We start from the raw sequence: 72089 nt of genomic DNA, 5'->3' as shown, positions 1-72089 counted from the left end.
GGGGCCAGACAACATACCTATTGAAGTGTGGAAAACTCTTGGAGATAGAGGTCTTGAGTGGCTCACCGAACTCTTTAACGAAATTATGAGGTCAAAACGCATGCCGGAGGAATGGAGGAGAAGCACGTTAGTGCCAATCTATAAGAACAAGGGGGATATACAAAATTGTGCAAATTATAGGGGAATCAAGCTCATGAGTCATACCATGAAATTATGGGAAAGAGTGATCGAACGGAGATTAAGAAAGAAGACTCAAGTTATTGAGAATCAATTTGGTTTCATGCCGGGAAGGTCGACCATGGAAGCGATTTATTTATTACGGCGGGTGATGGAGCAATATCGCATGGCCCAACAAGACTTGCACTTGATTTTTATTGACTTGGAGAAAGCGTATGATAGAGTGCCTAGAGAGATTTTGTGGAAAGCTCTAGAGAAGAAAGGGGTTAGGGTTTCATATATTCGAGCTATCCAAGATATGTATGATAGGGTATCGACTAGTGTTAGGACACAGGGTGGAGAGTCAGACGATTTTCCCATCACAATTGGTTTACATCAAGGGTCAACCCTTAGCCCCTACCTTTTTACCTTAATTCTGGATGTCCTCACGGAACAAATCCAAGAGATAGCGCCGAGATGCATGCTTTTTGCAGATGACATAGTCCTCCTTGGAGAGTCGAGGGAGGAGCTGAATGAGAGGTTGGAAACTTGGAGGCGAGCTCTAGAAACACATGGCTTTCGCCTAAGCAGAAGCAAATCGGAGTATATGGAATGTAAGTTCAACAAAAGAAGGAGGGTTTCTAACTCAGAGGTGAAAATAGGAGACCATATTATCCCTCAAGTCACACGGTTTAAATATCTTGGATCTGTAATACAGGATGATGGGGAAATTGACGGGGATGTGAATCATCGCATTCAAGCAGGATGGATGAAATGGAAAAAAGCATCGGGAGTGTTATGTGATGCAAAGGTACCGATCAAGCTAAAGGGAAAGTTTTATCGGACTGCGGTAAGACCGGCGATTTTGTACGGAACAGAATGTTGGGTGGTCAAGAGCCAACATGAGAATAAAGTAGGTGTAGCGGAGATGAGGATGTTGCGGTGGATGTGTGGTAAGACTCGACAGGATAAAATTAGAAACGAAGCTATTAGAGAGAGGGTTGGAGTAGCGCCTATTGTAGAGAAGATGGTGGAAAATAGACTTAGGTGGTTTGGGCATGTAGAGAGAAGATCGGTAGACTCTGTAGTGAGGAGAGTAGACCAGATGGAGAGAAGACAAACAATTCGAGGCAGAGGAAGACCCAAAAAGACTATAAGAGAGGTTATCAAAAAGGATCTCGAAATTAATGATTTGGATAGAAGTATGGTACTTGATAGAACATTATGGCGGAAGTTGATCCATGTAGCCGATCCCACCTAGTGGGATAAGGCGTTGTTGTTGTTGTTGTTGTTGCTATATTTATACTGATAATTGAAATAACAGAATTTGTAATTCTGTTCTAACATATCCTAACAGGATTGAAAACACACAAGCAAATGGCAGACAAGGCTACTGGTGGAACTTGCTTAGTGTTACTGCCTCCATAACAGTGAGCCTCGTCATTCCTAAACTTCTCCACCGTAGTCTCAAACTCATCCACTTTCTGAAACCATTCTTTAACCGTGCCTTCAGTTCTGTGTAGATTTTTTTCCGCTTCGTCACGTTGATGGTCTATCCTCTCTTTTTCAAGTCCAAGATCCTTAACATTATGGTATAGTTCATCAACGTTTTGCCCGTAACGTACAATGTAAGCCACGTGCCGAACACTTTGGTCCAACACAAAATTCATCACCCGTTCCACTACTGTGGACAAAGCAGACTCCATTCTTCAAGCTTTTTCTTGTGATATTACGACTACATCTCTTCCCCCAACAACTAATTAAGAAAAATAAATGATATTTCATCAATAAAAAATCACAAGTACATTTATTATAATAAAATCAACAATGACGGAAAGGGGCGGAAAATCTTCCTGCTTAATATCTTATACACATTTTTATTTTATAAAACTAAAATTTATAATAAATACTTATCTAAATATATAAATTGTACACTAAAATATGTTTTAAGTTATTAATAAATTATCAAATTTTATTTTAGATCTCTAATAAAATAAATTATGTTAAATTCTTGATATATTAAAAATTTTGTTTTTTTATCTTTGTCGTCAATTAAATGATAAGGTAATAATTAAAAATATTAAAATGTAATTTTGACAATTTAAAAACCCTTATTATTTATTTCAAATTTTAAATCATTAGAGTAATGTATGTCTTTTTACAAGTTATCTACCAAATCTTTCTAATATTTTACGAAGAAAGTATCAAATAAAAATTAATTGATTAATATTTATGGAAACATTAGAAGCATTTAATGTTTTTATACAATAAATAAAGTTACTGTAAGATAGTCTTGTACCATGATTTGGAGTTATTCTTTCAATGGAGTTACTGCTCATTGTATAGCATGTAATACTTTCCGATACTTTGCTATCACTAACTAGGGAGCACACATGAGACATTTATATTCCCACCCCATCCATAAATATAAGACTCTTAACTAATTTGTATTTTTTTTAAGAAAATTGATTAATATAGTTAATAATATTAAATTTATTAAAAATTTATATTATTTTATCAAAATTACCCTTATATATATACAATGATGTTTATTAAATTTATGATTAGATTTCCAACCTTGCACTACAGGGAAATAAATCATAAAAAATAATTGGATTTATAAATAATACTTTGAATAATTTAAAATATAAAGAGTAATTAGATTAAAACCAAAATATTGAAATCAAATATCAGTTGCAAATATTATTTTAAAAAAATTATTACTGTTATTTTTTCCATGTAATTTAGTTAAATAATCATGAAACTAATACAAAGTATATAATATAATAGCTTATTACATATAGATATTATATGACAATATAATATAATATAAGAAAAAAAACAATAGTAATTAAGTTTTTAATTATAATAACAATTTAAGAAAAAATTCCCAACTTAAGTGTCAATGCAAAAACAACATCATCATTTTTATTATTTTTAAAATAGTTTATTAAATATATTTTAATATAGAAAATTTCAAATTATAGTAGTATAATGCATGTTCTTATTTCTAAATATTATTGTTGTTTATAAAACATATAGATGCTATATGACAGTATAATATTACATGGGATAAAATAATATTAATTAAGTTGAGAATTATAATAACAATTACAAAAAAAAAATAAACTTCCAGCTTAGGTCATCAATGCAAAAATAACATTAGTTCCTTTTTAATTTTTTTATATGATTTTATAGAATAGTTTTAAAAAGGAAAATTCAAAAGTCAATAATGTGTGTGTATATATATATATATATATATATATATATATATATATATATATATATATATATATATATATACACATCTTTTTTGTTGATTTTAAATTTTCTAATTAACAAAATAAAATGAAAATTTGATTAGTTATTAAATACAATGATAAAAAATTTCTAAAACTAACATGGATCCTAATAGTACGTTGGAGAACCTATTAGCCGAAAATGCATGTGCAATTGTTAAAAAAAAAAAAAAAAAAAAGAAGTAAGTTACACAAATTTTTATGAAATTATACACATTTCTTCTCTATTTTGAACCCCTATAAAATCCTCCCTAAATGTTAAACAATCCTTACACTTTGCTCCCTCACAAATTAACACTGTTAAAAATGTTGACAGTCCATATCATGTGTAACTCACATGACTTTTAGTAAATTTTATTTCCTAAGACACCCTTTCCTTATAGATATAGATCTGATCCCTTCCTCCCCTTAGTTCAAAAGAAAATTAAATTATTTCATAAATGGATCCATTAAAACACCGCAAGCAATTAATTAACCCTTGGACATAATTAGTTTCACATGAAATTATTAGGTTGAAGAATTTGTTGGTTTTTTAATGAATGCCTAAGCAAATCTTCAATTATTTTTTAACCCAATTGATCCAAAATGACCCAATTAATTATGCCAAATAACAAACTTAGTTTGACTTGTAAACATAATTGAAGATGAGCAAGGGTGTAATAAGGATTTTACCTTCAGTGAGACAAATTTACTAAGAAATCAATGAGCCCTTATTCTTCGCCAGCAGCAACTACTCCACTTTTTCATTTCTTTTTCCTCCTTGTATGATTTGCATCTGTACGTCCCACCTCGTATTTTCTTCCCCCTTCTAAATATTCCCCTCTTTTTGAAGATGCTGCCATGTAAAACTCATTATTGGATTAAATGCATTTCTAGAAATTGTGGCTTAAATTATAATATACAGTATTATTTTTTGGTAACTTCGTAATATTTGTAAAGTCATGACAGTCGAAACTTGAAAGATCCAAACATGCACGGTATCTATTCATCTTTGTATTAGTGAAATTTCTTAAAATCTAAGCTATAATATACAAAGGAAACAAATTAACCTGATCGATTTGTTCTTTGAAATTGGATGACCGTAAGTTGTGATTTGTCTTTACTTGTCACTACTCGATCCAAATCGTAAGCAATCAACTGAATGTGATGAATAATAGATCAGCAAATGCTAATTATAATTAAGGAAATATAGATGGTGGTGGTGTACTAGTATGAAGAAAATTAACCAACACCGACTAAAGAAGCCAGAGAACACTGAAAGCATGACGAAAGGATATATATTTCACTTTTGTTTTGAAAGAGTTGCACCAGTATGGGAGCGTTGGATCTGGATCGTCTCCAGCTATAGTATGAGCTGTGAGATTAATTTAAGGGTTTTGATTTTAAAAGGAAAATAAAAAGACAAGTAAGGCAAGGCAATTTAATGGAAGTTTAAGATTCCTTTGACATTCGGATTTTATCAAATATTAATATCGAAAATCAAACTAAGGCAGAGTAACATTCTAAACTCAATAAAAATAATAATTTAAGCAACTCTAAACTTAGTACTAAAAATACTTACAAGGTGATTAATTAGAAAAAATACTAAAAATAATAATTTAAGCAACTCTAAACTAAGGCAGAGTAACATTCTTAATTATTTAAAGGTACTTTAGACAGAAAAAAATAGTAATACAACTAATAATTAGAAAAAGTGTCTTATATAAAAAAACAGATAATTTTATGAAAAAATCTTATAGAAAAGGATGGAGGGAGTACTAATTATAAAAACAATTGTTTGGTATTAGTGTGAAATAAAAAAATGAATTAAGATGAAATTAAGAATAAATAAAATTAAAGTAAACTTATTTACAAAATTACTAATTTAAAATATTTTATATCTTTTGGAAAAAAAATTATATACAAGAATTTTAGTAGTTGAGTTTTTTTTTTTTAATTTTCTTTATCACAAATCAAAAGTTTTAAACTTAACTTACTTTTCACTTGTGAAACTATGTATAATTGATCATGAGAAAATATTGATCTCTCCCTAAGTACAACACATGATTATTAGCATATTAAATTATTAGGGTAGTCAACACCCTGTAAGACAAGATGCACAAATTAGAAATTAAAGTTACATTGCCAATATATATATATATATATATATATATATATATATATATATATATATATATATATGAATGGTCAAGCAAAGATTTCTGAATATTTGAACATCAAGTCCGGTAATACTCTCTTGAAACTGACATGATTAAATTCTATCTCTGCCTTGACTTTTTCCAATGTCAATCCAGAGTCATCACTTGGGTCTATTTGTGACTTTCAATCAAGAATAGCAAATACAGAAGCTTCAGCACATTTTGAATTAGCTGAATCAGGGACAAAGTGCCAGATTGAGAGATTCCCATAGCTGCTATGCTGAGAGCCAAAAAGACCATGAAATCAAATATCATTAATACAAGAAAAAAAGTGAAACCTTGTGCACAGGGCCACCTTATATATCTCAACGAATAATAGCTCAGCAATAACTATGACAATGAGAAAAAGATACAACGTTTAGTCCAGGAGTTGAAAAAGGATGAAGGGAAAAAGAAGTAGAAAAAGATCCTAGACTCAAATTCTTCCGATTGATATTTCTAATAAAACTAACAAATTAATATTTACCGATAAAAAAAATATGACAATAAGAAAGGAAAAAAAAATATGACAATAAGAAAGGAAAGTGGTGGAAATTTTAATTTGGAAGTTGAGTAACTTACACGGAAAACATCTGAAATTGTTTTGTTTTCCATGCATATATAAGAACTGCATAGCATGAGCATGAAGAATGATACACCATAACAACTAATTCCGCCAATAATAATCCCATGCATAGATAATTTTATCACCTTCAGCACAGAAAGAAGCAAGTGTTCTTATACTCCCTACAGCTATCATTCGCCACTTGACTTGCTTCCTCATACTAGTTTCTGTCAGGTAATTTGCCTACAGGTGTGGATACATGCTCGATTCATGATAGACATATGCAATTCGTCAATTTTTATACAAGACTTACTTTAAAGTGAATCTAACATTTAGTATATGTGGGGTTTGTCTCCAATTACTAAATAAGACACATTTAGTGTGTGGTAGTGAATTCAATAGAGGTTTAGTAGGATCATCGAGTGCAAGATAAGAGATGAGAAAATTGATTTTAAAATAATATGATTTATGTTTTGATATTTTATTATAAAATTAAGTTATAGAACTAAAATTTAGTATAAATTTTCTTATAACATAAAAGTTATTTAAAGTTATTTCTACTCAAAATCAATATGTTATGTGAAATCAAACATATGAAAATTTATTGAAAATCAATTTAAACTCAGAATCAATTTTCCAACTTAAAACTAAATACACATTCAAAAAGAGTTATGTGGCAAATTGATCAAATTAGGTTTTTTTTACAAACTATTTTCTAATAAGGGTTGGTTTTGAAACAAATTCATGAGGGGTCTGTTTTGATAAACATTTCGTCATTATTATAAGCGAATCCATCCATGTGGCATCAAGAAGTGCATTTCGCCATTGCTATTGGCAAAACAGAGATAGCATGGCATGCATTTTGCCATTTAGGTTAGCTAAACAGGGACCATGGCATTTCGCCATTGCTGTTGGCGAGACCGGGACAGCAGTACCCTCGTCCACGTAGCACGGATATCGCCAATAGAGGCTATGAAACCAGCATGGATTTCGCCAATAGAGCCTGCAAAACCAGCATGGAATTGACCAGCTTTCATGTGAACCTTGCTGCATGCAGGCTGCAGGCTACGTTCATAACGTTTAGGATGTAGGCTTTGAGAGGTTCAGAAGCATGTTGTGGGAGGCAAATTAATCCAAGCTCCGCCTCTCCCCCTTTATATAATACCCTTTCCTCCTTTATATAACACACTGCATTTCAAAATTATTCTATTTTTTCTGTTTTTGGCGAATTTTTGTAGTGGTGGTTCTGCTTGTGGTGGTGGCGGCAAAACGCTTCTACTAGGTAAAATATTAATATAGATATGTATGTGTATTATAAGAGTATTTGTATCACAGATGTGAATTTTTTTGTTGAATATTTGCAACAAGAAAATGAGAATATATATTTCAATTTTCGTTAAAAGATAATTAAAAAATATTTTTTTATTTTGTTAGATATGGGCATATTTAGGTTTTTTTCAGGCCTGGCTAGTGATAGAGTAGTTACATTATTACAACATGAATTATGTATGGCATGGTATATAATTATTTTTTGTTTCTTATTTGTTTGTCTTTTAGTATGATTGAAAGTTTAAAAAGATGGGTAACTTACTGTATTAGAATATTTAATAAAATTAGTTGATTTAATCAATAAAGTAAAAATGATAATATATTAATATATTTTTCTATAATTTTATTTCGTAGATAAAAATATTTTTTTAGGCAATTATAATTTAAAGTTGATTAGTTAATTTTTACTTTTTACTGTTTTTAAATTCTTATAATTTTTAAAGATAAAATATTTTATTATTTAAAATGGTGTACAACTATAAATCATATTCAAGTATTATAAACTATAAATTTTAAGAGGTAACGAAGAAAATTTATTTGAGTATTGAGGGTATTTTAAAAATAATAATAAATTGTAAGATATAAATTAAAACATGAGAAATGCTTAGAACATTAAGTAACATCCGAAAAAAAAACATAATTTAGTAAGATATGTTTATTTATCAAGTACATCTATTTTGGACGGCTAAATCATAATTTAGTAAGATATGCTTAAAATATTTTTTATTTCTAGGAAAATGAAATTCTCGTGTTTGTAATGAATTTATATTGATTGATTTTATTTACATAAAATAAGGATGAGAGTATGATTTTTTTTATTCAATACTAAGAATATGAATTTGTTATAATATGATAGAAATTATATTTATTGTATAAAAATATTATAATGTGATAGAAATTATATATAAATAAACTAAGAATATTTGGTATTATTTTATTATTAATATGTTAATACTATAAAAATATTTATGCTAAGTTATTAGTTTATATATATATATATATATATATATATATATATATATATATATATATATTCTGTTATTTTTTTATTAATTTTGTGTATATATTGAATTTAGCTTTTATAATGTTTATTGTGTTATTATTTGTTTAGTTTCTTTGCATGTATTTTAATTTATTTTGTATAATATATTTATTGTATCGCTAATATTTTTTATATATATTTAATTTAATTTTTATAAATATACTTAATTTTATTATATTATGTACAAAAATTTTAGAAATATTTTTGTCACTTATTATATTATATTGTATTTTGCAGTATTAATGACATCTTCTTCATCATATTCATCAAATATAAAAATTAAATCTCGTCAAGTTGATGGAGATGTGTTATGGATGCAAGATAAACATGTTTAAGAACATATTTGGAATGGGGAAGAAGATAGAAAATTACACATTAGACGAGTTGTCCCCACATATCAAGGTCAAGAACAAATACCAAAAGAAATTATTCCTCAAATTCGAAAATTTGGTCTTTACTAGATTATGAAAATGAGATATTTTAAAAATAAATGTTGCATTAATTAGCGCCTTAATAGAAAGATGGAGGCCGAAAATACATATTTTTCACATGAGATGCGGAGAGTGCACTATTACTCTTCAAGATGTATCCGCTTTATCAGGTCTCCGTGTGGATGGGTCACCATTAATTGGTCCAACAAACCTTAATTAGGCTGATTTATGTGGAGAATTGTCAGGGGTCAGACCGAAAGAAGGTGAACTTCAAGGTAGCTGGCTCAACATTTTTCATACGTAAATAACCATGACGGCAACTTATAACAAGTAGAAAGGTTTACACTTGCATGGATCCTAAGATTCATTGGAGGTGTCTTATTTATTGACAAAGGCAGTAATAAAGTTTCGCTAAGGTACTTGTGATTTTTACGGGACTTTAGAGAGTGCAGCACGTATTCATTGGGAGCTGCCGTACTTACTTATTTATACAGAGAAATGTGCAACGTCACCGATTATAAAATACCAATCAGAGGTAGTGCATCTTAATACAAATGTGGACATGGGAGCGATGTATAACTTTGGCTCCAAAGAGGACTCCTCCGCTAATAGAAAATAAACCAGTTGGACACAGGTTAGTCGTTTATCCTTTCAATATTTTATTTCAAATTAAGTAATAACGTAAGTTATATTAATTTATAATTTTTTTTAGGTGACTGCGACGGGAAAATCAATATATCGGCAATGATGATTTGAGACTTTTTCATCACAAATTAGATATTATGAAACGACATGAGGTAATAACATTTAAATGTATTGATTAAATAATAAATAATATGTCATATTTCACTTACAATAAACAACATTGGAATTATATGCAGTTTAGGTGGGAACCTTACACAGCAAATGTTATGTCAGTGTTGCCTCCAATTTGTTTAGTTGGAAATGTAGCGTGGTGCGCGGTGGTGCCACTAATTTGTTTCCAAGTTATTGAGTGATACCAACCTGATAGAGTGTTGAGACAATTTGGAATGCAACAACCAATTCTGCAATGTCCTTCGCAATCCTTTAATATTCATGTCATAACATTGAAAGGAAAACATGATGAAAATTGGGGGCAACTGTTAGCTCCATTGATCAATCAATGAAACAATCGGATTGATTTTAGGGTCGATGTTTATCCTCGACAAGAAGGCATATTGAGTTTTAACTCCGACTATATGGTGTGGTATAGGCGAAAAATAAAGATGTTAGTCCATTGGTATTTTTTTTTTTTTTTAATATTAACGTTCAAATTATTTATGAAATATTAGTATTTTAATATTTTCTAACAATAATTACAGGCTGAAGTTGCAGAGATATTATAGTACATGGTGTCTCCACAAGGGAGAAACACATGGACAGTGGATGATCTAGTGTCGAATGTGGAGAAAATAAACATTTTATCTGAAGAGCAAGAGAGAATCACTAAACCTGTGTCACATGGTCCAGCAATAGAACATGAGTTTGCATCGTAAGACTTTAATATTCTCCAATCAAGTGTTGAAACTCAAGGCATAGCCAGACGAAGGGAGGTTGTTGAAGCATAATCATATTTGTACCCACAGATGATAGAGCGTGCCCATGGAATGTATTATACACCACTAACATTTTCTTTGTACCCAACACAGATGTATCAGTATCCATTCGAATGTCATCAAAGTGATACTTCTGCAACCGAACATTCATTAGGTGGTGTTGCGGAGACATATCACAATTTTTTATGGCCTACAATGACTCATTCACAGCAACCTGATACACAAATTCCAACACCTAATGTCCCATTAGGTACTTAATGGAATGTACTCGGAGCAATACCTGATGTGAATAAATTATTAGGTGTTGATTTATGTCACTAATTTTCTACTGAGGTTGACCAAGTTGAAGAAGGGAGAAATTATGCCAGAAGAAATCCTGATAAACAAGCACGAAGATGGGAATACTCATGCATCACATCTTCACGTCATCGTGGACATTGAAGATTACTATTCAAATTGCTATTTAAATTGCTTATTGTATGTTTTGAATTTAAATTGTAGACTTGTACTATCATTTCATTGATGAATATTTAGTAATGGATAGCTACCATTTAATTGGAGTAGACAAACAAAATACATAAATCAATTAATTTAACAACTTCAACATTCAGATTACATTGGACATCGACGCCTGTTGTGTCCTTCTCTTTCACATCTACTACATTTTTGTCGGTGTTGAGATGGTTCAAGTCAATCCATCTTATTCCTTATCCTTGTTGATTTTGGCCAACATTTCGCACGAATTGTAGTTGGATCAGGTATAAGTGTCCATGAGTCATCAAAAGGAGGAATTGTCGCTTCATTCCCAAGGGGCCACCATTGTGCGGAGTACGCTTTTAAGATGTACTTATTTGTGTAAACAACATCTACATATTGGAAGTAGTTGATCCTGACGTAACCACAAGCAGTAATAATGTGTGAACATGGATAGTGAAGTGCAGAATATTTTCCACATTGACAATAATGGTCATTCAAGTTAACTGCCCACTTTTATCCGTCATGTTGCGTTATAGAATTGAAGGTCTCCTCTTCTTCAAATCTTATGGAGTGGATATCATAGATGCGAACGATGTGCGAACAAGCTTGTTCTTCATTTTTTTCGAAGTTCTTTAACAACCCTAGAACAATATAGTTGTCTTGCATTTAATTGTCTTTGCGCTTTGCGACCACGATCAACAAAGTACTTTCGGCACCTACTATATGTTGATTTCACCAAAGATGTTATCGGTATGTTGCGACAATCCTTTAATACCTTATTTACACATTCTGAGAGGTTGGTTGTCATGTGACCATATCAATGTCCTTCTTTATCATAAGTCATGGTCCATTTTTCCTTTGAAATATGATCAATCCATGATGCTATGGCTGGACTCAATTGACGAAATTTTTCTAAATTTTGATCAAATGTATGCTTGCAAGGAGTGTAGCCTGCATAAAATTAGTTAGCAACAACAATTTTAAGTATTTCTGATACTTAAATTAACATCATATTATAAATTAAATCTTACCCAATTTCTTCAACATTTCTTTTTGTTTGACATTGTTGAATATGCGATTGAAATTGTTTGCTATGTGTCGACGCAGTAAACATGATAAGCATGGGGAGGTTGCCAACCAAGTGTTTCGTTAGCAACAACAGACTTTATACTCGCATGACGATCAGATATAAGACAAATATCATTTTTATATGTCACGTGTTCACGCAAATGTGCCAAAAACCATGACCACGCTGTTAACGTTTCACCTTCGACTACGGCGAATGCTAGAGGAAGAACACGACCATTTCCATCTTGTGATGTGACCATTAACAGGGTCCCACAGTATTTCCCGTATAAATGTGTGTCGTCAACTTGTATGATTGGCTTACAATAATTAAAAGTCTCTTTACATTGACCGGAAGTTCAAAATACTCTATGAAATTGATGGTGTTCACGACTCACCTTATTCCCAACAATAAAATCATCATGCAGTATTTGAAAATATGATCCAGGAGAATTATTTTGCATGTGTTTTAGCCACGATGAAAGTTTGGCATATGACTCTTCCCAATCGTCATATTCAATTGAAATAGCTTTCTGCTTCGTCATCCATGCTTTTTTGTACGAAACCTTATAGCCAAATGCATTGTTTATCCTTTCTTGAATCAATGAAACTTTTATTGATGGATCTTCTCTAACCATGTCTATTAATAAAATAAAAAAATTAAATAACAAAAAATGCAAAACTACGATAATATGAACATTAAAAACGTACCTACTACACAAGTGGCAATTAAATATGAATCAAACTTGTCATGATCTTGTGTCACACTCATATTCAGACATGTGTGTGCTCCACCCCATTGTGTCACTTTCCATGAATCAGTTTTTTAGATAAAATTGCCCTCATATAAAAAGGGCAAGGACACTCTATACTTTTATTCGGGCAATAAACGATATATTTCTACGATTTGGTTTCAAGAACTTTAAAACTTTGATACATCTTCATAACATATTGTTTCACTGCATTTTTTACCGCATCTTTACTATCAAAATCCATACCAACGTATAATTCTTGTCCAACATTAAAACTCGATAGCATCTCCAAACCGCAAACGTCCTCCTTATCAGGATAACTCCAGTTGATATTATTATAATGTAAAGCATCATTCCAAAATGGATTCTGAATTCCTTCTACACCTAGTAGTTAAAAAAATAAAATTCAACTCAATATGACAAAAATATTTATTTACCATTAAACAAAATTGTTATAAAATAATTAACGTATTCAACTATTTTTTTATTTAATTAAATATATTTTCTCTTGGTTGAACAATTGTAAGTGGTTCAATCATGTGGGTGAGTTTATCATCTGTATTAGATATATCATCAACACTATCATCTTCATCTAAAGACTCTTCAACGTATGAATTAGACACAAGATAATCATCATCTTCTTCATCTTCATCATCAGCTAAATTGCTTACATTTCATGGCGGTTCTGACTCATTATTAGATAAATTATTTCCACATGATCTAACAAAATTTGCAGAATGAAACGTAGAACCACCAGCAACATCCTTTTCTATGTACAATTTTATAACTAACACTTGTTCTTGTTGGTGAAAACTTTCGATCATAATTTCAACATCTTTGTCATCACAAATTTGCAACGCAACATATCTTCTTGAAACTAAAAATCTACAAGTTATACAAGAAATAATTTTATTATTTTCTAACTTTATCTTATCTCCAATTTTTTTTCAAAGCATTATAACTTACTCCACGTTCAATATGAACCGATTTTTTACTGCCTTCAAATATTACAACATCATTATCTTCATATACCCTTCAATTGAAATAGAAGACTATTATAACCGAATTCATCATATACCAAAATATACCTACAAAAAAATATTATAAATAATTAATCATAACAACAAAAACTTCAAAATATAAAAAACTAATTATAAAAAATACTACTGTAGTTAAACTTCAAATTAAAACTTGGTTCTAAAAAAAACATTACTTCAAACAAAATCTGTGAATTGATGCGAGGATTCAAAGGGAGACATACGATCTAAAATGAGAGACACATATAGAGAAAGAAAACTTAACTGAAAGTGGTGTGTCTCTTCTGGACTTCTTTTGGAGTGCGAAGCAATTTTCGGTAGAGCCAGCTAACATATTTTTTTTACTATATACCCAACCATTTTGCCGTTAAGGATGGCGGAATTTGTTTTAATTATAAGTATTTCGCCAATACGGATGGCGAAATACAATGAACCCAAAAAAAGTTGAGCACGTGTGAAAGTTGTGCATGTTGCACGTCACTAGGCATGGCAACGGGGCGGGTCAGGGTCGGGTTTTGTTTACCCCACCCCCGCCCTTGACTCCCCATTTCCCTCCCCGCCCCCGCCCCCGAAATCGACGGGGGTGTATATTTACATCCCATCCCCGTCCCCGACGGGGATCGGGTTTTCCCCGCCCTGTCCCGTCCCCGACATTTTTATAAAATTTAATTAAAAAATATAATTTTTCATAAAATAAAAAATATAATTTTAAATAAAACATAAAATTCAATTCAATATTAACATAAAATTTAATCTAATAGTTTCATATTTCAATGTGTTATATATATTAATAATTAGCGGGGCGGGTTCGGGTACGGGTTCGGGGCGGGTATTGAGAATCTCATCCCCGACCCCGACCCCGGTCAACTCGGATTTTCTCCGTCAAAATTGGGGCGGGTCCGGGGCAGGCCCCATGGGTTCGGGCCCCGTTGTCATGCCTACACGTCATGTCAAAGCTGCAAGCCCTTTTTTCGCCAACAGCAGTGGCGAAATGCAATGCTCCCTGTTTTGCCCACAGCAATGGCGAAATTCATGACATGCTGTCCCTGTTTCACCAACCTAAATGGCGAAATGCACTTCTTGATGCCACGTGGATGATTCGCTGGATTTGCTTATAGTGATGGTAAAATGCTTATCAAAATGGACCCCCTCAAGAATTTGTTTCAAAACCAACCTTTATTAAGAAATAGTTTGTAAAAGAAATCCAGTTTGATTAATTTGCCGAGTTATGTTATTATGGAGAGAGAATGGAATATAGTTCTAATTACACGCTATCAATATAAGTAGAAGTTCCAATCAATATTAAAAAAAGTATACTTTATGACGTGCATTTAAAGTTGGTTATCACAAAATCGTTATTAGTTGAAAGATGATATAATTTTATAAATATTATGAACATTTCAAAAAGAATGTTTAAAAAATAGTCCTTAAATAATATAAAATGAAGATAATTTTGGTGAAATTGTTTTTGTTTTACCCTATTTAAAAGACGGTTGCGCGAACCATCTTTGAATTTGAATAATTTTAAAGGTCGATCCTCTCCTTTCACTCGCATCACGCTGTCCTCTTCCCGATGTCGCGTGTCTCTCCTCTTCCCAATGCCTTCTCTCCACTTCCCAAGGCTCTGGAGATGGACGAGGAAAGTGTACCTCCCACCGCCCTACACGAGGTGTCTCTCCCAATCCATCTATGAAACACACCGTTTAAATAAAGGAAAGAGAAAGAAAATAATAATATAATAAAACCCATTTCTGAAAAACTTCTTTTCTTTTTCTTCTTGCAGCAACCACACCTCTCTAACCCTATCCCTTCTACCCCAAAAATTTAATCTTTTGATTTTTCACTCATCTCCTCCCATGGTTCCGAAATTTGCAAGCTTTTTACATCTTTGGGTGTTTCCAAGCACGAGAAGGTGACGGGAAAAAGGGGAAAATACTATGCGTTTTCTAGGTTTTTTTGTTTGATCTCTTTAAGGTTTTGTGGAAAATATAGCGGTTGACCCTCCTAACATCGGTAGAAGTCAGTGATTGCGTTATTTAGGTGAGTAGCTAATATACTTAGCGAGTTTCTTAAAGTTCATTTATGGAGAAGCAGGTATACTTTCGAACATATATGTTTTTGGTAAGCTTTGAAATTTATTTTGAGATCTTGATAATGTATAAGGATGAATGTTGAACTGTTTGTTTAACTTTATTTATGTTGAGTTCATGAATGATATATGTCGTTTGCTACAACGAAGAGATAATGTAGCCTATGAGTTGATCCCTCATAGTATAATGATAGATGTCGTTTGCTACAACGAAGAGATAATGTAGCCTATGGGATAATTTCTCATAGTATAATGATAAATGTCGTTTGCTACAACGAAGAGATAATGTAGCCTATGGGATAATTTCTCATAGTATAATGATAAATGTAGTTTGCTACAACGAAGAGATAATGTAGCCTATGGGATCATTTCTCATAGTATAATGATAAATGTCATTTGCTACAACAAAGAGATAATGTAGCCTATGGGATAATTTCTCATAGTATAATGATAAATGTCGTTTGCTACAACGAAGAGATAATGTAGCCTATGGGATAATTTCTCAGAGTATAATGATATTTCTGTTTGCTACAACGAAGAGATAATATAGTCTATGAGTTAAATTCTCATAGTATATTTATATGTTCTGTTCGCTGCAACGAAGAGATAATGCAGCCTACGAGCTAAATGCTGTAGTTATATAATTACCGTTCACCACAACGAAGAGATAATGTGGTCTATGTGCACATAGTAGAATAAATGCTTGATTATTTAAAGTAATTATGTTGAATACTAGATTATGAGAAGTTCTGAAATGTATATTCTTTGCGTACAGTGATTTCTAAAAGCAAGCCTATTTTCGTTCATTGCTTTCAAGAATGTTATTTTTATATCTTTTGGGAAATGGAAAGATTCATGTTAAATGGTGTTCTCTTTCATGTCTGCTTAGTATATTATGCTCTCACTAAGTCCTTGTGACTTACCCCTTATTTTACTTCTTTTCTCAGATACCCAGTAGTGGAGTAACCGATTTCCTGAGATTCGTTGACACACCCAGGAACTTGATCATCTTTTTGGTAGGTCCCAATTGTGTCGGATGGATATTTTGGTTGTAACTCCAATATAATACAGCTATAGGGACCAGGGTAGTACTAGATTTAGAGGGGACTCCTTTATTTTGGAAATGTAAATGACTCTCCTTTATAGATATGAGGATGATGCACTTGAGATGTTTTGAGACACTTGATGATTAGTGGTTATAATCCACTTTGTTATTAAATGGATGAGATGAGATACCAGTACATGAAATTGTCTAGATATATATATATATATATATATATATATATATATATACATATTGTGTTTTTTTTATAGGTTATGTTCTATAGGATAGGCTGGCCAGACTAAGGAAGACATAGTCTGTGCGCCGGTCATGGCCAAGAGTGGGTCGTGACAATCTATATCGTCCACCTCCTCTCCGTCGAACACCCTGTAATGGTCGTCGTGGGAAGCCAGGCCTTCATCAAGCACCATGCCCACATTCATCCGCCGGAAGATCTCGGACTCAGCGAGCTTCTCGGCATCGTCATGGCCGCCGATCTCCTCGTCTGGGGCAAAGGCCAGGTTGAGCGAGCGGCAGGGGCAGAAGTTTCGGGCCTTGAGGCAGCGGAGGGCCCACTTGGAGTGCTCTGATGGGACCACGTTGGTGTGGGAGTAGAGGAAGATGGAGGCGAGGTTCCCATTTCAAAAGGACAAGAATAGTGGGCGCAGAGGTGTTCATTGTTGGGTCTATTATGGAAGGGCAAGAAGGTGAGACTTCTCCATCTCATCATCTGGATAAGAATATGGTGAACGAAGATGAAATACTAGAGAATGCCGACAGCAATGTGCCTCCGCTGCAAATTCACTCAAGTTTGAGCTCGTTACGGCTGTTTCGAAGCACTGATAGAAGAGAACTAGTAGAATCAATATAGGAGGATAATTGGGAAGAAACCAAAACAGAATTTGAGGATGAAGAAGCAAAAGCAGAAGTTGCTGCAATTGCTGGGGAAAACAAAAGTTGATAGAACCAGTTGACGAAAATTCCTCTGCTATGAGTTTGTACAGAAAAGAAAATACAGCTATGCCTGTGGCGGTTGGTAGAAGTGGGAAAACATTGGAGGGTATAGGTAAAGAGCTGGATGATCATTTCCTGAAAGCATCTGGATGTATAAAGGAAATTGTTGTTCTTATAGATATCAGTGGAGGAGATACACTTCTACGGCAGAATTCTGGGCATCTTGATAGTAAGGCTTCATACTGTGTACACTTGATTATGTGTTGTTATTGCCTTATTGGTTGGCCCTTACCTTTTGGCTCCTGTCTTTTCGTTTTGGTACTTTGTGGTTTGATTTGATATTCATATTTTTAATAATGCATCTTATAATACTTTGGAAGTTCTTAGATTACTAGAACAATTGATAAGGGTGCAGTTTTTATAAATAGTAACTTAGAAGGTTATCACATTTTAAGTGATTGCAGAATATGTGGGTCAACTTGTGTGTCAGTTGACTTAACATGTCCCATAACCACTGTTGCCTGTGAATAATTGATTGACTAACATGGAAACTATGCTTACTTTTTTTCTTGATTTTTCTGAATTACATCCATCAAATAACTATCAAACTTCCACATTTTGATTTTCATGATATACCATGTTTTGTGGCTGGTTTATTGTACTTAACATTTGTTTTAGACATCATTCATTCCCTATGTGGTGTCGGTGGTGACATATTTTTTACTGTGGCTATGTTATTTGTAGAGAAGAGAGGCGATTCTGCAAAGGTCTTCAGTGTACTATCATGGAGTAGGTATTCAAAATCACCCCCATCCACCAAAGATGGTGCTGAATTTTCTGGTCGTAGGGAACCATGCAAGCCTAGAGCTCATTGTGCCACACTTAAAAAATTATATGCGGCAGAGAAGAAACTTTTCAAGGCATTAAAGGTAAGCTAATAAATCTAGCTATCTGACTTTATAGACATGAAATTAGAATTTTAGTGTGGCCCATGTATTATGAGTCTGTATAAGGGACAGACAGCCAATTAATGCAAAAGTATATATACTGAAAGAAAGATCAGGAATAGAACTAAAAGGTATATACAGGGGAAGGTATTAATGGAAGGTATTGAGTATTGCTAGTTAGGATGAGGGAATTAATTAGAGTCAGTCTTTAGTTAGAATTAGTCATACTGACATCCATGGATTCTTTTGTGGCTTAGTAATCAAGAGGAAGGATATAAATGCAGAAAATGAAACTATAGTCTTTGCCTATAGTTAAACTGCCATATATTGCACCAAATTATAAAATTTATTTCAAATTTATCTTGATCATTATATTTTTTTTTTCTTTTATCTGAAAGGAAATCTTTGATTTTGGATTTCAAATCTTTTTGCCTGAATGTCCTTCATTTCTCATTGTTCAAATGTCATATAATGTAGGAGGAGGAGGGAGTTGTTGCATTGGAGTTCGACAGGAAGTCCATGTTATTGCGTAAACAAGAGGATGAGAATCTTTACATGGCCAAGATTGACAAAATGCGATCAAGTGTTGATAAGTTGGAGTCCGATTTAATAAGCCTAAGGCAATGCATCAGTGACACAACTTCATCAATTTTGGAAATGATACATGAGGAGCTTTTACCCCAGCTGGTTGCATTAACTGTAGGGTATATTTCTCAGAATTGAATGAAATAGACATTTTCCAACTTAATGATTGTGCTAATATCAATCTAAGTTTCACAATAATGTTTTCTCTTATCTTAGTAAGATGTTTGAAGAAATATATTCCCTCTGTCTCATTTATTTTGTCACTTTTTGAATATTTTTGTCTCAAATTATTTGTCACTTTAGAATACCAAACACTTAAGTGATGCATTGCATGCATAATACCACCAACTTTGATTTTGTGTCTGATAGGGTTATATTCTGTTTTTGTTATATTTTTTTGGAGTGAATTGGTTTTAATGTGTGTTGTATGCCTTTTCGTTCCTAATTTTTTCAAATGGGGCCTCTATTATATCAAAAACAATGGTGGAGGAGGAAGAGAATTTAATTGAAGCTAGGATGAAGGAAGAGGAGGTGCAGTGTGAGGAGGCACCTGACCTTAATGGCACACAGTTTAACAAATTGGATGAGCTTTTGACTCAAACCAAACTGTACTGAGTTTCTGCTGGAGAAAATGGACGACATCACACTTGTAATTTATAACCCTCTTTTGCTTCTTTTTTTTCTGTGATAACTTTTTATGCGTGTTGATTTGTTGTTCTAGGATAGCTGTGGGGTTAACTTGAGCATGCATAGATGAATGAGAGTGGTGAGTGAGTCCCTTTATTATAAAGTATTTAGTTTCTAAGTTTGGTTAACTCTAACATGAAAGGTCTAATTTGTCAGACATATGATAAAGTGGGGATTAAATTATAAACATGTACAGTTTTAGATACTAAAGCAAGTTGCCACTATGGAAACGAAATTACATGTTTACTCTTTTTTGTATGACCAAAAGCTATGTCTTAACTCATAATTAAGAGATTAATAGTTTTATCTTTTCTGATAAAGATCTTTTCATATAATGACAAAGAATCGAGCTTTTAACAAATTCAATCATCTACTAATTATATCAAATTTTGTTAATAAATTTGTAATTAGCATGACAATCAATTATTAGTATATATATTTAATATTTTCTTTGGCAAAATAGTACTAACAGCGAGGTTTGTACTTATCTAAAGTCTAACTCTTCCCCACTAGACCACTAGTAGAATTCTAATTAAAGTTATTCTCCTACCATTGTGATTTATAAGTCAAGCTGATCATAAATTGAATTAAAGCCCGGAAAACATGGAAGCGCAAAACCACAGGAATTTGAATCTAAGACAAGGGAGTAGATTACAGATCATACTTAATTGGCCTAAACATTTATTTATGGTCGAACAGTAACATATTAATGAGTGAAATGAAAAGTGAAAATTCATATCCTCCTCCCCCATTTGTCACTTTCCTGGTTTCACTTACTCTGTCTCAGTCACTCACTCACTCACTCTGTCATGCCGCCGTCGCGGCCAGGCCTCCGTCACGGCCATATTTTAGCATCCTCTGTCGAGCCACATACAGTTATCCATTGTTCTAACTCTTTTTCTGTCTTTTGTTTTGAGGAGAGACGAAAGAAGGGGGGAAAACAAACTAAAATGGCGCTGCCAGGAATCGCATCCGACGGTGGCGAACAGTTGCCGTAGAGAAAATTGACTGAATCTAATGCAGAGGGTCATGTTATTGCTTATTAAGATGATACCGTACTTGTTTTATGATAGTAATGGCAGGTTTTTGTGTTCTGTCTACAGTAGTTTATTTGAATCATGTTCCTTAAAATGAAAATTGGGGGCAAGGTAGTTGTTGTTCAGTGCTACAGTTAAGACTGGAGTGCATCAAGTCTTGCAGAGTATTAGAGCTGTGTGCTTTTATTTTAAAATAATTTCATATTATTGATATTTACTAATTACCAGTATCTAACAGTGGAAATATTTGTTAGATTGTAAGAACATATATGGTGTTTGCTGCTGTACTAAGAACATGGTGTTGTACCTTTGTTACTGCTTTTATGACCCCACACACACGTGTGGATAAGTTTAATGGAGGAAAATTCATTATTTTTATTTTAATCTCTTACTAGTTTGTTTGAGATGTGAAACTGGATTAAAATTGTCTATAAAATGACTACAAGATTATCGTATGGGTATCACTTTATAAACTTAGAGAGCATAAGCCACTGTGCTATATATTTTCGATATAGAAGACCGATGAATTTGCAACATTAAATAAGTTGTCCTTCAATTCCTACCTCTTCAATTGTGAAACATTATATTAATATCAATATCAACAAGACAATGACTAATCAGATGACTAAGACAATGATCTGTATAGACACTCTCTTGATCGTGAAATATTGATTACTTGTTGAATTCTGTGAATTGCATGAAAGTATGATACTTCAAATTCGGGAGTATAAGAGTTTTATAAAACTCTCTTGATGGAAAAAAATATCAATAAAAAATCTCGCTGAATTGAATTGAGTCCATAAATATAAGAAATAGCGTGAATTCGAATCAATATTTTGATTATTAATTTAGCAACACAAGATTACTATTGATATATTACACATTGTTCTTTCTTTTAGATTTATTTTTAATTTAACTGAATGATTTATTTTACTATTTATTTAGGATTTATGAATTTATGTATTTCATTAATTGCATGTATGTGTGATTTAAAATTTTGATGTTAAATAATATAAACGCAAAAAATAATTTTTAAATTATCGATGTAAAATAATAAAAATGAAATAAATAATTCTTCATAAAATAAAATTACATATGGATAGTAAAAATTTCTCGGTTAAAATTTCCTACAATTATTTTTTGACAGACTTTTTGTCAAAAATTTTAAATTATCGACGAATTTTTGGAATTACCGATGAATTTCAGCCATAAAAAATACCCTCTTTTTTTTGTAGCGACCAATCAAGGGCCCTCTTTTTTTTTGAAGCGACGAATCAAGGGAATCAATAGACATCATTTATATACTATCATGTGGGAAAATGAGTAATAAGATCAGCTTGGTGATAAAAGGAATAGGAAGGAAGTAAAAGATAGTAGGTTTAACTCTCTCCGCTAACAATTAACAACTAACTTTTATAAATTAAAAAAATGTTATTTGGGAAGTATTACCCTAATTAAAATGGAGCCATATAGCCATATTTTTTTTATGTTGAAAATGTAGCCATATAAATAAGCCTAACAAATACTTATTAGACTCTTCCAAATAATAACTTGGTGTCGAAATCATTACAGATGATCACAATGAAAATTGAAATTTTACTCACGTATATCCTTCAAAGATTTCAAATTTCCAATTGAATATCCTATTAATTGAACTTCGCAATTGGGTCCTGCTTGTGCACTTTTTCTTCTGTATGGGTCCATATTGTGGCCATGACTGCAAGCCTACAATATCTTTGATACTATAAGTATTTATGACTCATATATGAGGCGACTATCAATCTTTTTTTCAGTATTTTTAGTATATTTTAATCAATTAATCAATAAGTATTTAACATATTTTTAAGAACAGGTGTTAAACAATATTACAAGATTATAATTTAATTTTAATATGAGAAAACACTGGAAACATTTTTTTATTGCAAAAGTCTTTAAGAGTAAAACACAATTTTTATAATTATTTGAAAAATAAAAAGTGAAAACAGAAAATGTTTTCTTAAATTAAATTGATCCTAAAAAATTTGTTAAAATAATTTAAATGAATAAAAATTGTTTCATTTTTTTTACATCGTTATTTTTTTCGCCGAATTCAATAATAATTAAATCTATATTATTTGATAAGGTCATGATAATAAGGCTTGAATGTATGTCTCATTATGTACTATGTAGTCCTTAATGGATCTACCTAATGTGTTTTCCTTTTCTGGTTACAATACCATATAATGAGTCTAATAATATACATTAAAGTAAAAAAAGAAAGTTGATATATTATAAATGTAAAAAAATTATATTGTTGATTAATTATAAATTATGATAAATATAACATCATAAAAATTAATAATCTTACTGTATGACCATATACAATTCGATAATATCTAATATTAAAAACTTTTACAATACTCTCAATATAGTATAAGTAAATATTAAAAATATAATATATAATAAATAATTAATTAAGAGATTAATTTGAGTATTTTATTAACGTAAATATTTTTATATTATTTACATTCAAAATTATTCTAAATAATTTAAAATAATTATTATAAAAATCAATAACTATAGTAATTTATAATTAGCCTATAGTGTAAGAATTTTAATATGATATTGATATTGAGTATTGGCTTTTGTTAATGACTAATTAACATTGAGAAACTTGTCAATTATTTTTAGTATCATCTTTTTTTTTAATTATTTGTTCTTCAATTCAATTCTAAGATTTTGCTTTAGAAGATTAAGATTAGTTTCACTCATACATATTAATTCGAGAATTTAATGTTTATACATTATTAAAAAATATATACTATTAATTAATAAAAATCATTATTTATATAACTTTTAATATTATACTTATTATAAAAATTCGCAAACTTAACATTATACTTATAATTAAATGAGAATGTGTTAAAAACAACATTTTCCACTATAACTCTATAATAAGTGCACACTCTATTGAGCCTAATGCCAATGTAAGAAATCTTTAGCATATATGTCCATAGCTTTAAAAAAACTAATAGTGGGTGAATTGTTTAAGGCAGAACACCCAGCCAACAAATAGTGGTTAGACAACACAACAGCACAATCAAATAATTAATTAAGCGAATGCAATAAACTAATAGTGGAGTACTAAATTATGTTTATATGCTTTGGGCTCCATAATGGGTCCTACTACTCATCATATCCACTTTTTTCTCCCAACATAGGCGCATCTCTCGCCGGTGGTTGCAAAACCCTACAACTAGCGAGCGTAGCTATTAGTAATATATGGTGGCCTTCGCTTATTTGCGTGGTTGGTGCTTTTAGGTTTTATAAACAAATGACAAGTAGCAAGAAAACCGAGTTAAAGGGCTTTGATATTGTGTGATTATATTTATATATACGTGAAGTTGAAGTTTGATCCCAAGATCAAGTACGTAGCTCCAAAACACTTAATGTGACTTGAGGCTTTTTGTTTGGATAATTGAGACTCTGGTCTCTGATCACGAGGAATCATATATACTTGAAATGTAATCATCAGTTCATACTCTTATTAATTTATTAACAAGAAAATAAATTGTCATTTAGCTAAATAGAGTGCATACAAATTTAAAATATTCAACATGCGTTTATTCAATTGATGACAAGGACAATCACTTTCATTGTGAGACATTTTATTCACGTTATCAACAACAATGTACTCATATATATATATATATATATATATATATATATATATATATATATATATATATATATATATATATATATATAACGTGAGCCATTCTAACTTCAAAGGTAGTAAACTTTATTTTACTTCTCTAAAAAAAACTTTATTTTACTCAAAACATTTTTCAAATCCTTCCTCTGTCTTATATTATGCTTTAAAGACAATAATTTTTTTGAAAAAAATTGTTATTTACACAAATTATTATGATAAAATGGGACAATTTGTTTAAAAAAACATTTTTTATTTGTATTAGTAATTATAAAAATCTCATCTTATTTTTATTTTATTTCCTTTTTCCAAAAGTTTATTCATAAAATAGTGTAAAACAACTTTTTATTACTTTATTTTTCATTGTTTATACAAACTTCCAAAAAAATTAGAAAATAGAAAATCGTTTCTCAAACGAAATGGCTCTTAGTTACCTTTTTTAAACTCTCTTTATTAAAAAAGTTAGAATGCAATTATAAATTCATTTAATTATACAAGTGTTTAGATAACATCCTAATAAATGAAGATGTTATTGAAAAAACTTAAAACTTTCTTAACCAACCAATATACATATTTTATAAGACAAATTAAAAGCTTCAAAAGTTATATATGATATGAGACTGAAGAAATTTGGTCAAAAAAAATGAGACTGAAGAAATACTAAGGAAACTTTGGAAACATTTAATTCGGTTATTTGGTGTTTCAAACTAAAATTGAGATTTCTCTGGAAAAGAAACTAAAACTGAGATCATATCACGAATCAAAATCTTTTAGCATATTAATTATGTCAACAAGTGTAAACTCTCTCTCTCTAGTTGTTTTTCTTTGAATTTTTAGTTTAGTTTTTTTAACAGGAATTTTTAGTATAGTTGTTGATAGAAAATTTAAATATAATTTAACTTAACTTTTTTATTTTGTATTATATAAAAAAACAGATTTTCAAACATAATTCACGTGTCTTATTTTAAATTTATCTAAAAGCCCGTATATTATATGAATCTGAATAAATACTTATACCAACAAAAATCTCATAATACGGCCATAGCATAATTCTATAGAAAGTCTCTCTCTCCCTATCCTTACTTTTATTTTTCTCTACTTATTATAAATACATTTTTTTTTCTTTTAAAACATTAATATGGACCAAAAAGAATCATAATATTTAGTTTTGTATCCACGATCGCATTCAATAATAATCGAATATATTTCGAACGAATATAGAAGAATTTATTGAATCAATCAATCAAATATTTGTGCAAATTGCTATTTTATATACACTTAATCTATTATATATATAGAGCATATCAGACAAGAGTAATGTTTTATTAACAGAGATGAAAAGATTAAATAATATCTATTAGATCAAAACAAAAGGTTCACAGATTTAATTGTTAATTGAAACTACATTTACATTTCTAAAAGTGAGAGAGTCAATATTAAATGCAGTATTATTCTCACTCTTAAAAATACACATAAAATTTTAGTTAACAATTAAATTTAAACCTTTTATTTTGATCTAAAAATTATTTAATCTTTCTATCATTCATAATAAAACACTTCATTTACCTATATACCTCTATATATATTATATATATTTGTCACAATGATTATGCGGTTAATTTACTACTGTATCGCTAAAATGATATATTTTGATTATTGTCTATGCAGGTGATTCCCACAAATGAAAAAAAGTAACATTATTGATTTACATTTCCAAGAAAGTGGGTGCGATCAGAACAATTTTATATATTCAAATATACTTGCCATTTGCTTTTGTTGAAAGAAAGGGACGGTGATGAAGATAGTTTCTTTATATAGAAAATTATCTACCCATTGGCCATGTTCCTCCTGTCTCTAAAAGACAATCCCATCATGTGATAGTGGGAAATTTTCTATGAACTTAGGAACTCTCCACACTGGCCAATTTATAAAGTCTATGGCCAAACAAAAACAAACAATGCAGTGGTTAGAACAGATTAGAAGTAATGCAAATCAAACATACATCACGTTGCCAATGAAGTCAATGCATTGCTCACATTGACGAAACAAACCTACTGTTTATGGTAATTGATTAGATAATCTAATTGTCAATTTCTATTAGTTTTATGCTGATTGGTGTTTGTTTCGGATTGGATGACCACTTTAATTTCCTATTTAGTTTAATGCCAAAATGAACAATTGTACTCGGTTTGCAAAATTGCAAGTACATTGAGTCAAGTACATTACATTAGACATGATTTCCCGCGAAGACCCCATTGTCTCTAAACACGCTTATATATTTTGGAATAAATCTTTGAATTAAAAGATTATATCTACTAGCCACTTTAATTTCCAACATTTGAAAGAAAAAAATTATTAATATTCAATTTATAAAATAGTATCTATTATAGTTTTTTAAGTATAAAATGGTAACAATAAATAACATAAAAATATAAATACTATTAATTTTCCATTTATGAAAACATATATTGAGGTGATTCACTCTAGATACCGTGCTATTAATCATATATTTTTTTGGTGGAATACTAATCAAGCATATTATCTTAGGATACCCTTCATTTCAAATTATATTTCACTTTAATAAACATGACTCGTTTTTAAAATATTTAACACTTTAAAAAATTAAAAATATATTAGTTTATCAAAAATATTATTATTTATTTCATCTCATATAAATGTTTAATTAATTTACAACTAAATTTTCACACTTTTTAAATTAGTATAGACCACAAATATATCTTTTAATAGAGATTTTCTTACTAGAACCAAATAGGATCACTCTGGACAGTGAAATTTTCTTTTTAATATTTAATATAATTATATACTCAAAATTACTAATTAAGTTAAAATAATTTTATATTGATTGTATATCTTAATTCTTTTAATAAGCCCCTAAAAAAAACTCTTTTAATAAGGATACTTCAGTTTTAAAAAAAAACTATTTTATCATGATAATTAGTCTCATTAGTATTTTTCTAAAAATATGTATTAGATAATTTGAAACGATGAAATATATATTTTAAGCATTCAATTACATGCAGTAAAAACACACACACAAGTATATGCGTTAAGATATTATTTTTGCTACAAGCACGATAAATTTTTTGACTCGTTCAAGTGCATCTGTATGACGGAACTATATGCTTTAATCAATTTTTAAATTATCTTTAAATTTATTAACTTTATATTTAGTAGGTGTATTTATATTAAAATATGTAATAAATATAATTTTATATTCATAAAAATAACTTTAGATTAGAAAGTGAAAAATTTTATGATAAAAATACATTAATGGTCAGTTATTTAAAATGTGACTTTTAATCATTTTTTGAATAAGTGGGCTTTTAATCATTGGAGCTAGATAATTAATTAAAATTACAATTCTTTATGTAGTACATATGTACTAACTATTTATATATTATTAATGTAAAGTCTATATATAAAATTTAAATTTGACTTATGCTATAATTATTTAACTAAATAAATGATTCCGGTAAGCATTTAAAAATTAATAAACCCAAATAATTTATAAATGGCTGAAGTTATTTAATTCCTGGTCCTCAACTCAAATATATAGAGGATAAGAAAAACTTGGTTGATTCATATTGGGTCACATCAGCGATTTAGTTAGTTTTTTGTTGCAAAATATTGTTCAATTGATTCATCATGGGTCACACCAACAATTTGGTTGAAATTTTGATTGCAAAATATTGGCCAATTTTCACTTTGCACGTAAAAGTATGTCACGGCTGCTTAGCATATTCCAAGCATTTGGACACAAGTCTTTGGTCACATGCATGCTATCATATTATTTTTTTCATAAGGCACGTGGTTGATCAATATTTCTTTTGGCATGTATGATTTCGAGTGTATCCATTTTAGTTTTGGATTTCATTTTAGGTTGGCATGATCGGTATGACGTATATAACATTCATAATTTATACATCAATAACGTACTGATTTTTATTTTTTTTATAGATAATCTCCACAAACTTGTAAATATAAATCAAGAGGCTTTGCCATACTTTTTCAAATTAATGTTCACATCTCTGCATAATCCATTTGTTAGTGTTCAAATTTGTAGGTTAATTTATTTGAAATAATATTATTACAGACTAGGACAATCCCAAACCATATATATAATGACTCTCCCGGACTCAAACACTCAGATTGAGGTCAACATCAATAATAAGAAAATTGACCTACACTTATGAAAAATATGAAACATATGTTGACTAAGAGTAAAATTATTCTACTGCTACATAGAGGTTATGTTTGGTAAAAAAATTAAAGAGGTTATAAGTTTTTTTCCACTAATTTACAATTTTTTATATTAAAATAAACTTGTTTGATATATAAATTTATTTTAATAATTTATTTTTCATTAAGTAATTTATTTTGATAAGTTAGTTAAAGTAATTTATGGAAAATAAGCTAGCTTAATTATAATCTATTAACTTCTTTTTCTTAATTTTATTCTTACTATTTTATTTAAAATTATATTTTATTATTTATTTAATTTAAAAAATCTGATATCCTTTTTGTTCATTGTCTGAAATTTGAACAAGATGAACAATACATGCCTTATTTTAAGCTAAGTAAAATTATAAAGAAAAAATACTTTTTTATTTTTTGTTTTTAGATCATATTATTAATAAAGTATTTAAAATGTTAAAAAAATATTTTAAACAATATAATTCTAATTAATTTAATTTAATTTTGATTTTCCTAAAATAAATAAATAAAATTAATTTTATCATTTTTTATAATACAAAATTAAAAATATTATCATCCTATTTTTAAGATGATAAGTTATTAAAAATCAAATTCAAATAATAAAAATATTAAATATGTGTTTTTATGTTATTTGACATTTATCAATTAATTTAGTGGTTTTATCAAATACTTTTAATTAAATCAATTAGATTTTAATTTTTTAACTCCTACCTTATAATTAATAAGTTTCCTGATAGTTTATTAATTTTTATCAAACATAATTTAAAATTACTATTGACTTACATGTCAAAATGTCTTTTGTAATTATATGTTCTCACTCATTTTGTCATATCATCTCATTTATATTAAAGCACTAGTTAACTTTAGAAAAACTTTTCCTTCCAAAAGAAAAAGTTTAAAAAAACTTTTAAAAACTCCAAGAATATCGATTATTTATACACATCAATAGTTTACTTCAGACATAGTCTTCACATATATATTTCACAGTAAATTTAAAGACGCTTGAAAGCCGTCCTAAAAAATTATAAAAAACTATCTTTAAAAATAATTTTTGTAGTAATGTATCCATTTCATAAAAATAAATTATATTCTTATAATTCCTTCTTACATGCATGTATACTTCATGATATCAAAACATAAATAAAAAAAATGGAAAAACCAATTCTAAAGAAAACTACTTATATCATTTTATATTCATGAAAACTTGCAAATATAATGAATATAAAATAACTAAGAGATATTGAGGAGGACAATGAAGAGCTTTTATAACACATGTATGAAAGGGAAAATGAATAAATAAAAGAAAAAAAAAACACAAAATATGTCAAAATAGGAATAAAGACCTTTATTTTACAAACATACCATTGGCATTTATTATGTTCTCTTCTTATCACTTCTTATTAGATTTTTAATTTTATTTTCCTCACACTTTCTATCTGTGTATTAAATAATATGGAGTGATCCACACAACATTTTTCTATTCTATAATAAATTACGATGTTCGGATCAGGGTTTCTAATTTTAACAGTCAAACTTAACCCAAAGATACTACAACAATGCAACAAACTGTACATAAAGGGAAAGAAAATCTAAGCACGAGCAAGTATAGTTGTTTAACCAAAAACCATTTAGATTAAGTGGATGGGTTCACGCAAACCAAGTGAATAAAGGACTCGAAAGAACAAAATCAATAAAAATTTAAAGTCAAAAATAGTAACCGAAGTAGCCTTTACAGCACATACGCACACCATACATTGGGCAAAAACACCAAAAAGGGTCACTTTTACATTTTATTTACCAAATAGGGGCTGTTTTGCAATTATTTACTTAGGGAGTCTGTTTTTTTATTACAAAGCGCCCCCCAGGAAGGCGCTTCCATGGAGCACGCGACACGTGGCACAGCGCGGCGCACGAGGCAGCAGCAGGGTAGCGCCCCTGACACGGGCGCGTCTGGTAGCGCCCTGCCGCTGGGCGCGACTGGTAGTGCCCTGCCGCTGGGCGCGACTGGTAGTGCCCCTGACGCGGGCACGACCCAGGCGCCTATGTATTTTTTAAATATATTTTAATAAATTAAGCTGATTAACGATTAAATAATTTAATAAAATATTTGACATGTACATAATAAATAAATAGTTATCACTTAAGGTTTATAGAATACTTATGTCAACATTTAAAATTGATCACAAAAATTAAAATTGTTGATTTTTTAAAAGTAAAAAATAAAATATCTCCATTAAAAAATAATGGGACTAAAAGTACAAATATAAGAGAATAGAGGAACAAAAATTGTATTTTAACAAAATTAAACATTTAAATTAAAAAAAAATACACGCCTCCCTTCCTAGTTCCGTTGAGTCTGGGAGAAAATGTATTTTTTTAGTGGGTCTAAATCTAATTTCTTTTTTTTTTTTAATGTTAAGAGACGTTTAAACTAAACCAACGTACTGAATCAATGTTTTACTATCAATTCAATGAGTCATCTGTCATATGCTATAAAGTTCCAAAAGATCATAACTTTTTTATTTTTTTTTAAGAAACAAAAGATCATAACTTGGAAATTTCATATTTTATAAAGTTATAAAATTCATATTATACCATAGAAAACTTAATTAAATGACAATTTAATTGAGTTTCGTCGTAAATTAGAAAACTTAATTAAATGACAAATATTTTTTTAAATTATTTAATCGTTAATCAGCTTAATTTATTAAAATATATTTAAAAAATACACGCCTGGGTCGTGCCCGCGTCAGGGGCACTACCAGTCGCGCCCACGCGCTGGGCACTACCAGTCGCACCCAGCAGCAGGGCGCTACCAGACGCGCCCGCGTCAGGGGCGCTACCCTGCTGCTGTCTCGTGCGCCGCGCTGTGCCACGTGTCGCGTGCTCCATGGAAGCGCCTTCCTGGGGGGCGCTTTGTAATAAAAAAACAGACCCCCCAGGTAAATAATTGCAAAACAGCCCCTATTTGGTAAATAAAATGTAAAAGTGACCCTTTTTGGTGTTTTTGCCCCATACATTGATCCAATCCAACCATCAATATCACGACTCATAGTCATAGCTTCCCAAAAGTGATTAGACTCGTCACATGCCGTTATTAGTGTACCAAAAATAATGTTGAATAACAGTTAACTGAAATTATATAATAATAATAATAATAATAAATGAATCACTTATAATTTTATATATTTTATTAATATTTTTATTTATTTTATACATTTTTATTATATTATAAATTTTATCATGATAATATTTGATAAGATGTTTTAATTAATTTATAATTTTTTTAGAAGTTGAAAAATTGTGTCTTTTTTAAGGTAACATTTTTAACATCCTAACTTTTAGCTTCTGATTTATTTATTTATTTTTATTATTGATATATTTATTTATTTATTTTGTTATTATTTTAAATAAATTATAATTTTATTATTTTTCTGTTATTTTATCTATTTTAACTATTTCAATAATTAATTTTATCAAATAATACTAATTTAATAAATTAATTTTTTAATTTTTAACTACAAAATAATTTTGTCAAACATAACTTATCTTTATATATGTTTTTTCTTTTTCTTTTTTCTCTTCCGTGGATAACATATTGGATATATATGGGACAACGAGAGTCATACCACAACAATATTAGTTTCTGATATAGTGAAATGGTGTAATTTGTGGTTAACCCAGGAAAAAAAAAACCGTACATGACATTATCGTCATTGCATAATACACAAGTGAGTATATCCCTTGTTTTTATTCTTATTTTTTTGTACAGAATATCCCTTGACTCGAGCTGCGTAACTATTATTTATTAAAATGTTATCACAACATAATATTTTATACATGTTTTTAATAACTCTGCTTATTTTTTTGGGTACAGAATATGTCCCTTGACTCGAGCTGCGCGACTATTTTCTGTTTTTTTTTTTTTTTTTATTTCTCTTTTACTTTCTACAGAAGGACTCTTTTTAGGAAACAGAAGGAAAATATTAATTGAGACCATTTAATAGAACTTTCTAGTTTATCAATAATTATGAAAATGTTATTTTCCTTTTAAATATGTATAAAAAAGCATGATAAAATAGTAAAAATATGATATTTATAATCATGTGACATATAACTTTCTATAATTATTAATTTAAACCATACACAACTTTGTTTCACATGTTTATATCATTTAAATATAAATAGGTAAAACCTGTAATTAAATCAAGTTAAACCATTAAAGGATAGGTTTAATTTCAGAAAATTTTGACTATTTAAGTATGATTCATTTATTTAAACAAAATAAATTTAAATGGCTCGATTATTTTTATATTAAATTTCACTTTAAAACACTTATAAAAATTATTAATATAATTTCAGTAAAAAAGTTATTAATGTAATATTTTCATTTTTATTAATCATATTAATAAACATCACTTAAGAATAAACATTAAAATTAATTTTGATTATAAAAAACGGTAGAATATTAATAAACAATACTTAATCTTTTTAAATTATTCTTAGAATAACTTCATCCTTCCTCCTATCAAAAGTATAACCCTTAAAAATTAAAGCTAATAAAAATAAATATGAGACAAAATAACTAAAACCACATTAACTTTAGCACTTTATGTATTACACACATATAAAAACTATTAATAAGTTATTAATGTAATTTTAGTTTGACTTAATATCTTATTTAATAAGTATGATTTAAATTGATTTTTTATTTAATCGAATAAAAAACTGAACTATACATTTAATGAGTTAAATTAGAATAATTTATGTTACTCAATTTTGTGAATCCATAAATAATTGTGTATGGGTTGTTGTACTTAAGCTTTTAAAATAATTATTGCTTTATATATTTATTATTTTAAAAATAAAAATAATATCGTAAAAATATAATAAGGATTTATAATACAATTACAGCAATTAATCTTTTCACTATAAAATCTAAGGATAATTATAGGGGAAGTAAGTTCATGTAGTACTCTTTGTCCTTAAAAAAGAAAAAAGAAAAAAGAAAACCTCAGCTTCTTACTGCAATACCTTGCGCGCAGGTTCGCACTTGGTGGCTCTAGTTTATGTGTCGCGAACCCATTGGCCAGGGATTTACGTGTCACGACATGACGAAGGGTGCGCTCTACATCTCGAAGCGTACGTTAGCACTGACTCGACACTTTTTGGATTCCCCATCCCTTTGCAGCATTCCATGAACTAGCATGGCAACCCTTTCTTTTCTTCTGCATAAAATACATTACAACGTCGTCACAACATACCTTGCACCAAATCTCTTCATTCTCTCTCTCTCTCTCTCTCTAACACTTTCCACCGCCTCCGAAACTAAATTAGCTTCTTCTTAAGCTTATTATTAAAATAACACTTCCACAAACTCACGCTGCCTCCACGGTCCCTCCAGGGGTCAAAATCGATCGTCATCGAGTTTGGACCAACGTTCATTCAATCTGCAACTCTCGGTAGTACTACAGTGCTATATAGAAGAAACGAAACGAAACTCTATGGTGCTTAATAGTGTTGTTTGAGTTTTTAGGTTGAGAAAGAAAGAAAGACACGGCGACGAAGACGGAGAACAGTGGTGGTTCTTCTTCGCACGTGCGAGCGTGCTTCACCATCGTCTGTGCCTGCAGGTGTAGGTTCGTGTGGGTTGGTGGTTGAAAAAAAAGAGGTGGTTAAGATCACGGTTTTTGAGTGAAGGAACAGTGAGATTTTTTGTTTTTTATTTTTTTGAAAAATGCCTCACAGAGCAACTTACTTTTTCCCGAGGCAGTTTCCGGAAAGAGGATTGGATGAATCTTCGAAGCAGAGATTACATCACGAGAAGAGGAAAATCGTCAACTCCATCAAATCACCGGATACTACGACTTTTGCCGCCTTCGAAAGCGACGCGCCGAAAAAGCAAACAGCACCACCACAGAGTCAGAGTCAGAGTCACACACATGATGAGAAAAACGACGTTGTTTTCTCGTCCACTAAGCAAAACGCCGTCTCCGATTTATTCACCGACGGCGACAAGTTCCGAACCCAGCAGAAGCAAATCGCCGCCTTCTGCGACTGGTTGATCGATAAAAAGAAGGATGGCAACCGTCCTAGTCGTCACCATTTCAAACCTTATCCGAAGGAGGAGGAGGATGAACGTGAGCCTCTTCTTCCGCCGGCGGCGGCGCAGGCTGTGAAGGATGCCGTCGACCAGAGCTTCGACCGGCAGGTTTCGCTGCCGCGGCTGTCCAGCGGGAGCAGCCACGCCGGAAGCTTGTTCACGCTGGACGGCACCGCCACATTCTCCAGCGACGTCACCAAAGACGAAACGTCGTCGTTTTGTCAAGTCTTCGCCGAAGAAGACGCAACGAAGAAACAGCAAGAAGAGGAAGAAAAAGAAAAACGCAACACAGCGCAGAAGTACAAAGAAGGCTACTACCTGCAACTCGCGTTTACGAAGAGGCTATCTTGCTTGGCAAGTCTCGGGTCCGAACCGGTTCTCGCTCTCGACGCTGGCACCGAAACCTGGGACGCTGAATCCGTTTCGTATCGTCTATGGGTAATAGTAACAACTTAACAGAGCAAAACGATACTTGCTATATCTGTAGTTTATCGATTAGTAATTTTGTGCTTGGCTTTTTTTTTTTTTCTTTCAGGTGAGTGGGTGCTTATCGTACACGGATAAGATATCGGATGGTTTTTACAACATATTGGGGATGAATCCTTACCTGTGGGTGATGTGCAACGATGTGGAGGAAGAAGGGAAGCGGTTACCGACTCTGATGGCGCTTAAGGCGGTTGAACCCAGCGACACTTCCATAGAGGTGGTTCTTTTCGATCGGCACGAAGATTATCGGCTTAAGGAGCTTCAGGATAAAGCTCAAGAGTTGTATTCTGCTTCGGAGAACGCGTTGGTGCTAGTGGAGAAGCTCGGAAAACTCGTTGCCATATGCATGGGGTAAGATACTAAGATAAGAATATGATACTTCATGCTGGTCACTTTGTTTATTACGTCCTTCTTTGGATATTATTGTTTGTTTATTTTATCTAGTTCATTTGGTGTTGAGTTTTGTGTGTTTGTGTGTGAAGGGGTACATTCCCGGTGGAGCAAGGAGATCTACACAAGAGGTGGAAGTTGGTGAGTAAGAGATTGAGGAACTTTCACCAATGTGTTGTGCTTCCTGTTGGTAGCTTATCTAGTGGACTCTGTAGGCATCGCGCGATTCTCTTCAAGGTGAAGAACATGTTTCTTACTTCCTTAGTTATTTGTATATCTAATGTATGCGTTAAGAGGAGACGGTGTGTTAGTGTTGCTGATCTATTATTGGTTTTCGTAATCTCAGATTAGTTATTTACTTATTTGAAGTAATTTGACTTTATTTTGGTTTTGCGGATGCAGAGATTGGCGGATTACATAGGTTTGCCATGTCGAATTGCTCGAGGTTGTCGGTACTGTGCTTCAGATCATAGATCGTCTTGCCTTGTCAAGATTAAAGATGACAGACAGCTCTCAAGGTTAGCTCAATGGTCGTGTTTTGCTTTGTTGTTCTGAGTTTTGATACTTATGCTAAACAAAATATCTCTCTGCCCACTATACTTTAACGATAATCATAGTGGATAGCTTCTTATACAAATTTATGGATTGTTGAGTTGTATGAATTGTATCGTTGCACCTTTTGGTTTAGATTGCCCGTGCTAGAATTTTGGCATGCTACTGATGATTTATTGAGATTGTAGAGCATTCAATTAATTATTATAGTCTTCAGATCAGCTTATCAAGAACCTGAAATTTGTTTCATGTTTCCTCAGATTCCTTGATATATGCTAATTATATTTTAACAGGGAATATGTAGTTGACCTGGTTGGGGAACCTGGAAATATCCATGGGCCGGATTCATCTATTAATGGAGCATATGTGTCTTCAATACCTTCTCCTTTTCAAATTTCTCATTTGAAAGAATGCCAATCGCCATATGTGGATGTTGCAGCATGTTCTCAATCTCTTGGTAACACTTATTTAGGTGTGTTGTGCTTTATATATACCTGGAAATTTGGTCTTCCTATTGTATTGAACTATTCCTATTTCAAGTTCAGAATCTATGTAGCATTGAATCTTGACATATTCATGGTCACCCAGTTGCATATCATTTGAATCTTATTTATAATGGAGCTAAAATAATTTCACCAGGTGGGTACCTTTGGTATGAATTATACTCCATAAAATTTGTCCATTGATTTTGCAAATGATGCAGATGCACACATACATCATGCGTGCTTGTATTAATTGAACCATGAGCTATTTACATCATCAATCAAGTTTGAACCACGTGTTTCATTTTTCATTCCCTAAAAAATTTCAGTATGCCTAGTTCAAGGACTTCAATCTTTACTTTGTACTTTTCCTCTTGTCCAAGTCGTAATTTTTTTTAACAGATGCCTTGGAAATTTCCCTCCCTATCTTGTCGAACATGGTTGACTCTGAAAATTAAGATTGACACCTGCTGAGGACAGAAAATCCCTTGCATGCATAGTGCTGTAACAAATCTTAAGTTGCAGAGATCATTCCTATTCTGAAGTTTGACTTGTTGCTACTCAATCTGTTACAGGCAGTGTAAGGGAAGATCAACAAGCTGAAGAAATTGATCTGCAGAAAAATAATAATGGCTCTATTTATCCTGCAATAGATCAAACTCATGGAGGTGCAGAACCACCTCTAATTCCTTTTGGCTTGAAAGGGAATGACAAGGAATGTGCGATCCTAGGTTTATTAAATTTTCCTCCAGTATATGAAGGTGTTTCTAAGGATCTTCACCCAGCCACTAAAGCGTCATTACATGAATACCCCAGGCTCAGTAAAGATTCAGTTGTAGTACTAGAAGCTTCCAACAAAGAGATAGAGATCATTGTAAAAGGAAGTTCTGGGGTAAAAAGTAACTATAGGCAATCCACACTGAGCTCATCCAGTCAATCAAAACAGGAACAAGAGCAAGTAAAAATTAAAGTTGAAAATCAGGGTGCTAGTAATATTCCAAGATACTTGAATCTTGAACCATCACTTGCAATGGATTGGCTTGAGATACCATGGGATGATTTACGAATCAAAGAGCGTGTTGGTGCTGGTAAATTCTCTGCTTCTTCTGTTTCCTTTTTAAAGAACATGACTGATATGGTGATTCCAAATCTTAATACTCTTCTCTATGTGTAGGATCCTTTGGGACAGTGTATCGTGCTGAATGGCATGGATCAGTAAGTTTTGAATTAGTACTTGTTTGCTGCATTCTATGCACATACAAGTTCATGAATATTGCTTTGTATTGTCTTTCACTGTTCCTAGTTTCTTAAGTCTGAATCTAATTGACTATGATTGGTTGAATGAATGACATTTAGCTGCCAAGATGACTTTATCATATTGAACCATGGACATATCTTGTATTGTCTCCTTGAATAAATATTTTTAATACAGACTATTATTTTTCTATTCTAATATTCACTCATCATTATGGTGCATTTTACTGTTGTTTTAACTTGCAGGATGTTGCTATCAAGGTTTTAACAGTTCAGGATTTCCAAGATGATCAATTGAAAGAGTTTCTAAGAGAGGTTAGTCTTCTGAAAATGGATTAAACAAATGTAATGTGATCCCTATATATTGCAATTCTTTAGGATCTGTATTATTTTGATTTATTGGTGTCTGTGGTTCAGAGCTTAAAATTATATCCTTTTATGCGTCCTTAGTTTGAGTATAATAATGTTGGGAATTCATTTTACAGAACTCACTTCTGTTCCCTTCTCTAAAGGGGTAAATGAAGCATGTTAAAATTCAAGTCGTTAATTTCATTGCTGTAGGTTGCAATAATGAAATGAGTACGTCATCCAAATGTGGTGTTGTTCATGGGTGCAGTTACTAAACGTCCCCATCTATCTATAGTAACAGAATATTTGCCTAGGTAAGCCATCCAACTATTTTTGTTGTTAACTATATTATTGAATTTTCTTTCATAAAGGTTTGAGTGTCTCACTGATGTTTCCTGGTGCATTTATGACAGGGGCAGTTTATTTCGCCTAATACATAAGCCAGCATCTGGTGAGATTCTAGATCCAAGGAGAAGATTACGGATGGCTTTAGATGTGGTTTGTGCCAGATATTATTACTTTTGTCTAATCAATAAATTAATTTGTAGATTATATATGATATATGATTTGTGTAATTGTAGGCTAAAGGGATCAATTATCTCCACTGTCTAAAGCCTCCAATTGTGCACTGGGATCTCAAAACCCCAAATCTGTTGGTGGACAGAAATTGGACTGTAAAGGTATATTGGAACTGAACGAGCACTAGAGTTTCTCATTGAATTTTTTAAAATATTGTGCTCAGTATATGATATATTTTTGTCATTTCTTGCTCAGGTCTGTGATTTTGGATTGTCCAGATTTAAGGCAAACACTTTCTTATCATCAAAATCCGTTGCTGGAACAGTAAGTTTCTCGTTCTCAGATTATGTGCATAAGCATGATGATAAGAAAAAAAAATTATGCACATTAGGATTGAAAATTATTGAGTAGCAATTTCAGGTTTGAAGTAAGGAGAGTTCATAACTAATGTTGCTCTACATGAGTGCTCCTTGATTCAAATAGACAACAGTGCTCTACATGAGTGCTCCTTGAGTCGGTGCTAAGATCAATGATAAAATAATGATTTAGATAGATGATTGATACCAGTAGGGTTGGATGTATGACTGAAAATTGTTTGATGACAGTTTGGGGTGGGAAGGATGTGCTTTTTCAGGAGTGTTTTAAGGGAGCAATGTGTCCAGTAAATCATCTGCCTTAGTAGGTTTTGCATCTTGGTGTACATAAAGGAAAATGTCTTTCAACAAAAGTGGTCATTCTATTAATATTTTGCAGGTTGAACTTTCACTTCACGGTGCCACATCTTCAATAAGTGTGTAACTCTCTTAATTTTATTTTCAGCCTGAGTGGATGGCTCCAGAAATTCTTCGAGGAGAACCTTCAAATGAGAAGTCTGATGTTTACAGTTTTGGGATTATCCTGTGGGAACTTGTGACTCTGCAACAACCATGGAATGGACTTAATCATGCCCAGGTAAATATGTTGGGCATTTAGGGTCTGAACTACTGATGCTTGAAGTTTGATCATTTTTGCTTAATCTTTCCATTTATATATATATATGGTAACAAGGAGGATCACTACAAGAGATTACAAATTTTAAACTAAAAAGAAACTATAAAACTGAAAGAGGCATAAATGCGAACTTGCATATTTCAAATAGCAGGTTGGCAAAATGAAACCAGCAAAGTTTATTGATGAAATTTGTAAACTCATCTTTATGTGTACATTCAGGTGGTTGGAGCTGTCGCTTTCCAGAACAGGAGACTTGCTATCCCTCCAAACATCTCCCCAGCATTGGCCTCCCTCATGGAATCTTGTTGGGCCGAGTAAGTGTTATTTATGTCATGTTTTCTGGTAATGCACAATATGCAACAATTGTACTGTTCCTGGCAAAAAGGCAATAATTTAGGCCTCCATATGTATAAATCTTGATATTTCTAGTGAATAAATGTGGCCGGATCAATTAGAATTTCTGAACAACCCATGCCTTATTTACATGACGATTGTTAGGCTTTCATGTGTTTTATATTTAAGTAGTTGATTGACCGAATTCCATTTTGGAATTGTTGATTATTGGATAGTATAATTGAAGCCAAAAATTAAAGAAGCGGGCTAACTTCCAGTCTGTTATGCTTCGTTGCAACTCATTAAGAGTTTAAGATCTTCTGATGTGTCTTTACTCTTACCAAATTCCACCTTCTATGTAAAGAACTTCTACTTTTAGGGAAAAAATGATTATAATTGGTGTTTTATTGCCTTGTTAACTGCATCCATTTTGTACCATTTTATTTCTTTCTAACACTTGCTAATTTTTTTCTGCAGTAACCCTGCTGATCGTCCATCTTTTGGTAGCATAGTTGAATCGTTAAAGAAGCTACTGAAGTCACCAGCAGATGCAATAAAAATGGGTGGGGCAGTAACATAAGGAGTATTCTGCCCGTGGCTGGGGCTTTTGGTTGCAGAAATTTATTCAATTAACCTGACCCTCGTTGGTCATATCATATACTCCTATTTGATGATGGCATGAAGCCCTTTGGACTTTGGTTGTTGCAATTGTATATCGATCGGTTGATTCATGCTAACCCATTTCGTAAGGGCACTTAAAGCATTCTAAGTTCTCTAGCTAGCTGGCCCTTTGGACTCTTCTGCTAAAATGATGACCTCAAGCTCTTTTATCTATAGCTTTGAGATCAATAAAAAAAAATTCTGACTTGCTCCCCCCAAGCTATAAATTATTTGGAGCTTGCTATTGTTTTTCAGATGGTATATATGTAATAAATTATTTGACAATATGTATCTCATATCTCGTCTAGAACCCTGTTCTTAAGTTTCTGATTGTGGTGCAAATTACCCACTCCATTCTAAGAAGGCAATTGTGTGTGTCGTTATGGAAATTTCATTACTGTTTTTTACGTACCCCAGCGCCTGAAATGTCTTTGATTTTATAAAATTAGTTTTAGTTAGGAAAATTGAAACGAAGTGATGTATGCTTAAATTTTTTGTATCTAGAGACTAGAGAAGTATTTTATTTCATTTTAAAGTTTGAAATGAAGTAACGTTTTTTATTTACGTCACTTGAACCTTATTATTTTCAATTGGTATTTGACCGATTATTTTCCTTCAAATTCTTTCAGATGTTTGTTAGGTTTTTGATGAAGAACTTTCTTATTTGACCTTACAGATAAACTTTGCGAGAAGTCGATATTAAGAGTTTTTTTTTTTTTTTACTTCATATAGTTAGATATAACTTGAATTAGTTAATATAAAAAATAATAGTAAGACGATAAATAATGTAAGTTTGTATAGCCAATCATGTCTACCTAATATTCTAAAAAAATTAATTGTTATATAACCCTATTAAAAACTATATTTATGATGATTTTTAATTAATTAATAATAGATCAACTAACAAAATTATTTTTAGTTTAATTTACATGAGAGTGTATTTATGGTCTATTCAAAATAAAATTAAAATTTTATTATGCTTAAAATAACACATAATTTAGCATAAGATTTCATGAGAAAATGTAGATGATCCTATATTAAATCAAATTTATTTCAATCAGAGTTATTCTTATTATAACACTTTTTTTATTGAGTAAAATAATAGGAAATGCATGTTGAAAGAGAGATGTTAATACATAAAAGAAAAGGTAAATGTTAAATTTTTTTTTATCAATTATCTTGTTAAAAAGTACTACATTAATTGGTATTTTTTTTAATTTTTTCTTCTAACTTAAATGGATCCTCACACAAAGTAGTAAATGCAATTTGAAGTAGTTTTTTTTTAATGTGTCCTTGAATTCAATCAATTGTTAATTATAGGTCAAATTAAATGTGTGTTTGGAATTACTTTTGTGGTCAAACATTGAAAATTCAATTGACCGTGATGTTTGACTTCTTTGCTAGAGCGATTCACTTCACCATAATCGATTTTGAAGCAAAGTAGGATCGGGGTAGCTTCCACGTACATGTAAAATTGATTTTTGCTTATGGGTCTTTGATTTCTTTTATTTTCCCTTCACCCAAATCTAATCTCTATCACCCAACAAGTTTTACATCTAGGTCTTTGATTTTCTTCAAATTAAACTATCCACCCACCAATTAATGTTTATGGGCATTTGATGTTATGTGTTTATGTTTTGCCGTCATTGTACACCTGTTTATCTGATGGACATTCAATTTTCTAATTTAGTTGCTTTTGTTTTGAATAGTGTTGGGCAAACTTGTTGTATTTAATGTTGATAATTTCTTTTGTAATATGGATTGCAATCACATCTTAACTAGTGCAACCTTTTTTTCTTTACATTTGGGAGAGAAAAAGGACTTCGCTATTTTGTTCCAGGTGATTTGAATCAAACTAGATTATTTTTGCTGTAATTAATGGGTTATCAACTACCATTTGCTTAGACTCTATTTAATTTGCCTATGTTCATTTATCTCACAAAAGAATGTCATCCTCTTTTGTCTCTCTGGTAGGTCTTTGCTACTTTCAATTTTATTTTCTTGTGTTTTTATAATTTGTGTCTCATTTTAATGCATAACTTTCAAAAACTTGGTGCAGAGGCTGATGAATGAGTTTATTGAAGGAGATTGTTGAAGTTAAGAAAAAAAAGATGATATAAAAACTATTACAATGTGAGTTTCTTTTGACAAATATATATTGTTTATGTTTTGTGTTTTGACAAGTGTTCAACCCTTTATCTGATAGTATACACTAATTTGCAAAAGAATTATAATCATTACTTAAACCTTTGAGCCATTACCAAGCATCAATTTTAGCTTTATACAAAATATGAGATTGTTCTAGTTTGGTCTTGCATCTCTATCTGTTTTTTCTTTCTTTCACAAAATCTCCAAACAAGTTTTGTATTACCACTAACTAAATATGAGATTATTAAGTGGTAATATGTGGATCCATTTATCCGCCTATTACATTATTTGATATACGGAAGAAAGAATGTAAATAACTTGCTTTTTAATTTGAATAGGACAAACTGAACATAGCATTACCGATAAAAATTATAGATATCATTCCACTTTTGGGAGATAACAACAACAATAAAGGATATGGCACGTTTGATGAGAGATATAATAACTTCTAGGAACCCAAACAAATTTAAGGTTTAGATTTTGATCTTATGTTCCTTATTCGGGTACTATTTCAAGGTTCTTAAACTCCACACAAAATCAATTTTGAGTGTTAGCTAGATTTTAATACTCTTTTTTTGTGTCTTTACTCAATCCATCTAAACAAACATGGTAGAAGGAGACCTAGACATTTTACAATCATCTAGTTTTAGATGATATCTTTCCAACCTAATTGGTCCCATAATTTTTAAAATCTCATAGAATATGTTATGAATACTTTCGTAAAGCATGTCAAAACTGTCAAGGCGTTGGACAAATTTGTGTATAAACAATGTTTGCATTAATTTGAGTTAGGTAATGTTTGAACCGTGACTTGAGAGTGTTCCCCTTATTATTATACACCTTAGAGGTACATAAAATCAACCTTCCCCAAGTCTCTAACCTTTTCTAACACCTTCTAAGCTTAGGAAAAATTAGGAGTCCTAAACTACACCAGGAAAGTATGTTGAATCCTATCTAAAAAAAATGTATTGTATTAAAATTAGAACTAGTAGTGACTTGGATTGAATCAGATTAAACACTTTGGTGGTCCTCTTTATATTTCAAATGCTTTTGGTCCCATAATATTTAAAGACCCGTATAATATTTGACAAATATAATGCCAGAACATGTCAAAGCTGTGAAGTTGTAAAATTCTCTGCATAATGTTGCGGTTTAGGTGTTCCTTTGACCATTTAAAGTCCTTGTACCTAGTTAGGAATGATTCTCTTGTTCCCTTGTACATTATATGAGTGTAAGATTGACCTTGTTTATGTCCCTAACCATAGTTAAGAGGAGGAAAAGTAAGAAACATGAAACTAATTATCAAAAATTGTTTATTTGGTCTAAAATTATGAGTGCTGAGAAAGAAAAAGATTCTTGAGACATTAGATCAATTGAAAGCTTTATTATAGCATGCTTGGAACAAGTGTCCAAAGGAGTATGAGTCGGTACTAGTTTTTCCAAGAATTGATGGACTGGAATTGCATCCAAATTTAAGGAGTTGATTGGAAAGAGTTATTACAAAATAAAGTTTAAGAATAAGTTTGATAATCTCATAAGAGAATGACAAGTTTGGTATAGACTATTTGGTAAAGAAATCGGTCTAAGATGGGACAATGCCAAAAGTAGTGCTGATGCAAGTGATGAGTGGTGGGTGAAAAAACAATTGGTATGTGTTATATAAATGTGTATTGTAATAAGTCTAAGATTTTTGTAAAGTATATTTATTTCATTATAAATTCTAAATGTGCAGGAAAATCCTTTATATGGAAAATTTAAGAACAAAGGACTTTCATTTACTCACAAGTTGACTGAACTTTTTGAGAATGTAGTTGCTAATAGAGAGTTCCAATGGGCACCCTTATCTAGGATTTTTCCAGCTGGTGTTGAGGTTGACATGAATGATGTGTATCGCTCAAGTCTTGATGGCATTGGTGTAGATGTAGAGGAAAGTTCAAGGGAGAGTGAAGATACAAGTGTCAATGCAACAAATACAAGTGTTAGTGCAACTGATGCTTTTGGGAAAATTAATTTGAATGATTCACAAGGAATTGTCAACCAAGAAATTGGTTGCCAAAAGAGTACAGAAAAGAGAAAGAGAATCAATCACCCTGAAAAGTTAAACAAGAAGAAGGCAACTACCTCTTAAAGAATTGTTGATGTTGTTAATGTCATTGTAGATGCATCTAAGTCCTGCAATGAAGTTGTGGCAAGTGCATCTATTCAAGAAGTGATGAATGAGCTTAAGGCACTACCTGAATTACAAAATGATTGTGTATTTCATATACAATGTTGCAACTTGATGTTGTTCAAGCCAGCAAAAAAAATGTTCATTGCCATGCGAGGTTTAGATGAGCAAAGGATGCATTGGCTTAAGGATGCATTTAAAACCCCTTTACTATTCAAGGTTACTAACTAGATGCGTGTATTAGGGATGCAATTAAAAAACCACTTACTATTATGTAGTAGTGCTTAGATGGTTGCTTGTGATTCTATGAGTCATGTTTTGTTGAACTCATATTATGTTTTGCTGTCAAATTTGCTCATGTTTCTTATTTGGCTTGTGACGAACCATACTATGTTTGATAATGAACTTATGTTTTATCGTGTGTATCTTGATATATTATGTATTTTGTAATACAATTTCTATACAGGTCAAAATGAATGACTTACTTGAACAATTTGAATCAAATAACAATGAAGATGATGAACTTATGGAGCATGCATCTTATGTGGGTGTGCTTGTTGACGAATATGCAATAAAACATCTATGCAAAAAGCCATGTAGAACTTGTGAACAAACATGTCATATATGGGTGCAAAAAGTATTGCAAGATCATTCTATTCGTTGTTATGAAATGTTTCGTATGGAAAAACATATTTTTTAACCAGCTTTACTCTGAATTGGTTGATCATGGTTTAAAACCCACTAACTACATAGGAGTTGAAGAAATGGTTGCATTGTTTTTAAACATGGTTGGCCATGCGAGAGGAAATAGGAATCTTTAAGAGAGATTTCAACACTCTAGAAAGATTGTGTAAGTAGACATCTCCATAATTAATTGCTCTCCTAAAGTTTAAGGAATATATTAGGCCATTGAATCCTTTGTTTCATGATAGTAAGGCCAAAATAGAACATGATTCAGGATATCAATCATTTTTTAAGATTGTAAGAAATTTTAAATTTAAATTATTACATCCTATAATAAATTATTTGGATAAATAAGTTAAATTATACGATTTATAAAGTGAGATTCACTCTCCAAATTTTCTTAGTTAAACATTTTTTTAATATTCTCTTTTTTCTCTTTCAAAATACATTTCATAATTTATACTTTACCTTATAAGTTATAACTAATCAAAAGATATTAAACATCATATTATGTTCCTCTAACCAAAATCATCTTATCTTTATTTATATATGATCTTCAAGTATCTATCATTTTAAATCCATTTTATTTTATCTCTATATTCAAATCATTTTTAATATTTTATAAATAATACAAATAATTAGAAATAATCATATATCATAATTTAAATACTTCATTATAAATCTTTATCCTGTCTACAAATATTTATTTATTATAAATTTTAATTATAACATACTAATTTATATTTATTAAAAGAACGTGGGCAACAAAAGAATTCTGAAAATTCTCTCATCCCCGCTTCTGAACCTAGCCTTCCTTCCTCTGTCTCGAGCTCTCATCCTCCACGGCCCCGTGTTAATGCTTTAATCTGTAACTCTCTTTCCATTCAGAGGTTACTATTATTGTACGTTTTTCTTTCTCACACTCTTTTTTATTTTTCTTTAACCTAAAACTCACTCTTTCCCCGGTTTCTTCAGAACTCCATTCTCGGCTTTCTTCGAAGCGTTGAGCTAAGGGACTTGAGGACTGAAGACAGAATCACTGTGAGTTTCCTTTTTGACGTTTGTTTGTTTGTTACATCAAAATTTTCGCCACCACGCAGTGTTATTTTTTTTTGAGTTTGTATGTGACTTTAGGTTAGGAAGGAAAAAAAAAAGGGATTGGAAACTTGACCTTGGATTGCAATGTTACTTAGTATTTGTTCTGTTCAACAATTTCGCATCGTTGTATGTACTTAAAATTTGATAGAATTTAAAGCATTTTAATTGGAAAAGATTGTTTCTAAGGGAATGGGGTTGAATCATTTGCCCTAAGCCCCTAAGTTAATTTGAATTCAGTTGGGGATTTAAGTCACTAAACTGTGTTGTAGGAGATATGTTAGTTGCCTGAACTTCTGTTCATGGCTTTTTTGAAAACCTATTCAGTTCACATTGTTTCTATTGGTCCAAGTTTCCCATATAGACTACACTCTGTATGATTGAATTAATTATTATTTTGTGAGAATCTTACTTTGTACTCTGTTAGATCTCTATGAAGTTGAATATTGCGTTAATTACCTACTCTGACATGAATTTTTCCAATTACTCACGTTCTGGACTCTGATCCAGACATGCACTTCATCTATCTGACTGTTGTTAACACTTGGATGTTTCTCCAGTCCTCACTCTCTCTCTTTCTCTCTGTCCATCAACTCCATGACTCTTTCAGGATACCATATCCATCATCAACTTCGTCACTCTTGGTAAAAGCCATCTTGCACCTCTTTCTTTCTCTCATCAACACGGCTTCCATGTTCTTCTACCTCTAACTTCACATTAGGTCTGTTCTGTTTCTGTGGGTTTGTGAATCTTTGTGTCGTTATGTTTGATGAAATGCCACAACCATCACAAACTATAGAATTCCTCTGAACTGTAATGTAGAAAGCTGTTTTGATTTTTAGAATTTCAAAGATCGAGCTTTCTACAACTAGTTCTTCGCTTACATGGAATGAAACCATATACATGTTCAATGTTCATAGAAAACTCACCATTGCCACGATTACCTACGCTGTTGTCTTTTAAATGCCATTTTCCTATTCAGTTGGTGCCTAGCTTATATATACAGTTCAAGTGACAATTTATCACTTCTTTAACAATGGTGAAATTGCTTCTTCATTCTCTCTTGTTTGGTTGCAATGTTTCTGGCACCAAAGTAGCTGTTATGTGGATGCACTTGTTGCATGTCTAAGTAATAAGAGAAACTTTAGTATTAATGCCTTTGAGCTGGTTATTAGAGAACCTAAGACCAATAACTTCAAATAACCCCTCTAGAAAATTGGGCTCACTTGGTGGTATGTTAAAATACACATCTGTTGAAACTTATTCAGTCCTTCAAGCAAGCTGCCTTCAACACTGGTTTAAAAACTGGCAAGCACTTAGGAGAAACAAATTGACAGCTAGCACTTTTGCTGCTGCTATTGGGTTTTGGCATCGGCAAAGGGTCCAGCTGTGGTTAGAGAAGATTGGTGCTATTGAACCTTTCTCTGGAAACCTTGCCACCTGTTGGAGCAATATCAAAGAGGAGGATGCACTTGAAAGATACAAACTGATAACTGGAAATACCGTGCGTTTTCCTGAATTTCAGGTCTATGATGCACACCCAGAAGACAGCTGGCTAGCTGCTTCACCTGATGGCGTTATTGACAGTATGGTGCATGAGTTGCCTTCTTGTGGAGTACTGGAGATAAAGTGTCCATATTTTGATGGGGACATAAGTAAAGCTTTTCCTTGGTTTCGAATTCCAATTCTCTATATTCCTCAAACTCAGGGTTTAATGGAGATTCTAGGAAGGGATTGGATGGATTTTTATGTTTGGACTCCTAATGTTAGTAGTCTATTCAGGATATACCGCGATGCCGAGTATTGGGATTTAATGAAAATAGCACTATCTGATTTCTGGTGGAAGCATGTCTATCCAGCGAGAGAGTTGTATAGTAGTAATGTTATAACACATCCCCTATTTCAATTAAGATCAATGAGGCCTGCTCCTAGACATGAATTATGTAGAGATATTGTTTATAAAAGCAAACACATTGCTGCTAATTCTAAGTTGTTGATGCGGGAGATACATGGGAAACTGTTAAATTGATGTCTCCAGCTGTTAGAGAAGATTCATTACAGTAGAACCAAACTCTATATCATAGATTACATGATATTTGAGTGGTGAGTGTGAATCAATATAGTTCATGAATAAATTTATTTTGCTGAAGAATGACATTATGAATCTGTTGTGTTGATTTGCAGATTTAAGGAGTTGATTGTTAGATGTGATTATTTGAAGTTGGAGATTGGAGACTGGAGTGAGACAGGCTTAAAAGGTTATAGAACTATGCAAAATTGAGAAATCTGATATTGAGTAAGAGGAGAGTTTGGCAACAAGTATACCTGTAATTCTCTTCAACCTTTTTTTTTTATTGTTCTTACAAGACATCTTCTTGTATTCTATGAGATCAGTTGGATCTCTTTTCTATTAATAATAAAATCATTTGATACTTGGAGTTAAATGTTCATAATAGGATTTTACATGCCATAAAATCCAGTTTGAGGTTGCAGGACTCTTTCCTTTTCTCTTCCTCTCTTTGATTTTCCCTGATATTAAGACTCTCTCTTCTCATAGTCAGTGTGACCCAGTTCTTTAGGTTCTGGCAAGGTGATTTCTTAGTTCTACTGAACTTGAATTGAAGCTTTGATTGTAATTTTAATCTTGATTGGTTGTTAATTTGGTTTTTCTTATTGCAATTTGCACTATCTATGAATGTTTGGAAGGTTCAAGTTTGTAGTTTTTGCTGGTAGTCTTGAATGTGTTTGTTAAGCTATCATGTTATTTCATATCCAGTGTTTGGAGTGAAAAGGTTCAAATTTTGTCAGGTGTTGTCTTTGGCATTTTCTGAAATAAGTAAAGGGCGCATTAAATAATAATCTGGGAATTAGAATATTACTATTTATCTACAAAATTAGCAGTTTTTCGTAAGTTTCTTGTTAAATTAAATAAATGAAAAATTAAAAGGGCATGAGCTCTGAGAAGCTATTTGTTTTGCTTTGCTATTTTCATGCTGTTTGAGCGCAGTTTTAAGTTCATGCATTTGTGACAGATTTGTGGTGGGTATTATCCATAGTGACTTGTGGCTGTAATTGCTCTTTGGATTCTCAGGTTATGGAGGATTCAGAGCAAAGGAAGAAAAGGCTGAAACAAATGCGTGTGCAAGCTGACCAAGCTGAAGTTTCTGGTGGCAGGGAAGGTTCTGTGGTGCCCGGTTTTCTCTCAAATCCCCTGATTGAAGCTCCTTCAACTATGCCATCACGGGATACATCATATGCTGCTCCAAGGTTTGACTATTATACTGATCCAATGAGTGCCTTCTCATCTAAAAGGAACAATGCCAGTACCCAGGCTGCACCGGATAATTTCCCTCCTTCAAAATTTGGTGGTCCTCCTATGGCACAATATTCATCACCACATCCAGGTACTGATATCTCTATCCGTTACTTTTTACCTGATGGTTGGTATCCTTTAATTTGAGATTTGTAACTAACTATCCAATCAGAATCTTGTAGATTCATGTAACATTAAGATAGTAAACCTGACTTATGCTGAATATTTCTTATACTACATCCATGCATGCAGACTAAGGACTTCACAATCCCTCAACACCCCTTCCCCTCTGACACCTTTTTAGCAAGTGGACTGATATTTTTTCAATTCAAATATTTAGTTTACATTGAATAAGTTCTCAGAAGATTATTTACATCAATTGACTATGATCTACTCTTTTAAATTTTGACTAGATTAAGAAGGAAGTCTAGTATTCCAAAGATTATGTTAACCATATCAATTTAGCCTAAAGGACTTGGTTGAATCCCAATCTTTCAAGTACTAAAACTTCATGCTACTCCTTAATGTATGAGAAGTTTCTCTGGTTGATTTTTATTACAATAATGGTTGAATAAAGGTAGGCAGCATTGCTTTTTATGAGTAATTGTACTTTATGTCTTTAGTATTAATTACCTGGAATTTCTCTCATGTACTCGGATCACTATCTAGATTTACCTTTACCTTTTCCTCTGACAATTCTCATTCATTGACTGAAAATAACAGAATCAAAAAATCCACAGATGACTCCACATCCCATTCAAGCATCGCCAGCAGCATATAGAAACCCAGTTTGGAGTGGACCTGGTGGTCCTGCTCACTATAACTTTCCGTTACATCCATCAAGTGGTGGTACTTATCCAAGTCCTAGATTTGAACCATCGGGTGGTCCATTATATAACACTGCCCAGGGCATAGCTCACCAGCCCAGTTACAGTCCTAATCCTCCTTATCCAGGATACGTGAACAGTCCTAGGCCCAGTTACAGTCCTAATCCCTCTCCAGGATACAGTAACTGCCCTATGCCCAGTTACAGTCCCAATCCTTCTCCAGGATACAGGAACAGTCCTAGCCCTGGTCAAGGGCGAGGCAGGGGTTTCTGGCGCAACACGGGAAGCCCTGTTTCAGGATGGGGTAGTGGACAAGGACCGAATTTTCATGGTCATCGGTCCAACGAAAACACAGTTCATGGTCCAGACCGATTTTACAAGAGGTCCATGGTTGAAGATCCATGGGAGCATTTAGAACCTATTATATGGAAGGCAAATGATGGATATTTAAACACTTCACGTGTACCTCTGAATTCACAACCCTGGATTTCAAAAGCATCAAGTACAAAAGGGGAGGGATCATCTGCTGCTTCTGTCAAGTCCAGTTCCGAACCAAGCCTTGCTGAGTACTTGGCTTCTGCATTCAATGAAGCTGCCAATGATGCAGAAAATGTATGATGATGACAGCTGATCGTTTCATGAAGGGCCCTTCATGATGTTACAGAGGGAAACGAATTTCCAACCAGTGAAAAAAAACTGAATAAATTACAAGTCATTTCATAGATGAATGCCAAGGGGGTCAGCTGTTTGGTGTTACTGTTTGTATTGATACACCAAACATCATGAGAAAATTTTAGGGATGTGTTCGGGTTACTTGGCACGGTTTGATCAGTTGACATCTAATTAATTTTGTACTATCTGAAATACACTGTAAATGTACTAGTGCAGATAAAAAGTCCTTGCATAATTTGACTTAAAGTAGAAACTGCAAAAACTACAATCACATGTTGAGCACAGGTATGGGGTGAAATCACTCACAGTTAGCATTTAATTGGCCGCTAGGGTATTATTGAAGTGCTTTTCAAATTACACTATGACTATAACATCGCATTTGCACGTTTGACATTTTAAACCACTGTTAATCTTTTGTATTAATATTACAAAGTAATATTATTTAGGCAAGCCAGAGACATATAGACGAATAGAATCATAGAAGTTATTTTGGAAAGCCCAGGCTGCCATGGGATTAGATAACAGCGGTTTTCAATAATGAAAACAGAGGCTTTTCGTGCGATAGCGTTTTTTTAGACTTTAAAACTCATTTTTCTTAGTGTAAAACCATTTGGGAGGTTTTTTGGGGGGTAAAACATTCTACAAAATGTTGTCTCCGTTTTGCTTCTAAGTTGACGTTGATTATGTAGGTGAGCTTGATTTATTATTTAGGAAAAAAGTGTTTTAGTATTTATATTTTCAGTCAATCATAGTCAATGTCTATATTTTCATGATGAATTTGATCTTCAAATTTTATAGAACTTGCAAAAAAGGTTATATTAGATAAAAGCACGTAACTTTAGTTCTTTTTTTCCTAAAAATTATTTAAAATGAGAACCAAATTGATCAATATAAAAATACGTAGACCTGGACTACGTTTGATAATATAGACTAAAAATAAATTTTCCCTATGATTTATCATGATTCCTTAATTTTGTTTATTTTAAGTATTTGTGTAACAAATGATTTAATTTGTATGATAATATTTGAAATAACAGTCATCTCACTTTTGGCTATCCCGGGGTAGTGTTTTTACATTTTAGAATTGGCTTTAATGTTTTTGTTTCCTGCAAGAGTGAGTGTTTTTTAATTTATGGTCCTTCTAAAATGATTTTTCTAATTTTAATATTTGTAAATTAGTGTTTTTTTAATTTTGATTCTTATAAGTTTTTTTTTCTTTAGTCTTTGTAAGTCTATATTTTTTTTTAATTTTAGTTATTTTAAGATTCTAATTTATTTATTTATAGTTCCCATAAGTTTGTGCTAACAAAGACCAAAGTTAAAAAAACACAAATTTATAAGAACTAAAATTAAAAAAAAAAAAAAGAACTTACAAAAAAAAAGGAAAAAATGCCAACAAGAAAAAAAAAATTTAAACCTTTAGAATTAGAATATGATAACCAATAGAATATGAAGAGAAATTTAAGCTAGAGTGCTTTGGTGAGGGATATATGATAAATAAGAATTAATCATTATGCACCACTATCCAGCAATTAGTCTGCACAATACGTAATCGAAACTTAAATGGTATAGAGACCTTGAACAACTTCCTCCATGAAGAACAAATGAACACTTGAAAAACCTGATATCTCTGGACAGTACCTATAACTCCCACAAAGCATTACAAACTTTCTATCCAAGCTTCCAGTGCCATATAGAGTTGGTGGACTCTGACCAAAACAAATTTTTAATGTAGAACATATTCATCCTCACTAAGATTTTGGCTCGCAACATATCTCGTCGCTGAAAGTGTGTATGAGCTGGTCTGCTAAGCTTGCTGGGTCATCAATCAATGCATCAACAAAAGCACTAACCACCCTTCTCTCCTGCTGAGTAGCCTTGAGGCTGAACCAAGTGAGAAACCTTACTCTGAAGATTTCATCTATATGCCCTTGATGCTCTAACCATTTGACTACCCTGACGGAATACTCGTAATCGTTCTCCTTCGAGAACTTCCTAGAATTCAAGCCAGGAATTTGCCTCATTTCATAGGATTTAGAAGGTGTTGAAGGTGAAACTGCAGCAAGATTTTTATATGAAAAAGGCTCTACTGGTTGAGGCTTGGAGAGGAACTCTTCAAACCTGCTCCTGATGTTCAAAATGATGTGTTTCTTCCCGGGATGTTCTCCGGATGATAACTTCATTTCGGAGTTGGCAGATTCTGTGGGATGAATTTCAGCAGTTATTCGGTTCTGTGCACACATGTTCACTCCTGTACCTGAGGGTCTTTGAGGGGACCATCTAAATCTATTCCCACCACAATTAATAACTTTTGAAGGATTAGTTGGTTCACAAGGTGTCACCCATGTAGCTTCTGCAGCACCCAAAATCCCTGTGCTGCTGAACAGAGAAGCCTTGCAAAAGTATTCAGTTGAAGGATGGAGGTTTTCTAACTTGAATCTTTTCTCAGGCCTCAAGACAATGAAGGTGGGTTGTTCAGGGTAGTCCATTGTTGATAGTCGGTGCCAAAGCCTGCAGCCTAGAAAGTTCTGCAAAAGTTTGTCTTTGTACTCTAGCACAATAACCACTGATGTAGGAAGACACTCTTCAAAACGAATTGAGCAAGCTGCCAAAACAAGTTACAAGAAAAGCCTAATCAGTGTGGGTAAATAGAAAAACATAATTAATTTAAAACTGTAAAGGAAAAAATACAATAAAATCAGTGTTTTCGGTTGATGATACTCCCCCCACCCCCTTAGAAATTCAAGCAGAGGAAGGATTGTGGAGCATATGAAAATAAGGACAAAAACTGTTTATAATAGTTTGTCAGAATAGTACTTCTTTTCATTATATCCCTTTTTTTACGGAAAAATAAGGTGAAAGGGAAATAAATATCAGCCAAAACAGCACTGTTTAATGGTTTGATTAATTTACTTTAATGTCTTAAAGATACAAACATAAAACTATAGAAACATTGCAATCTCATATTCATCTCAATAATTATGCTTAACATGGGACGCAACTTGGAATGTGTAAACCATTTAATCTACATATCTGTTATATGCACAAGTTGAAGAAAAAGTAAAATTATTTAGTTCCAAACTATATTCCTCCAAATTTCATTTCTGCCATTTTTGAAGTAACTTTATTAAGCCTTTGTTGAGTCACATACTACTTAAAAATTAAAATGCTATTCTAGAACCAAAATTTTGAGACTAACCTAGCACTCCATCTAGACTCAAATATAAGCAAAAAAAATCATGTATAGTGGTATGAAATATAAACAAATCTTAACTAATTCCACCCTATATACTGAAACCATTCCCAAAATACCCTTTATTTAATTCAGATTCTATTTTCAGTGACCTTTTTTATTCTCGTGATATCAACTACATTGCCTTCAAAATGGAGAAGAACATACCCATTTGAAACAAGCTTCCATAAAATTTAAGTTCCATCAATTAGCATGAGGGGTAGTTTATGGATCGAAGTTCATTTTTAAACGATATTCAGAAAATTAAATTAAGTTAATTAGCATTCTTGATCAACATAAATTAATTTTTTTGCTTATATTTGAGTTCAAAGGGAGCATTTATTAGCTATAACATTGGATAAAAGACATCAGGGCTGCTTGCACTTAGACAACTTCTGTACTAAAGTGTATTTAGCACGAAAATCCAGATAATTTCTGGTTCTGCCTTGCATTTAGAAAGTTCAATCAGCTGACCTCTAAAATAAATAATAGGAAGCTTACTTGGTGCATCTTTGTTTTCCAAACAAATAGAGAAAAGGACAGAAAACTTTGAATCAAAACATTCAAGTGCAGTAGTGCACAATCTCTGAACCTCAGCACCACATGAAAGCCTGCTCACAATTCCACGCGTCATACTAGCATATAGTGATCCCACTTCATTCTCCAGTAATTTGAGAGCAGTTTCTACAATTTTCTGCACTTCCTTGTAGACTTCTGTTCCTAAAAGAATTCTGTGGGCCAGGGATAATCGCAAAGAGAGTATATCCGTTCTTCTTGCTTCTTTGGCAACCAACAATTGCTTTCGCCATGTCCTGTAATATCCAAACATCCATTCAAATAGTCAAAACATGAGGCACCTTAAACTGCAGCAGAAAATCATTATGACTCTTATAATAACACTTATTTTGTGCATAAGTTTTCCCAATAACATGTGAACAGATGACAAATAATTAATGGGAATTATGTGTGAGAGTTATACACATGAATGTATGAGTGTACGAATGTATGTAACTATCTATGCACATTTTACTTTAGCAAGCATGCATAAGCATATAACCTACTTACTTCATTAGTTCATTAATTTTTCCACAGGAAACACAACAGAAGGTTCCATCCAACTTAACACCACCACAACTACCCTTCAAAATGCCAGACATTTGATTACTCAAAGCACATTGCAAATGACAGGACATTCCACATGACTCCTCATTGGGAAGATCAGAGCTGCAGGTCAACCACAAACTAGGATCCTTGTTATCATCATAATGATGACATATACAACAAGAACATCTCTTGCAAAAAGAATCTTCTGGATTCAATTTAGCTTTGCAAGCAACATTTTGACACAAAAAGGTTTTCACTGTTTCTTTACTGTTCCCTAGAGGAGCATGATGTAAATCCTGAGTCGCAGGTTTCTTTTTCCTTTTAGTTCCAATGCAACTTTTGGCAGGAGATTGAGGAGGTGTATTTCCATTGATGTGCAAGTTGGAGTTCTTAGAAATTATCTTCAGAAGATGTTCTATCATTTGACTCTTGGTATATCCTGTGTACTTCCTCTCTTTGCCTAATTCAGCACAGATTATTTCTAGAAGTTCCCTACGTGTAAATGACTGAAGCATACTTGAGGCATCTTTTGACTGTCGAGCAATCTCATGGACTAGTCTTTGCTTGTCTGGCAAACTCAGCATATCACATTTTGAAGGGTCAAGAAGAAAACCTGTAAATGAACAGCATTCTTAGGTTGAACTTCAATGCCTCTCTAAACTGCAAATAAATGAAATTCAACACTATATGGAAATATTTTAACAAATTTACAATGTTTAGACTGTCCTCTTGCGAATTAAACACAGTATTTATCACCTGCCAAGAATATCTAGCACATTTACTAAAAGAAAAGATGACAATGAAATTTTTGAGTGTTTGTCACTATTTGCAGAAGGTGCAAACCAGAAAATAAATTAACTATTATACTTTTGTTAACATATAGTTTGTCAAAATAATGTAACTAAGAATAACCGGTTAAAATTTCGAGACCTCACATCCTGAATATTAAAAAACTGAATTCTCATTCGCATTAACCTTTAATACAATTTCATCCACTTCAATTCCAGTGCACATTTGCATTATTAATATGAATTACAGTACATCCAGCTAAACACACTTTATTTATCTTTCCCAATTCCTAATTTTTCATGAAATGAGCAGGGCACCAACATGGTGGCAGGCATAAAAAACACACATTTTTCCTTTGAAAGTGAAGAATCTAATCCTCACAGAAAGGGACAAAAGAATAACAACAGCCAAAGATCAATATATTTTCTACTTTTTTCCAAAAAAAGAAACGCACGTTGTAGAGCAATGATTGAAATTACTCTCGACAACCCTACATAAACCGCATTAACAATTTCACGATTATAATTACAAGTTCCAAAATTGTCAAGTAATATCAGTGAAAGTTGGAGCTAGCAACAAAACTATTCAGTGGAGAAATTTGTGATTCATACATCAAAGGGATTCACTAGAGGCACAATATGAGACATGCATACATACATAATATATTACAAATATCTCAAAACCTAATGAGAAAATTTGGATGATGCTCACGGTAATGATTGCAAAACCACCTAGCAGGTTTCAGGGTTTTATTCACATATGTTAAACCTTAATTTCTTCATATTGGGGTAGTAAATATCCAAACCACATAACCCAGAACCACCATTAGGGGTTAGCAAAATACTTTTTTATTTTTGGAAAACAAAATGAGGAAAGTAGAATTTTTTTTTTTTATATGACTAGTCAAGTGTAGCATGAAACAAAAAAGCACATCTTCGTTATAAATTTCCTATTTTTCCAACAAATATGTGTTTTGTGTGATGGAAACAAACAGGTAGGTGAAAAACACAAAGCACCAAAGCAATGCCATAACAATAAAGCAAATGACAAAAAAAGATAAACTTTAATAACCTACATTGTGAACCCACGATTTAATAAAGGGGGATAAGAGAGAAAACAAAGCCAAAAAACGTTCAAGTTCGTTGTTTTTTCCTTTTACATGCTAAAAAAACGTAAATCCCCAGATAGTGAAACACCAAGAGAGAGAGAGAGAGAGAGAGAGAGAGAAGTGACCTGAGTAGGTGGAGTTGGTTCCCAGAAAAGCACAACCCTTGTTCTCTTCTTCGCTCATGATTCTCACACACAAGAATTTTCAGTTTTATCTCAGACTCTGTAGCAGCATTGCTGATCTATTGCTATTGCCATTGCTGAGAGAGAGGGGGGCAAGAGAGAGAAAGAGTGGCATGTAATTGAGCATTGAATGCTAGGATACAAAATTTATGCTGTGACGAGTGATTTGGTATAACGTAATTCCCGAAAACTGAAAAGGAAAACTCTGAACAAGAGTGCCAAAAAACCAAACAATAAAGCGTTTTGGGTAACAATATTTTATAGTATTATTTTTAAGGTAATTTTTTGTAGTTACAAGATACTTGATTATGCAAGATTGGCTGTTTATACCAAAGTTATGAGTGATATGCTTGAGGTATGGACTTAGTGATTCACTTGACTGCTAATTGATCCGGTTTGATAGTTTATTATAAAATTTAAAATTATATATATTTATTATATATAAATATATAATTAATATTATTTGATTAAGAAAAATTTATTTATATTTCAAAATCTAAAATAACAATTGAAGTATTAAAATTGATAACACCAGTTCAAACATAACAATTCAATAACACAATTACACAAGTCCTAGATTTTTTTGGAGCATTTTATTTTTATTTTTTTTATGCAAAACAGGTTTTTGAAATCAAGCTGGATCATCAGGTTTACCTCAAGTTGATCGAATCTGGTCGGATCATCCTGAGCGAGATGCATGGCCGGTCCAATAATCAAAACGACTCAATTATGTCATCGGATTCCGATTGGACCGATCCATCGGTTGGGTCAAATTGAGTTGTTGAACTATGATTTATACTTTAGTTTAGTTTTTAAAAATTGATATTATTTATAATGATTTTTAATGAAATTAGATTATAATATATTTTAAGAACATTTTTAGTTTATGTTTTTAGTCATCTTAATCTAATTCTTTTTTTTGGGGGGGAATCTTAACCTAATTTAGTGTCATTTATTCTATTAAAATATATTTTAAAATAATTATGTATTAACAAGGTCTAACATAAAGTGTGATAAGATACTTCAATTAATTTTTAATTTTTTTTAACATAAAATATGTTTGATAAGATATTTTAATTAATTTTTAATTTTTTTTATTAGCTGAAAAATTTGTTTGATTTGATTGATTGATAAACAATTTTTTTTAATAGTTTTAAAGTTTTCTTATCCGTTACTTAAAGTAACATTTTTAAAATGTTAGTCTCTAACTTTTTATATTTATTTTCTTTTTAATCTTTTCTATTTAAGATAAATTTATCTTTTATATAATTTTACATTTTTCAGCTATTTCAATTGATAATTTTATTAAATACTTATAAATTATAATTTAATAAGATAAATTTTCAGCTTTTAGCTACTAACTATTTTTTCAACTTTGAATCCATTTTACCCAAACATAGTCATAGTTGGTTTCACAACAAAAAAAAAAGTTCAACATAATTGATTGATTGGTAGTTGATTTTTTTTAAAGTAGTGACAAAAATTTAATTTATTGATCATGAGAATGTAATAGACCTTGTTAAAAAAGATAATACCTATTTTAGGTATCTCTAGTGGCCATAATGTTTGTTTGGAGGAGTTTTAAAAACAATATTTATGGGTATGCTCATTCCTAAAAAAGTAGCCAGAGTATGATTTGCTTCATTTTTATTTCTATGGTGAGGGATGAATAAGTTGTATCTCATGGAAATCTGAGAAGTTATTTTTAAATTCAGTTATAAGTTAAAAATTTTATTTTAACTTATTTTTTATTTTAATTAATTTAAAATTCAAAAATATTCCTAAGAATGTTAAAATCTAACCAAACAGATTTTGAAATGGAATAACATTCACACTAACAATATTCCTGAAAAATATCTAAAAATATGATTCTCAGGAATATAGTAGAAGTATTCAAATCTAAAGTGATCAAAAATAAATAAATAAAAATCGCTTGAAAAAACAACTTTTATAAAATTATGTATATGAAACTTATATAATCTATGTCACTTTCTGTTTTTAGATGGCCTTTTCATAATATGTTTGATTTAAAATGAATGAAAATTGACTTATTTTTATTATTGAATGTTTAGCTCATTACAAAATTTATAGATTTTTATTAGAATTTTTTTATATAATTTGATTTAAACGATGAAAATAAAATATATAAAATTTTAATAAAAAAATATTAGTAAAAACTACAAAATTAATCCAAAACAAATAATAAAAAATTAATTTGGTTTGAATTCAAACCAAACCGGATATAATTTTTATATTTGGTGATGAGATGACTTTTTAATAAAAATTACCTCATAAGAATAAGCCTTGGTAAAATTACCTCTACCATCATGGACTAACCCTACACAACGCTCCATCACAGTTAAGCTTGAAAAGACCGTTGATGGAGGACACGTCCAATACCCACTTCTCTACCCTCTTCCTATATCATCAAATTGCAGCAGCATGAATTCACCTTCTTTGGCTCTTTGTAGATCGTGAATCAAAGCATTTATGTTATTAACCATGACGGAGGACATGATCCATTTTTGCCCGAAAATAAATTCATTCATTCTCCACCATATACGATCCAAAGCAATTCCAAACATTTGGGACCAATTTGGAGTTCTCACATTAGTGGTTCCTCTCAAATTATCCAGCAGCCACGTACAAAAGTCTATTTGAAAAAAAGGAGGAAGGAATGATTCCTTGCCAAAGCTCTCTCCAAACTTCATGAGCCCAACCACATTCTCAAAAAACGGCTAATGGGTCTGTTCAAAGAGAAATAAATACTTATATACACTTCCAAAGTTGAGAACTTGCCATTAGTAGTTGTACCCCATTCCACAAAATCATCATGCTTTGATCCGTTTTGAGAAGCCAAGCTTTGAATCTTTTGAATAATATTGAAGGCTTAATTATATAATTGATCTTTTAATTATATTTTGAAATATTTAATTTGGTTCCTTAATTATTAAAAGATTCAATTTGATTCGTGAATTGTTTAAAACATTTCAATTGGATTCCTCAATTATTTGAAAGTCCAATTAAATCCTTTAATTATTTAAAACATTACAATTAAGTCCTTTTCTATAATAAAATATAGATTAAAATATAATTTCCATCCTCTTATTCTCTCATCCACGATTTTAGTTATTCTATTATTTAATTGAGATATTTCATCTTCACTTTTAAAAAATTTACAACTTTAGTTTTCAATTTTTTAGTTGAAATATTTTATCTCCTACTTTTAAAAAATATATAATTTTAGTTCTTGTGGTTAATTTCAAATGCTAATTTATGTATTTGTAAATGTTGATTGACACATATGTATTTATTATCCAAATGATATTTTTTATAAAATTATTTAATTGTTAACAAGTTTAATTTATTTAAAAAAAGTACATAATCAAGTCTCAAATTGATAAAGGGAACTAAAATCGAAATTTTTTAAAAGTAAGGGACAAAAAGTCTCAATTAGAAATAAAAGAATTAAAATCATAAATTTTTTAAAAGTGAGGAACAAAATGTTTCAATTAAAAAATAGGACGACTAAAATCATAGATTTGAAAAAATAGGAGGGGATAAAATTTGCATTTTAGCTTAAAATATATAAATTTTGATTAATTTTTTAATGATTAAGGAACCTAATTGAATTTTATAATAATTAAGGAATTTAATTGAATTTTTTTTAAAATAATTAAAGGATCCGATTAAATAATTGAATTTTTTAAAAAAATAGTTAATTTTTTTAAAATAACTAAAATACTTTATAAAATATTTTAATAAGTGAGGGATTCAATTCAAATTAAGGGTAATTATATAATTAAGCCTAATATTGAAAGGCAACAAAAGAGTTAAACGCTCCATACCCCATTCTCCACTTTGAATCTTTATATAGGGTCCAGCATGCGGCAGTCTGCACGTGATAGCTTTTTAAAGGAACATGTTCGACCTTGTATAAGGCATTCCCTTGAGGTTTTAAGCATTCCAAGATGTTTCATATCAACTTTGAAGTGTGTGTAAGCTGAGAAGAACTCTCATGGATTTCACCCTTTTCTTCACCATTTTCCTTCATTCTTCTTGCTATGTGTAGCTAATTTCACCCTTGTGCTAGGGGTTGGATTCAATGTTCCTTAAACTCTTGTATTCCTTTTGATATGTTAATATAATTTTCAGTTCTCAATCTCTTATCCTATTCTTGTTCCTTAATTATCTTTTATTTGTGCCTTGATCAACCACTCAATAGTTGGTTCTCTTAAATTGAGAAATGTATTAAAACCTAGATCTAGAATAGGATTGATAAGAGTTTAACACTAGGGATGGTGCTGTAGGCCTTAGTCATCTTTCAACCCATGTGCTTAATGCAAATATAATTAATAATTTGCTAAGGGATTAGGGATTTTATATGTGGCTTGATCAACCACTCAATAGTTGGTTCTCTTGAATTGGGAAATGTATTAAAACCTAGACCTAGAGTAGGATTGTTAAGAGTTTAACACTAGGGATGGTGCTGTAGGCCCTAGTCATCTTTCAACCCATGTGCTTAATGCAAATATAATTAATAATTTGCTAAGGGATTAGGGATTAATGGTGATATTTACCCTTTAACTAATAAGGGATTAGGATTTTAAGGACATTTATGGTTGATGATTGATTGTTGAATTGAGATTATTTTAAGTATCATTTATACAAGTAAGGGTAAAAGACATAAAATCCAACACCACGTTACCTTTGATTACCACAAAACCCATTTAGTATATTATAAGTGTTTGATAAAATTTCAAAAAGAGTTCCTTTAGTCATTTACATTTCAATAGTTGTTAGTTTTGAATCATGAAGGTATTCTTAGAAATATATAATAAATTCTTATAATGTATAATGTACACAATTTTGTTTGATATTATGTAAGCCCTTAGATACAAAGATTAAATCTTTTGATAGATACTACGCGATTTGATACACCTAATCGATCTTATTTATAATCCCTCTAGAAGGTTGAAAGGGATCCAAAGCCTCTCCATTCCATAGGATAAACATTTGGGAAGAGGAAATGCAACATCTTATTCTATAACAAATGCAATCGGCAAAAAATATGTTGAAAACCATATAAAAAAAATCAATGGATACAATTTTTTTAATTAACAATAATTGTAATTATTTGGTTTAAGATTTACTCACAATTAAAACTTCTCATCCTTTCCGAACGGTTTATATTTTGCTGGTTGTCCCTCATTTATATATTCTAACATGAAATTACTTTGGTGGGTGCTTGTCACCTGTTAGATTTTAACTTAAAACCAATTGATATCATGTTAGATTTTAACTTAAAACCAATTGATACTAAGTGACATTGTCCAACCGATATATAAGCTACACTCTAAAGAACGAGACATCCGATGTGAAACTTGCATATTTTCCAATATAAATATTCAAGATATTTAATGATTTACATTTTCAAATACTTACAAAAATTTAAAGCCAAAACTGTCAATCATATTAAATGTTATTCTTCAACATTTTAATAATTTACTTAAAATCTCATTAAATGAATGACATTATGAACCATTAAAATAAATTTATTTAACGTATTGACCAGAAGAAAAATGGTCTGTTTATTGAGTTTCGATTTTGACTTGACTGGATACGTTTTTTTGGTGTACTCAATAATGTTAATGTACACTTTTATTTTTCAAATACACAAAATTCAGAGCATATAATTTTTTTTTGTGGCTTTCGAGCATATAATATATACTTGGATATATAATGAGTTTGATATAATATGTTCATCTCACAAAAAAAAAAATTGACCAAAATTCAAAACTAAAATCCTCATAAAAGCCTTTCGCTTCCATCAACATTTCCTCTTAGGAATTTTTTATTTGTTGCTTTGATTGTAGGTAATTCTAAGAAACAAATTAGTTTCATACATATATCTAAATTGTTTTCCAACATTTAATTTGCATGGAAATAAAGTTTTTATATTATTTCTTGGTTTATTTACATCCAACTTAATTTAATATTGAAATTTTACAAACATGGATTTTTATCTATGATATTTTCAATTTTTTTTCCTAATTGTAGGACCAACGACCTGACAATATAATCCAGACTATACATTCGTAACAAAATGCATAAATCCGACAAATTGCAAGCTGTTGTTGTAAGTAATTAATTAATATTGTACCCATCGTTATTTTATAAAACTACAATAAAATGGGTGCTTGAAAAATGATTTTATTGTAATTCGAGCTAGGACATTAATTACGTACTGGACATGTTTTTATTCTCCTCCAATTAATTGCTAGACGCATGCACCAAAGAATGAGAATTTTCATGTTTGGTTTGGTTAAAAAGAAAAATGGATAAGTTATATAAGCAATTTAAAAAAAATGGTGGAACTTCTCATATTTTAGCTCATTCAATTCCGACAAGGAAAGATGAGTATAATATACTCCCATCATATAAGTAAAAAAATTTATACACAATTTAGTAATGTCCATTCTTGTCATTAGAATTTTACATCTCTTTTTTCCATTGGTCACTTTCAATATTTTGCTACTAATTTTTATCAACTCCTACATACCCACAACAAACTTTTCACTCAAATTCAACACAAATTTAAGTTCCCTAAACAATAATGGTTTTGAATAGTTTTCTGTTTAGATTATAATAAACGGATTAGAACACTTCAATAATCCATTTTTGTTCTATTAGAAATTTATTTAAAAAACCCAATTCATACCTAACCCATTGAATGAAAGGAAATGAGCTTATTCATAAATTAATCGGATCAAATATATGCAGTTCAACCCATTTATTTATAAAACTTAATTTTTAACTAAAATTCAACTCATTTAGTTCATCAATCAAATTTAACAAGTTGATTATCGAATTCAGTTTCAAATTATTTCGAATAAATTTAGTTCATTGTCACCTCTAATCACATCCTTTAATTCTACTATTATATCAGGACAACAATTATATGCAGACATATAAGCATATCCATATAGATATTTCAACTATTTATATTAGGTTTAATGCTAGAATAATCTGATTTTTTAAAAACTGTAATTAGGTCTTTAAATTAAAAAAATGTAATTAGGATATTAATGATTTTTTACATTCTTTAATTAATTTCTGGAATTAGTTATGACTTGAAACGGCAAAAAAAAAAAAAAATAGTTTGTGACATTGTTACTAATTCGAGGACCCAAACTGTAATATAGATGTTTTTATACTACACGACACCACATCCAAATTGATTTATTGCAGGAAAATACATTCATTTACATTTATTTTCCTTTATCACAATGGCACAAAACTCCCTATAAAGAGAACATTGAATAACTTTTATTTGTAAAGTTAAACAAGTTGCATCGCATATTAATGCCAGGCCTCCTTGATTAGCTACGAATCCATTTACAATATCATTTTTTTTTCCTAAACAAACAATAGATACAGGAACAATAATAAGAACTAAGAAAATGACAAAAAAATTGAAGGATAACTCAATTGCAAGATTTAAACAAAAATTGATAAAACTATTTGGTTTTGATTTTTGTTGGTGTACATTTACTATTTTATTAGTACGGCTTTGTACAATATTCAAATTTTGGAATGAGTCAACCACTTTTTTCCTTACTTTTAAAAGAAAAAAAAAATTACACTCACAAACATGAAGATTTTAAAAAGGCTAATGCTTATTTAGAAATAATTTAATTTTAAGAAATACTTTTAGAGAAAAAAATTAATTATCAATTCTTATAACTCAAAATAAACCAATTTAAATATTTAAAAAAATCAATCAAAGTAAGCCGTGAGGGTGAAAGGGCAACTAATTAGTTATTGCATTATATATTAGGCCAATCTTAACCAAAAGGTCCAAAAGTGAACGAGGAGTGTTGGCTTGTTAAAGACGAAAACAAAGTCTGTTTGAAACTCGAATATGCAATTTTCTGGTCTGTTAATAAATTTATTAGCTAGTCCTAAGAACTAACTCCGAACTACCAGAATTAACTTAATACTAATATTAATATGCTTGTACTGCTGATCGTTCTCGCGAAAAGGTCACTTGAATCGGAAAATAATTAACGAAAAAAAAATAGTTTTTTGTTGAATTAAAACGTATGAAAAAAAATTGTACTATATCTTAACAATTCTTAAAACTAAAACGATCCTAAATTTTAAACTGAAATTTTATTATTGGAAGTTCTTAGGGCATCTATACCCGTACTTGATAATCAGGTTGCAGCTTCAATGATTTTATCCATTTGATTTATTAGAAATATGTTAACTTTTTTAACATAATAATTAAAAAATATTTTAAATTCACTTTTATATAATAACAATGATATTAGAATAAGATGAGCACATAATTTCTTTATTTAGGTTAGGTGGGGAGAGGAAATTAACAAGCTCATCAACTAATTAAGGAGGTAATTTAATTTGCGTACGCATGTGGCTCTTATGAGCTTAGCTTATATCCCTTTCATGTAATTAGTACTGGTTGTAAGTCAAACCTTTCACTGGGGCAGCCTAATAGGACAGCTCTAAATGCTTGAAAAGTGACATATACGAGACATATTATAAGAATTTTCCAAGATGAGCAGGTTCAAATTTTAATTTATTTACATTAACAATACGCATTCAACTATTTTGATAAAAAAAAATTATATTTTAGTTAAACAAAATCATTAGTAGAGTTATTTTTAAAATATATTAATTTTATTTTTAAAATTTTTGAAATAAAATTTTTCTCACCTCTGTTTTTTGTTCTGTACATATGTGAAATATTCTCAAACATTGAATATGTGAGTATCTCTTTAAGAAAAAATTCAACCTTAATTTGTTATATTGTAAAGAAGTAGTCCCACTCAAATCCTAAGAGAGATGCTATTTATTATTAAAGAAGAAAAATCACAATGAATTGCACAAATGTAAAGATGGACGATGGTCATATTTTAAAATATATATTTCAAAAGATTTAAAAAATATGTAATAGGGAAATTCACAGAAATTACTTGTGGTGCATTTATGACGAAATCTATTTTGGTAACAAATAGGATTTTCCAAATCCTAATATCTCACCCCTGTCGTGCAATCCCTCTATACTTACCACACATGATTTCTTGAGGATATGATATTATTTGCTTGATACAAGACGTATAAATAGCATCTCTAGAGGATTTCTCTTTTCAGTCAAAATGGTTGTTCTGTACATGATTTCTCCTCGTTCACAGCGATTTCTTAAGCCACATGCAGGACTCTAACAGCCTCTATACTTTGGTAAAGAGAAACTTGACAATGAAGTCAAAATGGTTGTTTTCTTCACCTTTTTTGAAACCCTAGCCCCTCCTAGTAATTGATTTATCTTTCCTTCATCAAAACCAATTTGTTGTGTTTTTAATGAAAATGATATGTAAATTTAAGGGGATATTTTAGTCTTTGAATATAGAATTGTTACAGTGATTTAACGTTGTTTATTAAAGGGGGTTAAAGTACTAACAAAAATAAAGGTGAATCAAGCATAATACAAGTTAAACAAAAAGAGTTTAAGTGTAATTTATTCTCTCTTGTTTTGTTTTTCATATGTCTCTTTCTTCAGAGACAATCATAACTGAGACATATTTAAATACTAAATATGAATATTTTTTTCATTAAACATTAGTTCATTATATTATATATATATATATATTATAAGAGACTAATATAACCCCTAGACAAATTCTGGTTGGCCTAATTATATGTTCTCTCTTTACACACACAAGATTCAATAACTGTCAAGATGAAGTAAACATGACCAGAGGTAAATACCACCACATGATGTGTCTCTCTCCCATTGGCCTTTCAGAAAGAAGGAAACATTATCCTTCCAAGTAGTTCCAACCAGTTTATAGTGACATACATAGGAGTAAATTGAATACACAATCTCGATCAGTTTCTGTCTCCTTCTTTTTTCTTGGTGTCTGATAATTGGTTCCGTTCACTAATTGCCCAATATCATTACTCTAACACTCAAAAGTTTAATAACACTACGTAACGAAGAAAGAAACATTACCCTTCTAAACCAGTAGTACTATATATTGAGTGTGTCCACACACAATATTGCATACACAAGAATCTCACCCCCACAGTTTCTGGCACCAACATGGATCAAGAGACCGAACCACAACCTCTGACCTCAAAGATCTCAACAGTTGTACCAGCAACCCCGCGAGGCGACGAGGACGGCGCGTACCACCTCAGCAACATGGACCTGCTCATGAAGCTGCACTACATCAGAGCCGTTTATTTCTTCATCAACGACGCAGCGCAAGGGCTCTCGATTTATGACCTCAAGAAACCCATGTTCCCGCTCCTCGACCAGGTCGTGCAACTCTCGGGTCGGATCCGGGTTTCTGAATCGGGTCGGCCCTTCTTGAAGTGCAACGATGCTGGTGTTCGCATCGCTGAGTACCACCACGACCACACCCTTGGGGAGTGGTTTCAGAAAAATGGGTGCTCCCTTCAAGGTCTCGTCCATGATCATGTTCTTGGCCCTGACCTTGGCTTCTCTCCTTTGGTTTTTGTCAAGGTACCTTTTTGCGTTTTCTTATATGCTTTTCAGGTGAATTACCTAGTTCGTTCATGATGAAAGTATTATCCATTATTATTTATTTTATTGGTATAAATCGTCAAGAGAAAAAATTATAATTGTTATGTTAGTCCTTTAAATAATTATTATTTTTTTAAAAATATCTTTACAATGATAATTCGTCAATTATGTTAGTCAATGAAATTTAACTCAATCAAGTAAATTATTATAAATGTATGATATTATTTTTCGTTTCTATGGATAAAAAACTTTAACTTATAACATGATTTAAGAAATAATATTAAAATATATTTAAATAACAGTAAATAATTAACATCACAGACTTAGATGAAAGTCATGAAACGATAGATTGTTCAAGAGATTCATAAGATTTTTTTAACTAGCTTAATAATTCATGTTATATATGGGTGTTAATTTATAAGTGTGGAATAAAAGGATGATTTATTCATTTTTTTACATTCTTCTTTTAATTAAAATTGAAGATTTATCTTTATAATTTGCATGACAAACGTTTACTTAAAGGTTAATATAAATTATTTGAGGCAAAACTCTAATTATTATAAAAAGCAATTTAAAAGGCTTTTTTAAAACTGTATTTATTTATTTATTTTTCTTTACTTATCTTCTTCAGTTGTTGTTTCAATTTATTGATCACGGTTGTGAATGTCTTTTGAAACCCTTTTTTGTGTAAGTGACTTTTGTTTTCACGGGTTAATTTTTCATCTTTGGTGGAGTTTTATATAAGGTGCCTAACTAAATGCCCCTGCTAAGACGCCTACCACTAAAGTCCGTTTTTTCCTTAAATTTGGGCATGTGTTTAGTTGGGTGTGTGATACAAGTGTCTATTATTGCTTTGCGATTTCGATGGACCTGGTTTGCATTTCATCATTTTCATGTCCTAGCTAGCTCTAAAGACTACGGTCATTAAATGATGGCAAAAGAGGACGAAGCTAAAAAATTCCTAAACCCAGTGGAACTTTGGTCGGTTAATTAATGAATTCTATATTGCTATGAATCTCATTACAGATATGAAATCCCTGAATGTCCCATAACATATTTATTGTTATGCCATGCAACTCAGAAATTTTATATCTTTCATGAAATTCATGATCATATATAAAATACATCAAAGAACTAGTTTCAATTTGGTTCCTATTATATATGATTGCTTATTTAGGAAAATCCCAGACCAATTAATGATGTTAAATAATAAATATTATGAGAATATGAGAAAAATAATTTTAAATTGTTCAAAAATGTTGAAATTTTTAATTATTTTCTTATATTCTCATAATATTATGATTTTGAGTATATATTATGATGATGTATATGAATGTCATCAACGCCTATACTATACTTGCATAACACTTCGCGAATTGGTTGACATGAGTCGCATGACTTATACGGAAAAAGAAAAGTAGCAAGCTATTATATAATGTGGCAACTTATGTCAGAAATCATTCGCATTGCTGAATGTTAGACGGGGAGCTTATAAAGCTGCCTTTTTTTTTAGGCATATAAAGCTGCATATATATTAAAGGGTGACATATAAATGTTAGACACTTAGACGTACTTTCATTTATTATTATTTTTCCTTTTTATTTGATGGTGTCGGTACTTACCTATGGGTACTTTGTGCTTTGGGTCGCACATGTAGACATACTTTTTTTTTTTTTTTGAAACAGCATGAAGATTGTAGAGATACTTTTTATTTTTATTTTTCAAGTATCATTTATCATCATCTCTCATCTATTGTAAAAAGTGATACAGAGAAGAGAGATAAAAAAATATAATGAGCTGTTAACAAAATATTATAATAAAAAGTGGCTCGTGTCGTGTATCATTATTTATTATTTTTAAAATAGTAAATATATATATTTATTTTTTCTTTCATCTGTTTAATTTTCATTTTATTTTTTATTCAATATTTAGATCCACCGTTTATCTATCATCATAAATACTTCACAGACTGGATGTGTACATTTCTAATCTCCTCAAATAATACTAGTACAAGCTAACTACCGGTTATAACTAGCTAGTGATTTGAGTATGTATCTACTTAAAATTAAATACGCTTATTAATTAAAAAACTTTTCCAATACAAATGATCACGAAACTAAATTATTAAATGAAATGCAATGATGGTTTCGGGTTTCCTTTGCCACAATTGCTTTGGCTCGTATCCCAAAGGTTTCATCTGTCGTAATCTTCGTGCATGAGTGACCGTGCATAGGCACATGCATTCATTAATCTTCCAGACAAAAATTGGAGCATACCATTGAGTGCACACACCAGGAAAAGGAAAGATAGATAGAAAGAAAAGAAAGAAATATGAGTATTCAATATGATTAATTGATAATATGGTACAAGAAGGAAAAAAAAAAAACAAAAAAAACATACGAATTAAGAGTTTGAACTAAAAATCATTTTCTAGGTCAAGACTAAAACTTGAAGCAGCCATACGCTTTTTTTTTTCTGTGTGGAAATATGGAAGAATTAATGTGTCAAGAAAATGATGAAAATCTAAACCACATATTTTATATTTCCTATGGAGAAAAATTGTGGCTAGCATTTCAGTCTAAATAACATTCATTGGTTTATTATTGCATCGATCCTCTTGGTATATAAAAACTAGTTATTTATCTAGTGTTATTGCCATGATGTTTTGTATGCAGTTCACTTGGTTCAAATGTGGAGGGCTCTCTCTAGGACTCAGCTGGTCCCATGTTCTAGGAGACGCTTTTTCAGCCTTCAGCTTCATCACCAAGTGGAGTCAAATACTGGCGGGTCACGCGCCGCCAAAAATCCTTCCAATGTCACCAACTCTCAAAGAAATCCAAACCCCACACAATAATAATTCGGTTAATGCGAATAATGGGAATCACTTTTCTGTCAAAACAGCC

General features: G+C 31.4%; 5 protein-coding genes and 1 pseudogene across 13 annotated transcripts in view; 5 read left to right on the top strand and 1 right to left on the bottom strand.

Annotated features, from left to right (window-relative positions):
* Positions 1 to 17356: 17356 nt before the first annotated feature.
* LOC102661639 (uncharacterized) lies at positions 17357 to 19662 on the top strand. Its single transcript, XM_014768860.3, has 3 exons — positions 17357 to 18221; positions 18737 to 18921; positions 19417 to 19662. The coding sequence occupies exons 1-3, from the start codon at positions 18029 to 18031 to the stop codon at positions 19660 to 19662; spliced, it is 624 nt and encodes a 207-aa protein (XP_014624346.1). The 5' UTR covers positions 17357 to 18028.
* A 14399-nt stretch (positions 19663 to 34061) lies between these two features.
* LOC100775756 (serine/threonine-protein kinase CTR1-like) lies at positions 34062 to 41577 on the top strand (annotated as a pseudogene). Its single transcript, XR_001385485.3, has 15 exons — positions 34062 to 35716; positions 35814 to 36115; positions 36247 to 36391; positions 36557 to 36672; positions 37000 to 37163; positions 37764 to 38276; positions 38363 to 38403; positions 38689 to 38757; positions 39004 to 39104; positions 39204 to 39288; positions 39372 to 39470; positions 39565 to 39633; positions 40129 to 40260; positions 40519 to 40613; positions 41110 to 41577. The product of XR_001385485.3 is annotated as a serine/threonine-protein kinase CTR1-like (transcript).
* Positions 41578 to 44859: 3282 nt separating this feature from the next.
* Positions 44860 to 45568, top strand: LOC102665321 (uncharacterized). The gene is made up of 3 exons (XM_006575998.1): positions 44860 to 44867; positions 45001 to 45088; positions 45173 to 45568. Exons 1-3 carry the CDS (start codon positions 44860 to 44862, stop codon positions 45566 to 45568), a joined length of 492 nt encoding a protein of 163 aa, XP_006576061.1.
* Positions 45569 to 47056: 1488 nt separating this feature from the next.
* LOC100775211 (protein SICKLE) lies at positions 47057 to 52444 on the top strand. 8 transcript variants are annotated; one of them, XM_014768837.3, is made up of 5 exons: positions 47057 to 47193; positions 47267 to 47332; positions 49571 to 49713; positions 50478 to 50790; positions 51423 to 52444. In XM_014768837.3, the coding sequence occupies exons 4-5, from the start codon at positions 50481 to 50483 to the stop codon at positions 52142 to 52144; spliced, it is 1032 nt and encodes a 343-aa protein (XP_014624323.1). In that variant the 5' UTR covers positions 47057 to 47193; positions 47267 to 47332; positions 49571 to 49713; positions 50478 to 50480; the 3' UTR covers positions 52145 to 52444. The 8 variants fall into 8 exon arrangements, 7 of the variants coding, with proteins under 7 accessions (XP_014624323.1, XP_014624332.1, XP_014624330.1 ...); XM_014768846.3 differs by having other exon boundaries at positions 47058 to 47159; XM_014768844.3 differs by having other exon boundaries at positions 47058 to 47181.
* Positions 52445 to 53687: 1243 nt separating this feature from the next.
* LOC100820128 (VIN3-like protein 2) lies at positions 53688 to 58799 on the bottom strand. Its single transcript, XM_041008128.1, has 4 exons — positions 58557 to 58799; positions 56496 to 57147; positions 55932 to 56242; positions 53688 to 54803 (listed from the first exon to the last, which is right to left on the bottom strand). The coding sequence occupies exons 1-4, from the start codon at positions 58612 to 58614 to the stop codon at positions 53950 to 53952; spliced, it is 1875 nt and encodes a 624-aa protein (XP_040864062.1). The 5' UTR covers positions 58615 to 58799; the 3' UTR covers positions 53688 to 53949.
* A 9416-nt stretch (positions 58800 to 68215) lies between these two features.
* Positions 68216 to 72089, top strand: part of LOC100814097 (protein ECERIFERUM 2) — a 4731-nt gene continuing 857 nt past the window's right edge. Inside the window, exons 1-2 of the mRNA XM_003519156.3 lie at positions 68216 to 69165; positions 71862 to 72089. The exon at positions 71862 to 72089 is cut by the window's right edge and continues 857 nt beyond it. Of these exons, the coding sequence (XP_003519204.1) occupies positions 68740 to 69165; positions 71862 to 72089 (654 nt within the window). The 5' untranslated portion in view covers positions 68216 to 68739. The remainder of the gene's footprint in view (positions 69166 to 71861) is intronic.

Source organism: Glycine max, chromosome 2, assembly GCF_000004515.6.
Source record: "Glycine max cultivar Williams 82 chromosome 2, Glycine_max_v4.0, whole genome shotgun sequence".
Taxonomy (NCBI): Eukaryota; Viridiplantae; Streptophyta; class Magnoliopsida; order Fabales; family Fabaceae; genus Glycine; species Glycine max.
The sequence above is the reverse complement of the archived record's forward strand: the minus strand, read 5'-3'. Positions and strand labels throughout refer to the sequence as shown.

Coding starts and splice junctions, on each gene's coding strand:
- LOC102661639 (XM_014768860.3), top strand. CDS start 18,029: ATGAGTTTGTACAGAAAAGAAAATACAGCTATGCCTGTGGCGGTTGGT. Junction 18,222..18,736: donor GAATTCTGGGCATCTTGATA/GTAAGGCTTCAT, acceptor TGTTATTTGTAG/AGAAGAGAGGCGATTCTGCA. Junction 18,922..19,416: donor AACTTTTCAAGGCATTAAAG/GTAAGCTAATAA, acceptor CATATAATGTAG/GAGGAGGAGGGAGTTGTTGC.
- LOC102665321 (XM_006575998.1), top strand. Junction 45,089..45,172: donor GGTGGGTGAAAAAACAATTG/GTATGTGTTATA, acceptor CTAAATGTGCAG/GAAAATCCTTTATATGGAAA.
- LOC100775211 (XM_014768837.3), top strand. CDS start 50,481: ATGGAGGATTCAGAGCAAAGGAAGAAAAGGCTGAAACAAATGCGTGTG. Junction 50,791..51,422: donor ATATTCATCACCACATCCAG/GTACTGATATCT, acceptor TGAAAATAACAG/AATCAAAAAATCCACAGATG.
- LOC100820128 (XM_041008128.1), bottom strand. CDS start 58,614: ATGAGCGAAGAAGAGAACAAGGGTTGTGCTTTTCTGGGAACCAACTCC. Junction 57,148..58,556: donor AACCAACTCCACCTACTCAG/GTCACTTCTCTC, acceptor GTTCATTTACAG/GTTTTCTTCTTGACCCTTCA. Junction 54,804..55,931: donor GGAAAACAAAGATGCACCAA/GTAAGCTTCCTA, acceptor TTGTTTTGGCAG/CTTGCTCAATTCGTTTTGAA.